At 43.8% G+C, this 72,089-nt stretch overlaps 2 protein-coding genes and 1 long non-coding RNA gene across 4 annotated transcripts in view; all 3 read right to left on the bottom strand.

Annotated features, from left to right (window-relative positions):
• Window positions 1-2,022: 2,022 nt before the first annotated feature.
• On the bottom strand, window positions 2,023-6,150 carry LOC306933910. Its single transcript, XR_013791264.1, has 3 exons — window positions 3,228-6,150; window positions 2,752-3,156; window positions 2,023-2,481 (listed from the first exon to the last, which is right to left on the bottom strand). It is a non-coding gene; the product is annotated as an uncharacterized lncRNA (long non-coding RNA).
• A 43-nt stretch (window positions 6,151-6,193) lies between these two features.
• Window positions 6,194-58,268, bottom strand: specc1la (sperm antigen with calponin homology and coiled-coil domains 1-like a). Of its 2 annotated transcripts, XM_079515406.1 has the most exons (23): window positions 58,007-58,268; window positions 45,594-45,768; window positions 44,214-44,358; window positions 42,168-42,415; window positions 41,267-41,488; window positions 40,451-40,570; window positions 39,593-39,856; window positions 38,717-38,956; window positions 36,626-36,899; window positions 35,683-35,890; window positions 35,157-35,355; window positions 32,074-32,281; window positions 30,427-30,500; window positions 28,360-28,535; window positions 26,520-26,704; window positions 25,760-25,890; window positions 22,797-22,887; window positions 21,044-21,133; window positions 17,554-17,737; window positions 16,193-16,295; window positions 8,858-8,974; window positions 8,360-8,419; window positions 6,194-6,512 (listed from the first exon to the last, which is right to left on the bottom strand). In XM_079515406.1, exons 2-23 carry the CDS (start codon window positions 45,726-45,728, stop codon window positions 6,423-6,425), a joined length of 3,564 nt encoding a protein of 1,187 aa, XP_079371532.1. In that variant the 5' UTR covers window positions 45,729-45,768; window positions 58,007-58,268; the 3' UTR covers window positions 6,194-6,422. The 2 variants fall into 2 exon arrangements, with proteins under 2 accessions (XP_079371532.1, XP_079371531.1); XM_079515405.1 differs by lacking the exons at window positions 21,044-21,133; window positions 41,267-41,488; window positions 42,168-42,415; ... (1 more) ...; window positions 45,594-45,768; window positions 58,007-58,268 and having other exon boundaries at window positions 40,451-40,568.
• A 6,410-nt stretch (window positions 58,269-64,678) lies between these two features.
• The window catches only part of LOC306934682 (breakpoint cluster region protein-like), a 103,860-nt gene continuing 96,449 nt past the window's right edge, over window positions 64,679-72,089 (bottom strand). Inside the window, exons 22-23 of the mRNA XM_079517360.1 lie at window positions 67,954-68,116; window positions 64,679-66,320 (exon numbers count right to left, since the gene is read on the bottom strand). Of these exons, the coding sequence (XP_079373486.1) occupies window positions 66,231-66,320; window positions 67,954-68,116 (253 nt within the window). The 3' untranslated portion in view covers window positions 64,679-66,230. The remainder of the gene's footprint in view (window positions 66,321-67,953; window positions 68,117-72,089) is intronic.

The raw sequence follows: 72,089 nt of genomic DNA on the forward strand, positions 1-72,089 counted from the left end.
CCTAGGTATGTGTTGTTGCAACCTGTTATAGCGCCACCATGAGGCGACAGTTCTTCCTCCTTGGCCAGCAGCGGTAACCTATACATTGGCTATTCAGACCTGATTCAGACAGACTCACAGGAGTCAACACAATCCCTCGGCCGTTTCGGCTGGCCTGGTGCAAGTATTCATTTAAAGCAGTTTTTTAACCTTAGGTCAGTCCGTCACAAAACAAATGATTCTCGATTCAATGTTTATTTATTACTACTGCCAGGAAAATAAAGCAATATAAATACAGACAGCATTTTTTACACTTGTTGATTATCATAATGGTGTGCACTTAATAGCTTAGTCCTTTACACACACACGCACACACTCACACACAGCTAATCATCCATCCAATTTCTTTTGTTTATGCAAAGGACTTCCTTCAGCACTTCATGTTGGTGGCGACAATGATTTCGTCACAGAAAAATATCCACGCTTAAGACAATCTTTTTAGCAAACCAACAATGGCATGGATTGCGGAAAGTTGTGGATGACCAGGCCACACATGTAACATAAAATATATAAGGAATTAGGTTCAAATGAACTCTTGGCGCACTTTCAAGTAAACAAAAAACAACAAACGTGTAGTAGTAGTGGACCCCCGCCCCCTCCAAAAAATATATTTTTTCACATTTTCCCATGTTGTACAAAGCAGACTATGCACAGGGCGTGGGTACATGGCAGCTCAGGACAGGCCCAGGTTAATGAAATAAAACATAAACGCGACAGGTCTCTAGTGTACGTCAAGATGGAATGTGCTTCTGGCTTTGCCAACCGTCTCAGTTCTCTTCACACCACAGCGGCCGGCAGGCTGGGATTCAGTGCTCATCAAATCCCTCGTTTATCAATGAATGTTGCAAGGAATACCAGGCAGGGACCACTGGACCGGACAGTATAGCATCGAAAGGCCAGACATACTTGGGTTCACTCATAACAAGTGAATGCAGCCAGTGGCGTGCACAGATAGACACTAGGGGGTGCTAGAGCACCCCCTGCCCTTTTGGCAATGTGCCCTTTTGAAAAAAAATGAACTTTTTTTTTTTTTTTTTTTTGGTTTTTCAAAAATAGCAGACCTACAAGCTCGTAGCGCGCCACTCGGTGGCGCGCTATGAGCTTGTAGATCTGCTATTTTTCAATAGCTAAAGCATAACATAATGCTAACACCAAAAGGGGTTCCCGCCCCAAAATGGATTAAGGCAACCGGCCGGTTCCACGCGCTGCACAAGGTGCCCTTTTTTAACTTGAGCACCTGCCCCTCTAAATGTCTGTGCACGCCACTGAACACTTGCGACTATCAACCCATTAGGCCTCCCCCCTCCCACCCTCTGCATTTTTTGACAAAATTCAATTAAATACAAATATATTGAACAAAAGGGTCTTGATCTTCCTGACCAAAATGGCACATACACTAACCAAACGTCAGTAGAAACCCTTTGTTCCAGTGAAGGGACAGCTAATCGATTGTGTGCTGACAGTTGTGCTTCTAATTCCCGTGGCTTAAAGTTTAAGGAAGGCTATTTCCGTTTCAGAATTTCAGACCAGCTCTGTCTAGAATAATGTCAAGTGTAGCTGTATCGTTACAATTTTCCATTCACTGGAACATAGAACACTAATTTAATTGCAAATGGTGTCCACTGATCTTTGGTCAAAGTGTGCCTACAATGAGAAGAATCCAGCTGGGCACACACTAAACTGTGAGGCTTCGTACAGACATATCAGACCAACATGCTCTGTGCTGTCCGTGTTTCAAGGCCGCCTCAATGCTTTTCCAATGGAAGTCACGTGGTTTGAGGCTTCGTACACACATAAAGAACAACTGTGCTGTGCTCTGCCTGTGTTTCATGGCCGCCCCAATGCTTTTCCAATGGAAGTCACGTGGTTTGACCAAACACTTGTGTTTGATTGCCCCCCCTCCCCCCCATCACACACAACTGTTTGGTCAAACCACGTGACTTCCATTGGAAAAGCATTGAGGCGGCCATGAAACGCGGACAGCACAGAGCATGTTCGTCTGATATGTGTGTACGAAGCCTGACCAAACAGTTGTGTGTGATGGGGGGAGGGGGGGTAATCAAACACAAGTGTTTGGTCAAACCATGTGACTTCCATTGGAAAAGCATTGGGGAGGCCATGAAACACAGGCAGAGCACAGCACAGTTGTTCTTTATGTGTGTACAAAGCCTGAATGTGCTTCTAAAATCTAAGCGGAATAGAGTAAAGCTTTCAGTTTCCATCATGTGATGGTGGCAGCTTTATGTTATGCTTTCTTCTGCATCTGTCTGTGGCAGACATTAAAGGGATACGTGAGCAATTTTACATTTCAGCTTGTTAATTTCTCTTGGTTCTTTGTAGGAAATGTTATGTACGCCTCCTGTAAGCAGAAGCTAGCTGTGCCAACCTGTGGTTATAATGAGTAAAATTCAAAAAGGTGGGGACACGTGTGCCTACACTAACCTGACTCCGCCAGATGGGGCAGCAGAGAGTACACTGGGTTCCCCCCTCCTGCTCCCATCTGGGAACTCTCAGGCAGACTTGATGCCCGGCCACAAAACGGCCTGGCCAATCAGCAGCAGCTAGAAGCTAGAAGCTGCTGCTAGAAGCTGCTAGAAGCTGCTTTTGTGGCCGGGCATCAAGTCTGCCTGAGAGTTCCCAGATGGGAGCAGGAGGGGGGAACCCAGTGTACTCTCTGCTGCCCCATCTGGCGGAGTCAGGTTATGCCTACACTGCCTAGTGAGGAAACATGAACCGCACAGAGAGAAATGTCAGGTTATGCTTTTGTGAGAACTTAAACAAGACGTTAAGGCAGGAAATGTTCGAGGGCAAGGAAATGAGTGAGGCGAACAAACAGCTTATGTCAGTGCAGTTATGAAGTCATACAATTCAGAGACCTAAAAATAAAAATGACCTCACTACGATTGGAAAACCATGCAAATAAATACAATGAAATTAGTAAGCAGAGGCACAATGCGGCCATCCATCGGCATTGTGGTAATGCTGCACTCAATTTACACAATTAACCCATTTAGGCCTGACCTCGAAATGTATAAAATGTCTTCTAAATCCTTTACAGTTTTCCGTCAGGATTTGCGCCACATTTTCACGATTTTTCAAAAATAGCAGACCTACAAGCTCGTAGCGCGCCACTCGGTGGCGCGCTATGAGCTTGTAGATCTGCTATTTTCCAATAGCTAAATTATAACATAATGTTTAAAACACCAAAAGGGGTTCCCGCCCAGAATGGGTTAAACTAATGAGCTATATACTGTAGTGTGCTGCTATCGCTGTAACCCTATAGTGATGCTAAGAATTATGAAAATGTCAAATATAGCATTTTGTAACGCAGAAAATTAAACTATATTTCTACTGCACAGTGAATTCTCCAGTCACTTGTGCATTTCTTACAGTTTACTGTAGTGTACAATATATATCTTAATGTTGTGCAAAATGTAACTATGGTATTCTGTGACATCTGATGTTTTTAAGTGAAGCGGTCGCACTGATCCAGATCACCGTTCATGGTCGGACTATACATTTCTCCTTTTCCATCCTGTGCTGGAAAAAAAAGGAATACCTGATCTAGTGAAAGAAAAATCCCAGTTTGAAAGCACAATGTGGTCCACACTCTGAACTAACCTGACGCCTGTGTTTCTATGTGCCCCGTGAATGCAAATCTTTTTAACATTAAGTGCAGGTTGGTAAATGCCGGCCTACACAAATGCAAACGCTCAGTTGTAGTAGCTGCAAGAAGCTTAAGAGTTCCTAACCATTACAGTACTAACGCAGCAAACAAATGTACAGTATGGTCACCTCTTACTAATCTGTGCTTGAAAAAAAAAAAAAAACCTTTTTAAATAACGCGTTGGTGCTATTTAACATAACATTTAGTGTTGAAGATCCCACTTCTGTCAGTCATGGCCAGAGGGAGGAAGAGTGACCAACCGTGTGGGCGGTCAACTCAAGAGTCTGTTCCTCATGATGACTTATTACACCCAATAGAAGGCTCTAATACATATTTGGCAACTCCAGAGATATTCTTCAGTCTCACACAAACGGTAGTGAAAAGACACTATTTTCTCAGCAGATTTGGCCCATAGAAAGCCCCAACCCAGTCTCCTGTAACATCATTCACACAGGCACTTTATCCATTAGATCAGAGGCATCTGGATCAAGATAAGGTCAGGAAGACTAGGAGCAAAAAAATAATAATAAAGTCTGTCTGAATTCCATTCCGAGGGAAATCCGTTGTTGCCACCGTTGAAGGACAATTCTGACTAAATTGATGTGGGTTATGCACAGGCAATCTTCAAAGTTCTTCTCTTATAACATACTATACACCCTGAATATTGGGGCATGTTTGGGAGAACAATATCAGAAGGATGAACAGGAGAAAAAAACAACAAAAAAAGTGTAGAAGGCACTGAGTCTTCAACGTTACTTCCTCTATGTAGAATCTACATCGGTGTTGTTTTTGGCAGCACATTTCTATTTTAGTTTTAGGCATAGTCTCTTGAAACGTTTTCATTTAGTTTCAGTCACATTTTAGTCACCTGGAATGTTTTAGTGTTTAGTCTAGTTTTAGTCGACTAAATATCATAAGATTTTTGTCGACTAAATCTGCAGTTAATTTAGTCGACTAAAATGTATTTTGGCGGGCCTTGATGCCGTCATAATGGCTGATTTTACACTTGCTGAAAATAGCAAGCTCACAACTTGTGAGCTTGTAGATCTGCTATTTTCAGCATGCAACCAAGTGTAAAATGACTTATACTGGATCTCTTCTCCACTAGTCCCTTCCTAACATTTTAGTCTAGTTTTTATTTGTTGACAAAATCGACAGTAGCCTATATTTAGTCATAGTTTCAGTCACCATAGCTTAGTTTTCATTTAGTTTTTGTCAGTGAAAAAAAGGTAGTCGAACATTTTTCGTCATAGTTTTAGTCGACGAAAACAACACTGCTCTACATACAAGGAAGCTCTGAGAAGGAAGAGAAGTGGTCACGTGACTGGGCTGCGCCATGACACTTTCATGGACACTTTCATGGGAGCCAAACTACCCGGAAGTTTGGCAGAATGCACAGGAGTCAATGAGAGCTCAGTGACCAGCTCATGAACAAACATTATTTATGAATGACTGAGACTTTTTGTAAAGTAATCACTTCTGGAAAATAACAGAAGACATGTAACACATTATTGTCTGCTGTGTTGCTATTCGATGTGTACACACAAGTATCGCGAGACTTCCCACCGTTTCCTGTCTGGCAGCCAAATCTCGCGATACTTCGGAGCCAGAAACGACACCTGCTGCTGTTTAGAATGCTCAGATAAAATGATATACTGTGCACTCTGTGCACATCGAAAAGTAAGTGATTAGAAAACAACCTGTGATATGTCTTCTGTTATTTTCCAGAAGTGCTTACTTTACAAAAGGTCTCAATTGTTCATAAATAATGTTTGTTATGAGCTGGTCCAGCCGGCTCCATTCACTGCCATGTATTCATTGCACTTCCGGTGTGAGTTTGGCTCTCATGAAAGTGTCCATGAAAGTGTCATGGCGCAGCCCAGTCACGTGACCACTTGACCTCCTTCTCAGAGCTTCCTTGTCTACATAGAGGAAGTGACGTTGAAGACAGTGTGGTGAGTTATTAGCATCTAGACCTTAGCTTGGATTACGCTTCAGCAACAAAGTGTCGTGCGATTGCGTCTCTTCACAAAAATAAATAAATATTGTCAACCGCAACATTAAAAAAAATAAAACAAAATAAAACAAAAAGCTATTTTTGTCAAGCGACACTTTGACACCAGAACATGAAACCAGGCTTTACAGCTACCAAACAGGGCCCATGAAAAGTACGATACATACATACAGCACACCCTCTATACTGCACGAGAGGGATGGAGTAGCTTTGTGTTTCCAGTGAACAACTGGCCTGATTAGGGTTAACTGGAGAATACACTCGAGCCTGAAGTTAGACTTTGTTGCGCATCGCGGTCGGTCACGCTCGGAAAGCAGCTGATCTGCACGCTCACAACAACACATGGTGCTACGAAGAGCTGTGGACTTGTAGATCTGCTATCTTTGGTGATCAAACAACTGGCGTGCAACTAAGCATAAGTCAGGCTTGAGATAAGTAACTTCCAACCCCCCCCCCCCCCCCCCAGAGCCAAAGCGCCTGACATGACATGTATTCGGGGGTGGTGTTCAGAGTGTGAGGTATAACAGTTGAATGTGGAGGATTTTAAGACCTATTCATACTCTAGTAGGTCAACCTCATCACCTAAAAAACTGGAGTGTGAATATGCCTTCATAGAGTTTGGTTTGGATGGGCAAGAAAGCTCAGAAAGCTTGACCGAAGATTGTAGTGAAGGGAGTGGAGCAGTGACTGGGCGTCGTGATGTCAGGTCTCAAAGTACTTGTAGATGGCCGTGACGTAGGTCATGACGCTCTGCCAGTCCGGCCTCTCCGTGTGCACCATCTCATTGATGTCCTGCAATGGAAGACGACGACACGTAGCAGTGGCATTCGTTAACACATTCACATCACAGCCCTTTACACTCATGTCGGAGTTCTGAGAGGTCATTTTGACCGTTTTCTTTTTTGAGATTTCGAAGTTGATTATCTTTGAGCCCATGAAGCTTTCAGAGGGTTCCCCTTTCCATGACCATCATCATCCATCACCGTTCCATCATCTCAGAAATGTTTGACATCTGAAACATTTTCTAAATGTGATTTTAAGCACATGCTACTTCTGTCTGATTTGACTTCAGTCATGCTAGTGGGGAAATCCAGTGCCAGAGAAATGCGTGAACAACCAAAGTAGAATAAGTTGTTGTTGCTCTACCGGCGGTAGCATCATCATTAGCTTAGCTTGTTTTCATGTTTTATAGAAAGGTCCTAAACATCCCAGATTGTCTCATTTTGAGCAGAAAAAGGACTAAGAAGCACGTGCACATCGGACCCGGCTGTCCAACACATGAGTAAAAATAATAATAATGATAATAATAATAATAATAAAATAAATAAATAATAGTAATTCAAAACTATTTTTAATGCTGGATTAATGTGAATGAATCAAATCTCGTAATCTCATTTTGGCACAGGTGGATACAATAGCTATTTCATGAGATTATCTTGTTTTGGCTCAGATTGGGTTAGCCCATTTTGACCTGAGATCAGATTCTAAAAATGTCTTCTACATCCTGACAGTTTTCTGAAAAAGATATGTTTCTATGTCAGTCGTTCTTCGATTTTTCAAAAATAGCAGACCTACAAGCTCGTATGAGCTTGTAGATCTGCTATTTTTCAATAGCTAAAGCATAACATAATGCTAACACCAAAAGGGGTTCCCGCCCAAAATGGGTTAATATAGAAATTCTGTACACCTGACATGAAATGGCGATGTAGTCACTACGACCACAAAATGTCCCAAGAAACTAACTAGCCTATAGCCACCGAGTCTGCTGCGCTCTGGGAGAAAAACACCTTTTGATTAGGTGTTCCTTTGCACTGGATTAAGGAACGGCTAGAAGCCGTTTCAACCAATCAGATGGCTTCCTCAAAACGACCTGTTGTATAAACGGGCATACATGTTGATTGCCTGCATGTGTGCAGAGCACATGCACGTATACACATCCACAATCCCCCACCTACATGTCCTGTCACTTATTTCCATTTTTTCTTTTTTGTACACAGGGCTACCCTCCCTTCACTTCCTCCCTCCCATCCCACCCTCTGCTTGGTTCCATTATGACTATACAACTAACAAGTAAGACGCACAAACGAGGGAAGCGAACGCAGCTCGTAAATTGCAATAACAACAATTAGAATAAATTAAGTTTTTTTTTAAGTACTCTTTTTTTTAAAGTTGTGTGCGTGTGTGTGTGTGTTTTCTTTTTAAGTTAAGTTAAGTTTGTGTGTGTGTGTGTGTTTTTTGTGTGTGATACAGCTGCGCCCTCTGGTGGCGGGTGGGTGGTGTTACAGCGTGACACACACACATGACAGACAGACAGACACACAGACATGTTCTGCTAGGTCTCATAGTTAGTGCTCACTGCGTTCACAATCAGACGTTTCACAAAATATAATGACAAGTTGACAACATAGGCTATATACAGGCTTGTGATGACAACATTTCAAATGTCTTTTCTTCTATTGTTAATCACATGAACCCCCAACATCGCTATTCTGGGCATTCCGCGAAAATGAGCAGATATTAAGTGAAACTAGCAGACCTACAAGCTCACAAGGCGTCGTGTTGTAACTTGTGAGCTCGCAGTTTTCGCGATTTGAAGTACTGTATGTATACAGTAGGCTATCAATGGTTCAGTGGCTTACCAAAGTAGACTTGATCCCCACACTTTCTGCAGCTTGGAATGCTAAGGTAAAGTTTCGCCTCTGAGGAGCCAAGAGAGAAAAACACAAAGTCACACATTAACACATTGAGAGCCCACGCAAAACTGCCCAAAAATCACTTTCACCTAGAAAATCCATTCACATTTTTTATAATTCAGCTGACTGTAGAGACACATGCTGGAACTTTTTACTTTGAAATGTTTTATAGTTTCTGAGTTATTTAATTTAAACGCCAAATGCATTCTCAATGGCGAAAACACAAACTCTGGCACCACGTATAAAAAAAAAAAAAAAAATGTTTTGATTTGTTTTTAATACAAAAAAATATATATATATATTTTTTTTTTTTCTTTTTTTTTTTTTTTCTTTCAAAGACGTCCACAGACGTCTTGGGCTATGCACAAAATGTGTTAATACTGGTCTTCTTGGGCATAACCCAATAAAAGAGACTTAATTGCCCATGGGTCATATTGTTCTTGCCTTCTCTTGGCTGGTGAGCTCCTGGTAAGGGATGTGTGCAGGCAGGTAGGTGTGAAGAACAGCACAGAATGCCAGCCCATCGTTCCAGCTGCTGCTGAAGTTAGTGATATCAATATTCTGAAACAGAGAGGAACACTATATCTTTATATATCTGAAGTTAGTGATATCAATATTCTGAAACAGAGAGGAACACTATATCTTTATATATCTATATCTGAAGTTAGTGATATTCTGAAACAGAGAGGAACACTATATCTTTATACATCTATATCTGAAGTTAGTGATATTCTGAAACAGAGAGGAACACTATATCTTTATACATCTATATCTGAAGTTAGTGATATCAATATTCTGAAACAGAGAGGAACACTATATCTTTATACATCTATATCTGAAGTTAGTGATATCAATATTCTGAAACAGAGAGGAACACTATATCTTTATACATCTATATCTGAAGTTAGTGATATCAATATTCTGAAACAGAGAGGAACACTATATCTTTATATATCTATATCTGAAGTTAGTGATATCAATATTCTGAAACAGAGAGGAACACTATATCTTTATACATCTATATCTGAAGTTAGTGATATCAATATTCTGGGGCGGCGGTGGCTCAGGGGTAGAGTGGCTGGATGGTAACCGCAAGGTTGCCTGTTCGAACCCGGGCTCCCCCCAGAGTTAAGTGCCTTGCAGAGTCGAACGTAATCGACGCAAGAATACATACGCAACGGAGGGTGAGAGAAATTTCTCCCCTTGCGTCACGTCAGTTACGTGCATCCGTCTCGTTCCGTCGGGTTGAGATCATAGAGTATATAAAGGATAGAGAACGAACTGGAGCACTAGCCCCGCCCCCAAGCTATTCATTTCGATGAAGTTGCTCAGTGGCGTTTTGAAGCACCCGGAAGACTGCCGAAGTACCTCCTCCGGACCTCAAATTTGAGGTCCGGGGTGACGTATGGGTGACGTAGGGAGTGATGGTCCTACGTGTCCGTGCACGGGTCCGCCTGCAGTCCTTCCTCTTACCACTAGGGCCCAGAGCTTCAACGTTGGAGCGCCTCACTGGCCCCTTGGTTGAGATATGATCCCGAGCCTAAGCAACCATATTGCTTGCATTGCGTTCCTTGCGCCGAGGACACCCTGCCCACCTGGAGGCAGCAGAGAGCAAGAAGGCTTTTCCTCCTCTGCTCGACCCCTCTTGAAAGAGGACGAGACATCCGCCGGCACATTGAGTTGTAAACGTAAACACGATCGGCATGGATTATGGATATATCACATTGAAAGTTAAACAGGACAACATGACATCAGCGTTGGAAGCACTGCTTTGCAAACTCGTCTGTGATTATCAGGCCTGGGCTGACGTTATGTCCAGTGGGCAATGGGCCGCCCAAAGAATGGGCCGCCCCCATTGCTTTAATATGTTTTTGGGCCAAATGTTATCCCTGAATGTTTGACCCAGTCCAGCCCTGCTTTTCAGATGAGAACTCCGTCCTCCTAATCCTATGCTTCCATTTGGTGACAATTTGACCGTGTGAACGCAATGATTAATTAATTACATCACTAGCAAAAGACGCAAAACTGGGTCCATTCAATTAGAATAAACACGTTTCAAGCTTGCAAGCGTCGTGGTGTGAGCTTGTGGATTGGCCAGCACAGGCAGCCTACTTCAATTATGATGATATAGTGTAAAACTCATTATATACAGTTATAACTACATCTCAAGTCATAACAAAAATACAGTTTACAATCTAAACATATTGCATCACATGTAGTAAAATAGACCAACTGCAGGGGCAGCTGCCATCTAGTGGACGAGTAGATGCTTGCACATTAAAGTGAATATAGACGGACGTAAGACCACGTAAGCAACAGAGCAGACTATATATGTGACCAGATTTGACTGAGAGCCTGCCATCGTGCAAATTCCTGCTTTTCACCAGAGAAAAACATTTTTTCCCCTTTTTTTTAACGAGTTAATAGCACAGGCAGACTCTTCACATACTAAAGCATGTCTGAAATAAGTGTCAGAGCTGAAATCGAGCATGTAAATATGAAATAAATGCTTAAATATGTAGCTAGGTGTAATGTTAGAGTAGCCTGGCTAATAAGCCAGACCGAATCAGCCGTTGGCAAAAATAAATTTGCCTGCCGGCGGATTACGGTCTGGAGAGGCTCAATTGTACGCCCATTTCCTACACCAGAGAACTGGTGTGGCCAATCGGGACACGGTATGCAATATGGGCGGGCTTTGGTACAGTGACGTTCAATGCTTGAGACCTTTGACTGACAGTAGCTCTGACCAATTGCGTCAAAGAGAAAATGTTTGAACCCGCCCCCCAGGAAACAAGATCCATACACAGCATCTCCAGACTCAAATACCACACGACAGTGTGATTTGAGTCTGGCTTATTAGCCAGGCTAATGTTAGAGACCACAGAAGTGAACCTTTCAAGCCTGTTTTCTCAACTCGCTGTTTTCTGCAAGACATTACTCTATGAGCCATATCTCCAAAACCGGTAAGTCAAACTGAACAACCAATATGTCAATTCGAAGCTATGATTCCCTGCTTTCACATGACATGAAAAAACTAAAATTCAAAAAAAGTCCAATGGCAGTCCCTCAGTCAAATTTAGTCACATATGTATAAAATAAGCTTGCGTTTTTTGTGTCCGTTTGACTCCCCCACGCAAGGAACAAAACGGAGTATGTCGAGGCCTTTAGTGTCAAAGTGTCCGAAGACACTGAACCCCAAATTGCTCCTGATGTGCTGGTTGGTGCCTTGCATGGTTTCCGCCGCCATCGGTGTATGAATGTATGGGTGAATTGATGCACAATCTATGTAAAGCGCCTTGGATAAAGGCGCTATATAAATGCACCATTTACCAATATTCTGAAATGGAGAGAGGAGCAAGTCTCTGTATGCGTTTTAAATTACTGATCAGAAAAACCAGAATGCAATGCATACACCACGACATGTACTGTATTTTTCAGCCAAAGATGGAACCAGACAAAGTCAGGTCTAATGAAGACACACACCACTTCACCGCATTTTGTAACAGATCGTCTTATCATGTCTGAGAATGTTTGACTGAACTCGTAATTTTTTTAATTATGCATATACAGTTGGGTGCCACCGATATTGTCCCTTATCATTTGACCCATTTAGGCCTGACCTCAAAATTTAAAAAAATCCTTCTAAATCCTTCTAAATCCTCTAAATAAAATAAATATTTTCACGATTTTTCAAAAATAGCAGACCTACAAGCTCGTAGCGCGCCACTCGGTGGCGCGCTATGAGCTTGTAGATCTGCTATTTTTCAATAGCTAAATTATAACAATGTTTAAAACACCAAAAGGGGTTCCCGCCCAAAATGGGTTAACTGTCCTTTTGCGCAGATCACGCAAACCTCAGCAAAAAGAAAAGGACAATATCGATGGCCTCCAACTGTATGCATATACTTACTTATGGCAGTTTGAAAATCAACTCAACATGAACACAGTGTGATGCGAGTCCTGAATCCAAGGTATAGTATATTTCCTTTCGTTAGCATTGGTTCTGGAGAGAATACCTTGAGCAGCTATACCACAAACGGGACACGAGTTTGCATGAATGACAATTAGTATTTAGCGTCTTTTTTTTACCCATCTATATTTCTGTCCAGTGGAGCATGATTTATGGTATATGGATTTTGCACCGTACGCTCACAGTGCTTACGGTGTGTTGCTGGGCGACAAACGCCAACCATAGCCGATAAAGACAGTTTTACTTAGAAACCTGAATTTTGTTGTTAAGAGAAACACTGTATTATTTAACCCATTCAGGACGGGAACCTCTTTTGGTGTTTTAAGCATTATGGTATGCGTTAGCTATTGAAACATAGCAGATCTACAAGCTCGTAGCGCGGTTTTTGAAAATGTGGTGCACATATTTGAATATATATTCTTTCAGAGAGAACATTTTTAACTCAAATCTTTGCTTCTGGGGGGGGGGGGTCCCTGGAAGAACACATTTTCAGATGGGGGTCGGCGGCAAATTACATATACTTTTGGGGGTCCTATGTCAGTGGTTTGAGAACCACTGACATAGAAACACAGGTTTTTGTGAAAACTGTCAGGATTTAGAAGACATTTGTAGAATCGTCCTCAGGTCTAAATGGGTTAAAAGGGGAATACCACTCTTTTTCAACATTTTCCTATGTCATTAATATACCTTAGAGTTGTGTGGAAATAATAACCCCCCCCCCATTCTGTGTTGCCTAGAACTGGAGGTCTGAAAGAAATCAGTAACATTATGAAGTACAGTTGGAGGCCATCGATATTGTCCTTTTCTTTTTGCTGAGGTTTGCGTGATCTGCGCAAAAGGACAGTTAACCCATTTTGGGCGGGAACCCCTTTTGGTGTTTTAAACATTATGTTATAATTTAGCTATTGAAAAATAGCAGATCTACAAGCTCATAGCGCGCCACCGAGTGGCGCGCTACGAGCTTGTAGGTCTGCTATTTTTGAAAAATCGTGAAAATATTTATTTCAGAAAACTGGAGGATTTAGAAGGATCAGGATCATTTAGGTCAGGCCTAAATGGGTCAAATGATAAGGGACAATATCGGTGGCACCCAACTGTACATCTCTGTGATGTCACTTTATTATTATTCCCCTTTAACCCATTTTGACCTGAGGACGATTCTAAAAAAAATGTCTTCTAAATCCTGACAGTTTTCAGGAAAACCCATGTTTCTGTGTCAGTGGTTCTTTTCTTATACATCAAGGTCAAGGACCCCAAAAATTATATGTATTTGGCCGCCGACCCCCCATCTGAAAATATGTTGTTCCGGGACGTTCCAGACGCACAGATTTTAGTTAAAAATGTTCGTTCTGAAAGAATATATTCAAAAGGTTTGCGCCACATTTTTCAAAAATACCAGACCTACAAGCTCGTAGCGCGGCACGCGGTGCCGCGCTACGAGCTTGTAGATCTGCTAAAAGTATAACATAATGCTTAAAACACCAAAAAGGGGTTCCCTCCCCAAAATGGGTTAAATAGGTGCTTGGAAATGACTCTCTTCTGTATAATAAACACAAGGTGCGTTTGTTATGTTTATATCATTTCTAAGTTCCAATTCAGGGCAATCCAGTCAGGCCAGGACTGCTGATTGCTGTTAAATGTTGCACACTTCCTGGAAAGCATTCTAGACACATGGGGGGGAACTATGGTAACCTTTCCTTCTATGTAATCAAAAGAAGAAGTAAAACAAAAAAACATCCCCTTACTAAAAGGTAAGTGAGTGTACTGTAAACATGCAGGTTGGTGTGTCATTTAGGTCAAACAACCACATGACTGGGTCGGCATTAGGGCATTAAGCAACTAGTCGACTAGTTTACTAGTCGACTAGTAAATCCACTAGTCGACCTTGTTGGTACTAGTTGACTAGTTGATAAGAAAATAAATATATATATATATATATATATATTTTTTTCTTCCGATTTTGTAGGCCTCAAGATCAGGTAGATTATAGTTATAGTCACCATGTACACAGTTTTTTCAATGTACAAATATTTATTTCCCCCCAAAAAAATAATATATATATATATATATATATATATATATATTTTTTTTTTACATAATAGGTAGTTAAACAACTAGTCGACTAGTAAACTAGTCAACTAGTAAAAATGACTAGAAGTGAATGCCCTAGTCGGCATCATCATAATGTTTTCATCAATTTTTCCAAACACGTTTGGAAAAATGGCTTCGCCGGGTTATAATGTCCTAAAAAGAATAATAATAATAATAATAATAATAAAAGTGATGAAACCTGTGTGCATCTGTATACTGACCTGATCTATCAAGATCGAAACATGGTCGTTTAATTCATTAAAAAAAAAGTAATAAAGTAATTCTTTACCAAAAGGATGGTGTGCGGGCCCTACCTCCTTCCACTTCTAAAAATATTAATAATCAAGATCAGTCTTCATGACAACATTTACATTTACAATTTTCTGAAAAACCCTGTTTCAGTGTCAGTGATGCTCAACCTTTTCCATGTCAAGGACCCCCAAAATGATCTGTTGCTGTTCTGTTTGCTCTGAAAAAAATATATATTCAAAGATTTGCGCCACATTTTTTAAGATTTTTCAAAAATAGCAGATCTACAAGCTCGCAGCGCGGCACTCGGTGCCGCGCTATGAGCTTGTAGATCTGCTAGGTTTCCAATAGCTAAAGTATAACAATGCTTGAAACACCAAAAGGCGTACTCAAGTAAAGTGCAAATACCTCAAAAATGTACTTAAGTAAATGTACTTAGTTACTTTACACCGCACTGTGTAAACAGAACTATCATAGAGAAGAGAACAGTGAGACACAAACCCCTGGAAAACGTTGTTCAATATATTCAACAGAAAGGCCCTTCTCTCGTGACGACGTTCGATGATTTTGTTGATTTCAGAGGCCAGAGAACAGTTTGTGAACACTTTTGGTCATTTGGCAGATCCATAGAGAGAGAGACGGTACACAGGGCCATGGACAGGGTAACCAGGTTAACCCAGTTCGACCTGAACTCGATTCTACAAAATGTCTTCTAAATCCTGACAGTTTTCTGAAAAGCCTATGTTTCTATGTCAGTGGTGCTCAAACTATTTCATTTCAAGGACTCCCAACATCATATGTAATTGGCTGCCGACCCCCTCCCCCATCTGGAAATATGTTGTTCCAGGGACCTTCCATGCAGAAGCAAAGATTTGGGTTAAAAATGTTCGCTCTGAAAGAATATATTCAAAGACTTGCGCCACATTTTCACGATTTTTCAAAAATAGCAGATATTTTTGCGCTCATAGCGCGGCACCGAGTGCCGCGCTACGAGCTTGTAGGTCTGCTATTTTTCAATAGCTAAAGTATAACATAATCCTTAAAACACCAAAAGGGGGTTCCCGCCCAGAATGTGTTAAGTGGCTGAGTAATTGAGTGCTAAGGAAACAAGTATGTGCTACAATGAATTGCACGTTTGCACATTGCTTTTAGCAGCGGGGCCAACATCTGGAGGGGGGGGGGGGGGGGGGGGGGCTTGAGGAATGAAACCGGTGTCTTCCAGTTGGGGGAGCGTGGCCTGGTCGGTCAACACATACCCGCCGCTGCAAAATGAAAGCCTCGAGAACACTTCTCAACCTGGCGTTCCTTAGTTTTGCCCCGTGTCCGTTAAAATCTTTTCTTAAAAAAAAGGACATTCCAAAATCTGTCAAAATTGTCTACGCAATCGTGGTCAAATCTAAAGATCTAAGATGTGTGTGTGTGTTTGGCGTTGCGCGTTCACGTCGAGCAGAGACAGAATGCGGCCCTACCTGATAACCCTCCGTCTTCTTCTGACACCACTTAAGCAGGGCGTTTCTCTTGGATCCTCCATACTCCCTGGCTAGAGCGGCAAGCGGGTCCTTCCTCTCCTCTCTGCACACGCACACGCACATGCACACGCACACACACACACACACACACACACACACACACACACACACACACACACACACACACACACACACACACACACACACACACACACACACACACACACACACACACACACACACACACACACACACACACACACACACACACACACGTTATGTCAGTTATCAGACTGAGCCTGGGCCACTGCCCAGGCGGCTCCCATACAGCTAAGCCTTGCCAGCCATTGACTCCCATTGTAACGAGCCGATCCGTTTTCATGTCCGGGTTATCAGGGAGGAGGAGGGGCTGTTGTTGTTGTTGTGAGGAGGAGTGATCACTAGCACGAGCGCACGCACCCTTCACCTCTCGCCCAGAAACGGTTGCATGTCGGGGAGCGATGCGAGCCAAAGCCACAAATGACATCCGAACATCGGGATGCGCGGCGGATCACCACGGACAGCGCTCGAAGCTTTAGAGACACGGCGCTTTGAAAATCCTGCTTTAATGGAGTCTAAATAGAGCTGGATGTTACATTTTGTTTTGATTGTATTGTTTCACATTTTGCTTTGGCAATGTCCAAAAAACAAATGTTTTCTCATGCCAATAAAAGCCCTTTGAATTGAACGGAATTTGTAATAAAAAAAAAACTCTAGGTAATGTCAACAAAGCATAATTTGCAAATGCAATAATATTCAGAGGAACATGCAACGGTATCGTAACATTCCATTCCAAAACACAGAGCCAACTGCTGGTGGTCTGGTCGGTTGCAGTGTTGATTTTGTCGACTAAAACTAAGACAAAAAATGTTCGTCGACTACCTTTTTCCACCGACGAAAACTAAATGGAAACTAAATGAAAACTAAGCTATGATGACTAAAACTAAGACTAAATATACCGACAATTTCGTCAACAAATAAAAACTAGACTAAAATGTTAGGAAGGGACTAGTGGACAAGAGATCCAGCATAAGTCATTTTACAATTAGTCGCGCTGCGGCGCATTGTGGGCTTGTAGATCGTCTATTTTCAGCAACGGCATCGAGGCATCGAGGCCCGCCCAAAATGCATTTTGTTCGACTAAATCAACAGTAGATTTCGTCGACTAAAATCTTATGATATTTAGTCGACTAAAACTAGACTAACAATTCCAGGTGACTAAAATGTGACTAAAACTAAATGAAAACTATTCCGAGAGACAATAAAATAAAAAATAAAAAAATTTGCTAGCCAAAAAAACAACACTGGTCGGTTGGTTTTACCTGAGGCGGCTGCGTGTGGTGGGCGTGACGGAGGCGGTGGGGGAGGAGGAGGAGGAGGCGGCCATGGACGGAGGGAGAGAGGACAGCTGGGAGGAGGCCATTAAGGAGGAGGAGGAGGACGACGAGGCCCCCTCGGACGCCGACATGTCCCTCTTTATCATCTCCTCGCTGCTCCTGCGAGACACTGTGGCGAGATGCAGGACACAGAGTACAGCACGTTATGGTGAGCCTGTTAGTCGCCATTACACAGTTGAGTCGAGGGATTCATTGTCACGCAATTAACCCCATTTAGAACTGACACCAGATTCTATACAAAATGTCTTCTAAATCATGACAGTTTTCTGAAAAAAAACACCCCTATGTTTTCTAATAAAAAGGTTGAGCACGTGGTGCTCAACCTTTTTCCATGTCAAGGACCGCCAGAATTTTCTGTATTTGGCCACGGACCCTCATCGGGAAAATATGTTGTTCCTCCAGGGACCCCCTGCTCATAGCGCGGCACTCGGTGCCGCGCTATGAGCTTGTAGATCTGCTATTTCTTTTTGGTCCAGCCTGGACCATTGAGCCATGGCCACGGCCCAGGCGATCTGCTATTTTTCAATAGCTAAAGTATAACATAATGCTTAAAACACCAAAAGGGGTTCCCAACCGTACTGAATGGGTTAACGATTAAAATGTTGGGGTTTTTTTTGCATTGAACATTGGGAACATTACAATTTGTATTTCCATTTTGCCATTTAGGCTTTGTAATCACAAATTGCCCAGGGCAGAAAAAATAATAATTTCTTCCCCCCCCCAAAAAAAATGTAGAAAACAGCTACAGCTTGTAAATCTACTATTTCTGCTATTTTTTGACATTTGTCGACGTGGAAAGGATCGACGATTATGCAAAAAGAAAAACGAATTGCGATTATCTCAAATAATGAGCGATTAGGCGATGATGTAACAATCGTGACGGGCCTAGCTGTGATTACTCCCATCATAACACATAGTTTTATTATCGGCACATTGCTCCCATCGTCACAACAACACATTGAGACCAAAAGAAAAGAAAAGAATCACATCCCTGACGAAGTAACAATGAATCACAAAGATGAACACATTAAGAACCGAGTACTCGATTCGAAATCAGTGGTTCCCAAACTTTTTCCATGTCACCATGGCACCCCCCAAATTGACACTAATCAGCCCGCGGACCCCCCCCCATTAACCCATTTTGACCTGAGATCAGATTCTAAAAATGTCTTCTACATCCTGACAGTTTTCTGAAAAAGCTATGTTTCTATGTCAGTCGTTCTTCGATTTTTCAATAGCTAAAGCATAACATAATGCTAACACCAAAAGGGGTTCCCGCCCAAAATGGGTTAAAAATATATATGCCAGGGACCCCCCCCCATAAGAGAAGATTTTTACAGCTCTAGCAGTAATTCTCAACCAGTTTAATTTCAAGGACCCCCCAATTTGACATGCATATTAAGTCTACGAACCCCCATTTAATGGAATTTCTATCTCTGGGACCCCAATGTATTATTGTAAAATCGAAGTTAATTTAACTCTAATCCTCAAACTTTTGCATGTCAAGTGCCTGGCCGAGCGGTCCAGGCACCTAGGCTGGTAATCCTGCCTGACAAGTGTGTCGCGGGTTCAAGACCCGTCTCTCTCTCTTCCCCCCCCCCCCAATCTCTTTCCCACTACTGTAATCTATCAATAAAGGCAAAAAGCCCCAAAAAGTATCTTTAAAAAACTCAGAAAATAAAATGTATTCGCCCCCCCCCCCCCCCAGAAGCAAACATTTTAGTTAAAATGTTCGCTGTGAAAGAATATAATATATTCCAAGATTTGCACACATTTTCACGATTTTTCTAAAATAGCACATTACAGCTTGTACCGTAGATCTTGCTATTTTTTAACAGCTAACGTTTTAAATAATGGTTAAAGTGGTTAACAGCTATAGCTGAGGTGACACAGATGTGCTCCAGGCCAAAGAAAAAATTAAAAGAAAAAAAATTACACCCCTGTGACGAAGTAACAATGAATCACACAGATTTAAGATCCTTCACTAGTAAGTATAAACAGCTCCAAACTGACGTGGGGGGAACCAGTGATGTACTCCAGGGCTAGCGTAGTTCCCATGCTTTGAAAACGTACACTACTCACTTAAAAAGCATTGTCGTCAGTGAAACCAGATCGCAGCGCCGTTGTTGTCATTTCAGACCAGGCAGGAGCCAAGTAGTACATTAAGGGGAATTGCGTTTCCTTTTTTTTTTTTAAACCTGGGACCTATTTTTAGATCATTTAGACCACAAATGAAGTGTAAATATTGCGTGTAAATGTTATTGTTATTTGTCAATTCGGTCTACATTCGGTCACCTCAGCCAAGGGGCAGGCCGGTATCATACTGTGTGTGTGCGTGCGTGCGTGCGTGCGTGTGTGCGTGCGTGCACTAACACTGTGTGTAAACTAACACTAAAAATGCCGGGGACAACGCTCCACACGTCCCCAAACTCTTCTCCCTTCTGGCTCCAAAACTATGGAATGCACTTCCCATTGCAGTCAGAACTGCAGCCTCACTCCCAATCTTCCGCCGTAGTCTGAAAACCCACCTCCTCAGACTCCATATATCTTAGCCCGTAGCACTTGCCCTAGCCCCGACGACCTTACAGGCGTATGCAAAGGCTCAACTTATGTAACCTAGATAGCATTTTATGTAGACATACAGTTGGAGGCCATCGATATTGTCCTTTTCTTTTCTTTTCGAGTTTTGCGTGATCTGCGCAAAAGGACAGTTAACCCATTTTGGGCGGGAACCCCTTTTGGTGTTTTAAACATTGTTATAATTTAGCTATTGAAAAATAGCAGATCTACAAGCTCATAGCGTGCCACCGAGTGGCGCGCTACGAGCTTGTAGGTCTGCTATTTTTGAAAAATCGTGAAAATATTTATTTCAGAAAACTGGAGGATTTTTTTAAATTTTGAGGTCAGGCCTAAATGGGTCAAATGATAAGGGACAATATCGGTGGCACCCAACTGTATATAGTATATATGCAGTTTCATTAATGATATTCCACTGTTACGTTCTTACTAGCTTACGTATGATTCATGATAACTACTTGTTTATGTATGTGATGTATTGCCATGCTTTTTGTTCTTGCTTAATCTAAGTCGCTCTGTCTGGATTAAGAGCGTCTGCTAAATGCCTACATTGTAAATTGAGTGCGGGGAGGGGTGTGGTGGGGGGAGACAAACAGAATAATGTTGAAGGCCAATAAAATAATGTTTTCAGACGACAGGTATGAAGAATAATAAGCATAATTTGAATTACCGGCTTGCCAGTAATGTAACGAATCAGCTCAAAACGTTAAAAGTTTAAAGTGTTATGAAAAGGGGGGTCTCTGGTCCAGTGTGTGTGTGTGTGTGTGTAACTAGCGGCCCATAAGGGAAATAATTTGGACTGCTCATGAACTAGCTTTATGAACTGTTGTTGGCTGACCTGATATTGCCTTGGCAGAGTCCATGCTGGTGACCCTCTGGAGCGCAGAGGACGGCCGGCTGACCGAGGTTCCCCTGAGAAGGTGCTCGGCTGTGGACACGACCGCAGGAGATTTACTGCATTGTCACACACACTACTGCCTGGACGCTTCTGTGTTATGTTTCTCCGTTATGTTTTCTACGAGTGTGTCTGTGAGACTATCCATCAGAAACTGGACATTAACCGCGGGGGTGGGTGTTTGGGGGGGGGGGAGGCAGGAAAAGGCACATTCCAGTGCCTTCCACCCCGGGGGAATATAACAAGGAATGAAGCAAGACGGACCGGACCCTCCGCACGAGAAAACAATAAATCGGGAGAAAAATAAACGAAACGCTGGAGTGGCTACCGCCGGCTAAGCACGTTCGCATCAGGAACCCCCCCCCCACCCTCCCACATTAATGGTGAGAACGAACGAACGAACGCAGGGAGATCAGACATGGTGGTTCAATGTTTGCTTACTCCCCCCCCCCCACCCCACCCCACCCCAGCCCCTTATGACTATGAGGTCAACGCACAGTGACTCGCCGATTCCACAAGTCCTTGGGGGGGGGGGGGGGGGGGGGGGGGGACAGACACACAACCCCTCTCCAAGTTGAGTGGGGCCGTCCCACTCCCCTGATTCTCTCTTAGATTTATGGAGACGAGAGAGGGGAGAGCGGGAGGACGAGGAAAGACATGCTCTCTTGTTTGAATGTGATTCCAGCCCAGTGTGCTGCTGGGAGGTCAGACTGAGCTCATCCACTACATGCAGTGGTTCCATGTCAAGGACCTCCTAAATCGACATTTATTAGCCCGTTTGAAAAGATGTGCCAGGGACCCCCATACGAGGAGATTTTTATTACGGCTCTAGCAGTGATTCTCAACCATTTTCATTTCCAAGCACCCCTGGTTGGACCTGCATTAGTCTACGGACCCCTATTTAATGGCATTTTCATCTCTGGGACCCCAATTTATATTGTAAAATCAATGTCAATCTACACGCGCGTAGCGCGGCACTCGGTGCCGCGCTACGAGCTTGTAGAGCTGCAATTTGTCAACATCTACAGTTTAAAATAATGGTTAAAGTGGCTAAAAAGCTACAGTGACACAGATGCCTTCCAGGTCTAAATGGGTCAAGACTCTCGGGGGGAAACGCGTAACTAAAAAGTTATACATATTTTTATATAATAACATTTTGCTTTTGAACTGCTTTTATTTACTTCATCAGTACATTTCCCAACACAGAGTGCGTATTTTTAGGTTCGACACCCTTGTTCAACTTGGTGTCATGTAATAAATAGTCAAAGATTTTAAAGGTATATTCAGTGATTTGACTTAATTCAAATATCACTTATTTTTTCTTTTTTTTCGGGATAATTCTCCCTACTATAGAGTGTGCTGACCATATAAGGAGTTCCTCCCTGTCCCCAGTGAGCCCCTGGGGTCAAAAAACCCTAGTTTCAGTTTGGGCTTTGGGTGGCAAAGCCTTCATCCAATCAGGATGAGAGGGGCCTTCCTCCAATCATGATCGAGTGGGGGCGGGCCTTGGTGCACATGCTGTTGGCCTGTTGCACTTCCCCCCACTGTAGAGCGTGCATGTGCACATTTTGTTACCGGGGCGGACTGGGTGGTTTTCCAAATCACCCAAATCACTGAATGCTCCTTTAAAGTTTCACATTATAAATTGATACATTTTTTCAGGTTTTCAAGTGCATTCCTTTGATGTGTGTCTTACCTGGCATGGTTATGTCTGTGTAGCTAGGCCTCTTGTCACTCAGAGAGGAGAGAGGCTTGGCTGATGACATGGAGCCACTTATGGAGTGTCTCTGAAAATAGGCAAAAAAAGAAGAGAAAAGCTCTTTAACTTCTCAAAATCTGTCAATGGAAATCATTCATGACCAGAGAAGAATACAAAACAGATCTATAAAAAAAACCAATGTGGAAATTATATGGTAATAAAACTAATAAGCACAGTAATATCGTGTTGGGTTCCTCATCAATTACAATTGACAGCAACAATAATACAAAAAGGGAAATAAAAAGGAAAACAAAGTGTAGTCACAGAAAATTAAAAGCAAACTTGAGGTGCTTCAAGTAGAGCCTCGACCGATGCCATATTTTTGGGTCCGATGCCGATTTTGGAGAGACCTACACCACCGATGCCGATACGATGCCGATGTTTTTGGACCGATGTTTAGTATCAATTCAAATAATAAAAAATGTCTAAACACGTTTTTTTTAATTCAAGTTAACAATAGAATACATTGAATACTTTTAACCCATTTTGGGGCGGGAACCCCTTTTGGTGTTAGCATTATGTTATGCTTTAGCTATTGAAAAATAGCAGATCTACAAGCTCATAGGGCACCACCGAGTGGCGCGCTATGAGCTTGTAGGTCTGCTATTTTTGGAGAATCGAAGAACGACTGACACAGAAACATAGCTTTTTCAGAAAACTGTCAGGATGTAGAAGACATTTTTAGAATCTGATCTCAGGTCAAAATGGGTTAACACAAGGCATTTATTTCAAAATGAAATGCACCCCTATATACAGTATGCCCTCCTATATTCAGCTATTAGTGTATATTTCCGTCCTACAAAAAAGATTACATTCTCATTGACAATTTTATGTCATAGTGTCTGAGCAAATAGACTTGTTACATCATAATCACCATTACATCACCTAATCAACATGAGTTAGACTTTAATAGCGCCCCTCACTTCACACACACAGGTGTGATTTTTCAGTTGTATGTAGCATAGGCTTCAAATAATAGAGCAGTCATACTATTAATATTGTTTGTTGTGGCTGAAATACACAAGGCTGAAATACACAGCATATCCATAAATAGCAAATAATGTACAAATGCCTTTTATACATTTAAATTCAATTAAGGGATTTTTGTGGTTTAACCTGTAAACCTTATAGAAATGGTAACCGGTTAATACTATGGTTAATTGGTTAATTATTATTATTATTATGTACCCCTAAAGTCAGTGATGTAAATATGTTTTCATTCAATGTTAAAAATAAATAATAATAATAATATTTGTATCCAATGTATATGTATCCAATGGGTGTTTGTGAGCCCAGCGTGTATAAATATATATTTCTTACGGTGCATCTATCTAACTATCTATCCATCCATCCATCCATCCATCCATGTGTAGGTTCATCTACATTGTTGCACATGTGTGTACACATGTCTAAACCATTGGTTCCCAACCAGAAAATAGTTAGCTCTCCTAGTACCACCATAATAACCGATGGTAAAATACAGGAGCGTGGGGCAAGGCGCATGCCACATAATAGGCTTTGGCCTGACAGCGTGTCGCGTGTTCGAGTCCCGTTCATGACGACCTTTGCTGCATGTCTCTACCCTTCTCTCTCTCTCTCTCCTGTCAATCTTCACTTGTAGCGGGATTAAAAAAATATATATATATACAGGAGCCTGCTCTTTATGTTCCATTCCTAAGCCAATAATGCTGCTGCTCTGACAAAACTCTGTCTAATCACTAATCGGCACAACTGATAATTCTAATGTGATTAATCCGTTCTCAAATCTGTGCTGTCATGCTCATTTCAGCACGGCTGGATAGCCTATTTCAAGCAATAAGGGCCTTTCTCGGCCCCACCCCTCTCCCACTGTTTATATTGTGTTCAGTTTCCAAGATGGCCGCAGCACCAGGAGGGGGTGGGACGTTGGTGAGTGGGCGGGGTCGACATATATGCCCTTACTGGGCTGCATTCCAGACACTTGCCTTGTGTCTGACACCTGACTTGTGTCTGAACACAGCTTTGAGGGATGTGTTCTGCCCCCCATCCCCCCCATCAAACAAAATGTTTGGTCAAACCATATGGGCTTCCATTGGAAATGCATTGGAGCGGCCATTAAACACAGACACAAGACAAACGCAAGACGGGTGTCTTGAATGTGTGAACGCAGCCCAGTAAGGGCATATATGTCGACCCCACCCGCTCACCTCCCGCCCCGCCCCCTCCTGGTGCTGCGGCCATCTTGGAAACTGAACACAATATAAACAAATGGGAGAAGGGTGGGGCCGAGAAAGGCCCTTATTGCTTGGTCAGAAGAACAACCTGTGTAGGAATATAAATATTTCATTCCACTTTTGTCTCCACCCCCCGTTTTTTTGGGTGACTCCTCCGTGTACCACCCGAGGGGGGCTCAAGTACCACTGGTCTAAAAGAGAACGATTCCAAAACATTCGTACCTGTATGGGTGTTGTTTTTGGCAGCAAATTTTTATTTTGGTTTTAGTCGTAGTCTCTTGAATAGTTTTAGTCACATTTTAGTCACCTGGAATGTTTTAGTGTTAGTCTAGTTTTAGTCGACTAAATGTCATACGATTTTAGTCGATTAAATCTACAGGTGATTTAGTAGACTAAAATGTATTTCGGCGGGCCTTGATGCCGTCGTAATGACTGATTTTACACTTTTTCAGCATGCCAACCAAGTGTAAAATGACTTATACTGGATCTCTTGTCCACTAGTCCCTTCCTAACATTTGTCTAGTTTTTATTTGTTGACAAAATTGTCAATAATATTTAGTCTCAGTTTTAGTCATCATAGCTTAGTTCTCATTTAGTTTCCATTTAGTTTTCCTCAGTGAAAAAAAAAAGGTAGTCGACGGACATTTTTCGTCTTAGTTTTAGTCGACGAAAACAACACTGACTCACCTGTATGGGTGAGACGGCGGCTGCAGGCGGGGTCTTCAGAGGACTGGGGCTGAGGGGGGTCCGTGGTAGGGTGGCTGCCGGGACCGGTGGGAGAGGGACTGCTGGGACAGCGGTGCCGTTGGAGCCTGGGCCTGTATGGTCGAATAACGACTGGTGTTACATATTGTGTGTAATATTATACATATATATACACGTTTTGGAAAAAGTTTTTTTTTTTTAACAAAAGCAATGTATAGCCAACTATTTTTCCAGGACCACGTTTGTCAGACTTCTGATTGGTCCCTGACTGACTAACCAGCAGGCTCTTTCTGACATGTTCCGCCCTGGTTCCGCCTTGTTTATGTTGAATTTGCTAAAACTCAAAACAAACATGATATGCCCAGTCACCACGCTGCACCCGTGGTGTTCCTTTTTACCGACACCACGTTTAAAAGAAGAATTGAACACACAGAATATCATTACGAAGCAACTGAATAACAGGTTATTTCAATGGCAGTGGACGGAGAGAAAGGATTTTTGTCCAACCACGAAACAGCAACCAATGGGTGCAAAGAGGGGCAACAACCATACATATTTGTACATTTAAAAACTGTGTACATTGGTGACTATAACTACAATCTACCTGATCTTGAGGCCTACTAAATCAGGGGGAAAAAATAAACTTTTTTTCAACTAGTCAACTGGTACCAACAAGGTCGACTAGTGGATTTACTAGTCGACTAGTCGACTGGTTGCTTAGTGCCCTAGGTCATCGACGTACATTCACACTGTGGGGGGGGGTCCTTGGAGGCACTGTCGAAGCTCTTGATGAGCGTTTTGACGGTGGGAGAGGGCTCCGACGAGGTGGAGGAGCGTCTGCTGAGCCCCATGCCTTGTCTGAGGGCGGCCAGGTCCCTCTCCACCGCGTTCATGTAGTTGTACACCCTGCCTCGCTCCTCCTCTTGCCTGGCGGGGAACACAACAAAAAAAGATTTAAGTCGATTAAATCTACAGGTGATTTAGTAGACTAAAATGTATTTCGGCGGGCGTCGTCGTAATGACTTTAATGATTTTACACTTGATAAAATAGCCGATCTACAAAAATAGCCGATCTACAAGCTCACAACGCGTCGCGCTGTGACGCGTTGTGAGCTTGTAGATCGACTATTTTCAGCATGCCAACCAAGTGTAAAATTACTTATACTGGATCTCTTGTCCACTAGTCCCTTCCTAACATTTGTCTAGTTTTTATTTGTTGATGAAATTGTCAATATATTTAGTCTTAGTTTTAGTCATCATAGCTTAGTTCTCATTTAGTTTCCATTTAGTTTTCCTCAGTGAAAAAACGAACATTTTTCGTTCATGTAGTTGTACACCCTGCCTCGCTCCTCCTCTTGCCTGGCGGGGAACACAACAAAAAACATTCAGATGGTTACGTTTTTTTTGAAGGTCATCCCTATGTTCCCCGGGTTCTATGTTCCCCACTTACCTTAGGGTTTAGGGTTAGCGTTATAGGTTTCTGGTTTAACCCATTTTGACCTGAGATCGGTTTCTAAAAATGTCTGTTTGAAAATGACAGTTTTCTGAAAAAGCTATGTTTCTATGTCAGTCGTTCTTCGATTTTTCAAAAATAGCAGACCTACAAGAAAAGCAGAAAAAGCATAACATAATGCTAACACCAAAAGGGGTTCCCGCCCAAAATGGGTTAAGGACTTCAGTGTTTTGTATAAGTACAGAACAAAGAATGTTTGTTTTTGCCATCTTTGTTGAAGAGTCTGAGCAATTATGTTTTAGTTTATTTTATGCCAGTATTAATTTTTAGTTGGCTAAGACTAGATAGTTTAAGTAGCCTAGGCAGGCCTAAAGTTCAATGGATTGTTCAAAGACTGAGCTTAAATCAGAATTTGCTACTAAAAGTAACACTAAGACTAAGTTGCTAAAATACTTTTAGTCTTACTAGAATTACCAAAATTGCTAGGTTAGGTTTCTGTGGTTTAGGTTTATTCTAAGTGTGGAACATAGAACCTGGGGAACACAGGTACGCTCCCGTTTTTTGAGGGGCGCTATAGCCCTCTCCTATGCCCAGCTTTGTCCGTTTGTGTGTGTATACCCCGTAGCCATGATTTGATTGGGCCGAGCAGCACCTCATATGGGATATGGGATATGAAAGTGCCGCAGAGGCCGAATGTCCGTGACTGTGACCAGCTGATGGTCGTTGACACTTAATTGACGCATCCAGGAAGGCAATTATGTTTCTGCACTGTCAAAATTGGTCTACATCTATTCGGAGATAGCATCTTAACTCATTCTGGACGGGAACCCCTTTTGGTGTTTTAACTAAGCATTATTGTTATACTTTAGCTATTGAAAAATAGCAGATCTACAAGCTCATAGCGCGCCACCGAGTGGCGCGCTACGAGCTTGTAGGTCTGCTATTTTTGAAAAATCGTAAAAATGCGGCACAAATATTTTATATATTCTTTCAGAGCGAACGTTTATTTTATTTTTTTTGACGTCAGGCCTAAATGGGTTAAATAAATGTTGTGAAAATGTGTTTTTGTGACTTTGATTGAAACAGTTGAAATTGACGAGTTGAAATTGAAATTGTGTGTATGTCTTACTTGCGGTTCTTGACCTCGTCCAGTTCCTTGCCGAGCTTCTCGTTCTTCTCCTGTGCTTCCTGCAGCCGCCGCCGCAGGTCCCCGATCTCCTCCTGAGCTTCCGATTTGATGTCGTTAGCGATGACCACGGCCGTCTGCAGGTCGGCCTGGAACTGACGCCACTCTAGAGACTCCTCCTGCACACGTACGCACGCACGCACGCACAATCAGGGACGTGCACACATAGACCTCAAAAGGGGGGCTTCAGCCCCTGCCTTTTTACCCGTCTGTAAAACAACTGCCCTTTCCAGACCACGAATGCGGCGTGTACTTTTATGGTGGAAGAAATGCAAAAATGCCACTCCTTTCCATGCCATTATACCGAAAGGCAGCATTCAGGAGAATTGCTTTTTTTCCCCCCGAAGTCTCCTGAACTTGAACACAGTATTTTTGCGTTGAACAACATTTGTATAGAAAATAGAAATCCATGTCGTTACACGGTCGCATCCCCACTGGCTAAAGCGTGCTGGGTTGCGCGGCACCCGTGGGCAGGTTAAAGCTAACCCGAGGCTTCCTGTGAGGTTAGGTTTAGGCCTGTCGGACTGTTAGTGCGTCGGACCAAACACAAACACCAAACTGTAATGCCCATCTATCTACAGCACTGGTTCCCAAATGTTTTCATGTCAAGGACTCCCCAAATTGACACCAATTAGCCCGCCATTTGAAAAGATATGCCAGAGACCCCCATAAGAGAAGATTTTTACGGCTCTAGCAGTGATCCTCAACCCGTTTAATTTCAAGGACCCCCCAGTTTGACATGCATTAGTCTACGGAGCCCCGCCTTTAACCCATTTTGACCTGAGGACGATTCTACAAATGTCTTCTAAAAATAGCAGACCTACAAGTTCGTAGCGCGCCACTCGGTGGCGCGCTATGAGCTTGTAGATCTGCTATTTTTCAATAGCTAAAGCATAACATAATGCTAACACCAAAAGGGGTTCCTGCCCAGAATGGGTTAATGGCATTTCTATCTCTGCGACCCCAATTTATAATTGTAAAATCAATGTTGATTTAACTCTGAGAGTGTCCAAATGGAACCAAATCCCGTTACAGTCCAGTAATAATGTAATTTGACCTCAATCTAATTGCAAAAAAACCAAACTCAGCTGATTTTGCATCTTCAATATATCCTGAATAGCAACTTGCTCAAATGTGATGACGTCAGCACATTTGAGCAAGTTGCTATGGCAAAATGTAGCCCAATGAGTGTTTTTGTGCAAAACTAATGCTTGGAATGGCTTCAGCATCACGAAAACCCCCCTAGTTTGATATACCACATGCTACTCAAAGCATAAGTAAATTTAAAAAAAATATTGCCTTATAATAGGATGTCAATGGTGGCCATACTGTACAGGCCATTTTCAACACTTTCCCCTCAGACAATTCCAGGCAACTTTTTTTTTTCTGTTATTCAGGATATATTGAAGATGCAATCTCAGCCGAGTTTTTTTTTTTTTGCAATTAGATTGAGGTTGACCCTGTATTTTCCATAGATTTCCTGTACTATTGGGTGTCCATTTGGTTCCATTTGTACACTCACAGTTACAGACCAAGGGGCCAGTGAGGCTATTCAACGTTGAAGCACTGGGCCCTAGTGGTAGGAGGAGGGACTACAGGCGGACCCGTGGATTCATGACCGGGAAACCCCGTGCAGCTGGGCTTTAACATTGAGTGCTCGGTTGCACTTCCGCATTTGACCACCAAATTTGGTGGTCAAATGCGGAAGTAGACGTTCTGAGACGGTACTTCCGGCAGTCTTCCGGGTGCTTCAAAACGCCACTGAGCAACTTCCACTGACATGAATAGCTGGGGGGGCGGAGCTTCGCGCCAGTTCAGTCTCTATGCTTTTATATACTCTATGTTACAGACCCATAAGGGTCCATTTGGCTCATGACCATCATTTAGCCTGGGGCCCTTGGAACTCCCTCAAGGACCCCTGGGGGTCCCCGGACATTCACTTTGGGAAACACTGCTCTGCAGTAGGCTAGCACCCTGTGGCGAGACAGCGGCTCCACTTACTTTACTTACCCTGAGTTTCCGGTGGAGAATCTTGATCTCTCTCTCCATGTCGTGTTTCTGGTCCTGCAGCTTCTTCACAGAGTCTGACCGAGGAAGCAGACATAGATACACGTGTTGTGTGAGTTCACGTGAACGAATACGGGCCACGAGCATAGATCCTCGCACAACTCCAGCAAGAGTACAGCAGGATTGTAGTTAAGTTAACCCATTCAGGCCTGATGTCGAAATTTAAAAAAAATGTTTTCTAAATCATGACAATTTTCTGAAAGATTTGAGGCACATTTTAACGATTTTTCAAAAATAGCAGACCTACAAGCTCGTAGCGCGCCACTCGGTGGCGCGCTATGAGCTTGTAGATCTGCTATTTTTCAATAGCTAAATTATAACATAATGTTTAAAACACCAAAAGGGGTTCCCGCCCAAAATTGGTTAAGCAATATTACATGAGTGTAATGTTGCAATTATACAACAGTTACCCTTAAAACTAAGAAAATCGCTGAAAAAACATTCTTTTTTAATGACAGATGTAGTCACTACGGCCACAAATGTCCCAAGAAACTAGCTAGCCTAGCCACCGAGTTTGCTGCGCTCTGGGAGAACAGAGCAGCTGAATTATTATTATTTTGATTAGGTGCTCGTTTGAACCACGGCTAGAAGGCGGTTTCAACCAATCAGATTGCTTCCTCGAAACGACCTGTTGTATAATTTACAATAACTTGTAAAACAGTTTTTTTTGTATACATTTTAAAGGAACTTTTTTCCCGAAGTCTCCTGAACTCCTGAACACAATATTTTGTATAGAATTCCATGTTGTTACACCGCATCTCCACTAGCTAAAGCGAACATAGCTGATCTACAAGCACCTATTGGCTAATTAGAGAAATTGATTTGACAAGAGTTAGATTGGGGTGTCAATGTAGAGGGTTACGCACATGACATCATCATCATCACACCCAGACGTTATTGGGGAACGCCTATACTGAGCTAGGTTACTTTCTACGTCTGACGGACGAGGCCTGTCTTACTTTCTACGTCTGACGGACGAGGCCTGTCTTACTTTCTAGGTCTGTGACGGACGAGGCCTGTCTTACTTTCTACGTCTGACGGACGAGGCCTGTCTTACTTTCTACGTCTGACGGACGAGGCCTGTCTTACTTTCTACGTCTGACGGACGAGGCCTGTCTTACTTTCTACGTCTGACGGACGAGGCTGTCTTACTTTCTACGTCTGTGACGGACGAGGCCTGTCTTACTTTCTAGGTCTGTGACGGACGAGGCCTGTCTTACTTTCTAGGTCTGTGACGGACGAGGCCTGTCTTACTTTCTAGGTCTGTGACGGACGAGGCCTGTCTTACTTTCTAGGTCTGTGACGGACGAGGCCTGTCTTACTTTCTAGGTCTGTGACGGACGAGGCCTGTCTTACTTTCTAGGTCTGTGACGGACGAGGCCTGTCTTACTTTCTACGTCTGACGGACGAGGCCTGTCTTACTTTCTACGTCTGAGGGACGAGGCCTGTCTTACTTTCTAGGTCTGTGACGGACGAGGCCTGTCTTACTTTCTAGGTCTGTGACGGACGAGGCCTGTCTTACTTTCCAGGTCTGTGACGGACGAGGCCTGTCTTACTTTCCAGGTCTGTGACGGACGAGGCCTGTCTTACTTTCCAGGTCTGTGATGATGAGGTTGTCGTGCAGCTTGACGGCCCGGTGCTGCTCCACCTCGTCCTCCAGCTCAAAGATGGTCTCCTTCATGTCGGCCATCTCTGTGTCTTTCTCCTGGATGTCCAGACGCTGCTTCTCCAGTACGCGCTCCTGCTCGGCCATCTGCCGCTGCACCTGCTGCTGGAAGTCCCTGTACTTCACGTCCAGCTGTGTGTGCGCACAAGAACGGGCAGGAGGAAGGAAGGAAGGAAGGAAGGAAGGAAGGCGATCACTCATCCAAGTGTTAAACCATTTAGACCTGAGGACGATTCTACAAAATGTCTTCCAAATCCTTGAGTATTCTGATAAACTGTTTCTATGTCAGTGGTTCTCAAACATTGTCACGTCAAGGACCCCTAAGATGATATGTAATTGGCTGCCGACCCCCAACTGAGAATATGTTGTTCCAGGGACCCCCAAGAAGCAAAGATTTGAGTTAAAAACGTTCGCTGTGAAAGAATATATATGCAAAGATTTGCGCCACATTTTCACGATTTTTCAAAAATAGCAGACCTACACGCTCGTAGCGCGGATGAGCTGGTAGATCTGCTATTTTTCAATAGCTAAAGTATAACATAATGCTTAAAACATCAAAAGTGGTTAAAAAGCTTAACCACTTTCAATCTGGTGACGCTTTTAGAATAGACCTGAGGCCGATTAAAAAAAAGAAAAAAGCCTTCTAAATCCTAACAGTTTTCAGAAAGACCTATGTCACTATGTCGGCGATGCTCAACCATTTTCATGTCAAGGAACCCCAGAATTATCTGTATTTGGCTGCAGACCCTCAGCTGAAAATATGTTGTTCCAGGAACCTGACCTCATGCTTCCTTCTATGCATGAGGAGTCCAAGCCGCTTCTTTTCACCTGACAGGGGGGAGTTTCCCCGGACGGACGTAGCGCGCGGAAGGAACACATTATTCCGACCAGTTCCTTTCCCCTCTATCAGGCGCCCCGGCTGGCCAGGGGGAGGTAGTTTAGAGACCAGGATTACTGCATGTTTTTTGTGAGGGTACCTAGGGGACACGGGGAGAACATGCAAACTCCACACAGAAAGGCCCTTTCGCCAACCCCGCCTCGGGTATGGGCACTGATGACGTGGAGGAGGGAACACGCACCCCAGTGCCCACAGTGTCCCCGGCGGGAATCGAACCCAGGACCTTCTAGCTGTGAGGCGACAGCACTACCGACTGTGCCACCATGCCCTGATTGATATAACACTTAACTAGCATAAAACAAGAATGACTCTCAGTCATCAGTCATAACTGCCAGGCGCAACAAGCTCTTCTAGAGCCCGTTTTCATTAGTTTCCGACGTTCTTTCGTTGGTTCACTCGCTGTGTTTTGTTACGGTCGTCCTCTCGCTCCAGTTTGCTCATAGCATTAGCTTCTGTTAGCTTCTGTTAGCCACTCGCTCCGCGTTGCGGCGTTCAGAGGATGGGTTTTTATGCCGTTCAGAGTACTATCATTGGCTTAGGAGGCAGCCAATCATGACTAGGTCGCTAGTAAGTTCGCTAGGAGGCAGCCAATCATGACTAGGTCGCTAGTAAGGTCGCTAGGAGGCAGCCAATCATGAGGTCGCTAGGAGGCAGCCAATCATGACTAGGTCGCTAGTAATGTCGCTAGGAGGCAGCCAATCATGACTAGGTCGCTAGTAAGGTCGCTAGGAGGCAGCCAATCATGACTAGGGCGCTAGTAAGGTCGCTAAATTCGCCACTAAAGTCGTCTTTACGGCAAAATGCTTTTCAAGCACCTGGCAAAAAAGGATAATCAAATGAATGACACCCGGACGGACGGACACTGAAGTGAACCAACCCTTACTGACCCGTGTCCAGTAGCCTGGTGACATCACTGTGGGCGTGTCCCGCTGGCCGTACCAACCTTACTGACCCGTGTCCCGTAGCCTGGTGACATCACTGTGGGCGTGTCCCGCTGGCCGTACCAACCTTACTGACCCGTGTCCAGTAGCCTGGTGACGTCACTGTGGGCGTGTCTCGCTGGCCGTACCAACCTTACTGACCCGTGTCCCGTAGCCTGGTGACGTCACTGTGGGCGTGTCCCGCTGGCCGTACCAACCTTACTGACCCGTGTCCCGTAGCCTGGTGACATCACTGTGGGCGTGTCCCTCTGGCCGTACCAACCTTACTGACCCGTGTCCCGTAGCCTGGTGACATCACTGTGGGCGTGTCCCGCTGGCCGTACCAACCTTACTGACCCGTGTCCAGTAGCCTGGTGACGTCACTGTGGGCGTGTCCCTCTGGCCGTACCAACCTTATTGAGCGTGTCCAGTAGCCTGGTGACGTCACTGTGGGCGTGTCCCTCTGGCCGTACCAACCTTACTGACCCGTGTCCAGTAGCCTGGTGACGTCACTGTGGGCGTGTCCCTCTGGCCGTACCAACCTTATTGAGCGTGTCCAGTAGCCTGGTGATGTCACTGTGGGCGTGTCCCTCTGGCCGTACCAACCTTACTGACCCGTGTCCAGTAGCCTGGTGACGTCACTGTGGGCGTGTCCCTCTGGCCGTACCAACCTTATTGAGCGTGTCCAGTAGCCTGGTGATGTCACTGTGGGCGTGTCCCTCTGGCCGTACCAACCTTACTGACCCGTGTCCAGTAGCCTGGTGACATCACTGTGGGCGTGTCCCTCTGGCCGTACCAACCTTATTGAGCGTGTCCAGTAGCCTGGTGATGTCACTGTGGGCGTGTCCCTCTGGCCGTACCAACCTTACTGACCCGTGTCCAGTAGCCTGGTGACGTCACTGTGGGCGTGTCCCGCTGGCCGTACCAACCTTACTGACCCGTGTCCAGTAGCCTGGTGACGTCACTGTGGGCGTGTCCCGCTGGCCGTACCAACCTTACTGACCCGTGTCCCGTAGCCTGGTGACGTCACTGTGGGCGTGTCCCGCTGGCCGTACCAACCTTACTGACCCGTGTCCAGTAGCCTGGTGACGTCACTGTGGGCGTGTCCCTCTGGCCGTACCAACCTTACTGACCCGTGTCCCGTAGCCTGGTGACGTCACTGTGGGCGTGTCCCTCTGGCCGTACCAACCTTATTGAGCGTGTCCTGTAGCCTGGTGACGTCACTGTGGGCGTGTCCCAGCTCGCCCTGCAGCGTGGCGGCCTTGGCCTGGGCCTCCTCCTTGTCGAGGCGAACGGCCTCCAGCAGCTGGCGGATGTCGTTCTTGTTGCCGGCGTTGTGCACCGAGTACAGCTCGGCCACCTTCTGCCTCTCCTGCTCCAGGTGGGACCTGTTAAGCAATCAGGGAGTCAGGGGAGTTAAGGCCCATTTAGGCCCGAGATCAGATTCTAAAAATGTCTGTTTGAAAATGACAGTTTTCTGAAAAAGCTGTGTTTCTATGTCAGTCGTTCTTTGATTTTTCAAAAATAGCAGACCTACAAGTTAGTAGCGCGCCACTCGTGGCGGTGGGGTGGAGGCTTAGCCACAGTTAGCGCGGCACTCGGTGCCACGCTATGAACTTGTAGATCTGCTATTTTCCCAATAGCTAAAGCATAACGTAATGCTTTAAAAACACCGAAAGGGGGTGAATCCCGACCCCAAAACGGGTTAATAATACCTGCAGCGGCTCAGCTCGGCCTGGTCGCTGCTGACGGCGGCCTTGTACTCGCCCAGCGCGGCCTCCATGGCGGCGCGGTCCTGCCGCGAGGAGTCCACCATGCGCTCCATGTGGTGGTTCCGCTCCTTCAGCGCCGAGATCACCCCCTGGGCCTCTGCGTTGTCCTGCTCCGCCATCTTCAGCGTGTTGGACAGATGCTGCTGCACCCCTACAGGAAAGGAGTAGACGGGATTATCCGTTAAAACACATTGTGTGCCCACACAACACTTTTTTTTTTTTTAAACCCAGGGTGCCCACTTTTTACATTCATTTTTTTGTTTTTTTATAAAAACCAAAACGTCTTGGGCACAACACGCGGGGTAATACCCAGGACGTCCACAGACGTCTTGGGCACACAATGTGTTAATTAATCGCATCGGCGCACAGAGAGTTTAATTTACCGCCATACACACACGTTTTAATTAGGTTTTGGTGAGGTGCAAATTGTTTTTCTTAAAAGGTATATTCAGTGATTTCACTTAATTCAAATTTTACTATAGAGTGTGCTGACCATATAAGGAGTTCCTCCCTGTCCCCAGTGAGCCCCTGGGGTGAGCCCCTGGGGTAACGATGATCGAGTGGGGGCGGGCCTTGGTGCACATGCTGTTGGCCTGTTGCACTCCCCCCCCCACTGTAGTGCGTGCATGTGCACATCTTGTTACCGGGGCGGACCGGGTTTTTTCCAAATCACCCAAATTAAAAAAAATAAAAAATAAAAAAAGGAATCCTGGCTAATAAGACAAATATGCCTTAAAACATTATACTTGCCCTCTATAATTAAAATAAAAAAAATAAAAACACCTTAAATATTTTATTTCTTTCATAAAAAGAGAATCTTATTATTGTACTGTCATTTGTGTGAAAAAAGGGAAAATCAATAAACACATTGGTAAATCCCCCTTACCCAGGAGCTGCTCCCTCTCGAAGCGTGCGTTGTCGGCCAGGTCCATGTAGCGCTGCTCCAGCTCCATGTAGCGGCCGCTCTTGATGTCCTCCTCGAGCGAGTACGACACGTGGTGGTCGTCCAGCAGCGAGCGCAGGTACTCGATCTGGCGGCCGTAGGCCTCCAGCTTGTCGCTCTGCTGGCACAGCGAGTCCATGAGGATGAGCTTCTCCTCGCCCAGCCGCTCGTTCTCCCCGTTCAGCTCCTGCGTGATCTGCTGCAGGTCGGCCAGCTCCTGCAAGGTATAGAGGAAGATGGGCATTAAGCAACTAGTCGACTATTCAACTAGTCAAGTAAATCCACTAGTTGACCTTGTTGATAAGATATTTTTTTCTTTTTTTTTGGCCTCAAAATCAGGTAGATTATAGTTGATTATGTCAGTGGTTCTCAAATCTTTTCATCTTTTCAAGGACCCCCAAAGATTATCTGTAATTGGCCGCCAACCCCCATCTGAAAATGTGTTGTTCCAGGGACCCAGCAGAAGCAAAGATTTGAGTAAACAAGCTCGTAGATCTGCTATTTTTCAATAGCTAAAGTATAACATAATCCTTAAAAACACCAAAAGGGTGTTTTGCCCAGAATTGGGTTAATCGCCGTTAAGACATTCTCAAATGAAACATCATTGGGCGGTTTTCTGTGAATGTAATGCCGTCTGCGCGTGGCCAAGGAACACACACGTGGGCCGGTAAAGAAAACCCAAAAGAAAAGTCTCTGCTTCTGTATGTGATGTGGCAGACACTTTTCATTTCGTTTAATTCCTCATACAAAGATGCCATTGCCTGGCCCTGTATGAATGAATGAATGATTTGATTTATTTAAGTGTCATGCCACCTTGTGGCCCATCCCTCATGGGATTATATGACACCTTATAAACAGTTATACACTTAGTTCGGCCTGGGCCGTGGCTCAGCGGTCCAGGCACCTTGGCTGGTAATCCAGTCTGGCAGTGTGCCGCGGGTTCGACTCCCTTTCTCTAGATAATTTGCCAATTTAAATAAGTCTTTTTCAAATAAACGGTTAATAAGTTGTGCATCATTCATATTCCATCATATTAACATAGTTTATATTATTAAACAACGCTTCTCTAAGCGCACCATAAAAAAGGACAGTACAACACAAAATGGCCCTGTATCTCAAATGGTCAAATAAATATTTGATTAAGGAATACAATATGCCTTTTGTATTCTTGCTGTATATCAGCGAAATGTAGATTTTTGTGTTGGACATTGAGGGAAATTAAGATTATCAGATGGGGGGGAAAAAAGAAGTAAAGTAAAAAATTAAAATTAAAAAAATAACTAACCTGTTAATCGATCGATAAGGTTATCAAAATGTATCACTTATCAATTAATTAACACTCAGATTGCCCAAGGTTATTTAATCCATTAAATCATAGCGCCCCAGCGATTTATAGCAACAGGCGCTCCTAGGCTGTGGAGCGATGCGATCGGTTTTCATATCAGTAAACTTTGTCTTTTGGATCAAACGTCGTCCTGGGCGCTGGGTGTTACTAATAGAAAGGACGGCGATTGGGGGTGTTAACCTATTTTGGGCGGGAACCCCTTTTGGTGTTTCAAGCATTATGTTATACTTTAGCTATTGAAGAATAGCAGATGTACAAGCTCATAGCGCGGCACCGAGTGCCGCACTATGAGCTTGTAGATCTGCTATTTTTGAAAAATGTGCCTCAAATCTTTGAATATATTCTTTCAGAGTTTCAGTTTTTAACTCAAATCTTTGCTTCTGGAGGGTCCCTGGAACAACATATTTTCAGATGGGGGATCGTCCAGCTTGTCTTTGAATATATTCTTTCAGAGTTTCAGTTTTTAACTCAAATATTTGCTTCTGGGACAACATATTTACAGATGGGGGGGGGGGGGGGGGGGGGTCGGCGGCATATTACATATCATTTTTGGGTTGAAATATTGAGAACCACTGATATAGAATCAGAAGAAAAAAAAGACATTAAACAGATGACATTAAAAAAGAATTTTTTTTAAAAATGTCGACGTCTGGGTTAACGAATAAGATCATTCCCGTTTTCCTGTATACCTGCAGCGTGGCCTGGAGCTCCTCGGCCGTGCTGTGCTGGTTCTCCTCCATCTGGTGGATGCGCTCCGTCAGGCAGGCCACCGTCAGCGACACCTCGCTGTTGGTGCCCGTGGTGCTGCCGCTGCCCCGCCGCGAGGAGCGGGCGCGGCTGCCCGGCCCGCTGCTCCTCTCCTCGGACTCCGAGGAGGACGAGGAGGCGCCCGAGGGCGCGTCCAGGGCGTCGTCGCTGGACGTCACCGCCTGGTAGTACAGGGATGCCAATGATTAATCGATTTTTTTTAGATTAACACTTAGCCCACTAGCATTTATTGAAAAATTAGGATCTAATTCACGCCAGCATTTGAGCCAGCATTTGAGCTCTTATTTTGAAAAGCCGCCATTTCCGGTCCATGAGCAGTAGTCAGAGTGGGGCGACGGAGTCTTGTGACAACAACAGCTAGCTACCCGATGCTAACGTAAGTAGCATTATGGCTCGATCGAATGAATGCACTATAAAAGCGCAATTGACAAAGGTCTTCGGCAATGGCGGTAAGCGTATCAAAATTAGGCTTCAATTGACAAAGGACTTCGGCAATGGCGCGGAGGGTGTTAATGGCGGGAGTCTATGGATTTAGTCTATGGATTTAAAGGATTTCATTTTCCATCCTGAATGGCAGTAACTACTATGAGAACTGAGAAGATCTCCACAAAGGTTTACTCATCAAAACGGATTATAAAAGTGTAACCATCAAAGCATGCACTCAACAATCGTTAATCGTATGTGACCATGGAGTGTGCATAATATACGTTTTATGTGATATGTATTAAAAAAGAAATCGATTAACAACCGGGAGAGCTATCGGTTTGGCTGACGGTCAGTTGTTGTGCATCCCTAACCTGGTAGACCTCGCTGGACTCGCTGTCCAGGTTGTCGGCCGAGCCGCCGTGCAGCCGCTGGCCGCTCAGCAGCAGGTCCTCCAGGGAGCCCGGGGCCGAGCCCTCGGCCGAGGAGGTGGTCAGGGTGCCCCGCCCCGACGTGCCGCCGCCGCCGCCTCCTCCTCCCCCGCCGCCCCCGCCACAGCAGGCCGCCACCAGGTCGGGGCTCAGCGACGGGTAGCTGAACAGCTTGTCCGAGGAGAAGCCCAGGGCGTTGAGGCGGTCCTTCAAGCGATGGGATAACAAAGCATCAAAATTAGTGATGCACCGAATATTCGGCCGCAGAAAATGGCTAAAAATGCATGTTCGGCCCCATTCCGTTTCGGCCCGAATAGGCCCGAAAACATATCACCGAATAGTGTGTGCAATGAATGCATTCAAAAGAGCAGAATAAATGTTTTATGGAGCCATGATAGTGATTATTTTTTAAGTTAAGTTTTGCCATAACCATTTATTTTGCGATAAATCAGGTAGCTTTAACCCATTTTGGGCGGGAACCCCTTTTGGTGTTTTAAACATTGTTATAATTTAGCTATTGAAAAATAGCAGATCTACAAGCTCATAGCTACAAAAATATAAATTAACCCATTTTGGGCGGGAAGCCCTTTTGGTGTTTTAACTAAGCATTATGTTATGCTTTAGCTAATTGAAAAATAGCAGATATACAAGCTCATAGCGCGCCACTCGGTGGCGCGCTATGAGCTTGTACATCTGCTATTTTTCGTTCTACAAAAATATAAATTAACCCATTTTGGGCGGGAAGCCCTTTTGGTGTTTTAACTAAGCATTATGTTATGCTTTAACGTTCTCATCCCGTACTTTCAGCATGCGGTTCTCGCTCCTCAGCAGGTTGAGCTGCTCGTTGACCGCCTGGTTCTGCTCCTGCAGGAGCAGCAGCGTGGAGTCCACGTCGGCCGCCGTGATGGCCATCGTCGACACCTGCTGCGTGCGGAGTGCGGCGGCAAAAAACACGCACATTTTAGTTGCAGTCATATAGTCTCTAAACCCATTCTGACCTGAGATCAGATTCTAAAAATGTCTTCTACATCCTGACAGTTTTCTGAAAAAGCTATGTTTCTATGTCAGTGGTTCTTCGATTTTTCAAAAATAGCACACCTACAAGCTCGTAGCGCGCGCTATGAGCTTGTAGATCTGCTATTTTTCAATAGCTAAAGCATAACATAATGCTAACACCAAAAGGGGTTCCCGCCCAAAATGGGTTAAGACTATCGTTTTCATTTAGTTTTTGGTCACATTTTTTTGCTCGACTGGAACGTTTTGTCGTCTAGTTTCAGTCGACGGGATATCATAATGAAAAAAAGGTTATAGTCGACTAAATCTACAGTCGATTTAGGCGACTAAAATGTATTTCGGCGGGCCTTGATGCCGTCGTGAGTCGCAATGGCCGATTTTACACGTGTTGACAATAGCCGATCTGCAAGCTCGTAGATCGACTATCTTCAGCATGCAACCAAGTGTAAAATGACTTATACTGGTACTGTTGTCCACCATAGTCCCTTCCTAACATTTTAGCCTAGTTTTTATTTGTTGACAAAATTCGTCAGTGAAAAAAAGAAGGTAAGTCGACGAACATTCTTTCGTCATGGTATTAAGTCGACGAAATCAACACTGCACCTGCGGAGGCTTCTCCTCCTCTTCCTCCTCCTCCTCCTCCTCCTCCTCCAACAGCGCTCCCTCCTCGGGGTGTGTCTCCTCCCCTCCCCCTCCTCCTCCTCCTCCCCCCCCCAGGCCCAGCTGGGCCCTCATGTCCCTCAGCTCACTGCGGAGGTGCAGGATCTCCACGTCCTTGACCTTGGCCAGGCCCAGCAGGTCCTTCACCTTGACCTCCAGAGCCACCTTAAAAAATAATAATAATAATTGTGCATTTATATAGCGCCTTTATCCAAGGCGCTTGATAGATTGTGCATTACATTCACCCACTCACACACACATTCATACACCGATGGCGGAAGAAACCATGCAAGGCACCATCCAGCACATCAGGAGCAATTAGGGGTTCAGTGTCTTGCTGAAGGACACTTCGACACTAACTCTGGGGGGAGCCCCGGGTTCGAACTGGCAACCTTGTGGTTACCATCCGGCCACTCTACCCCTGAGCCACCGCCGCCTTGTCGAGGTGGTGGGGGGCGATATGGAAGAATATTATCATATGTCACAATATATTTTTCAAGCATTATCACGATATTTTTTCATGTTTTTTTAAGGGTTGTTGTTCAAGTTACTTAAAGGGGACATTTCACCATTTTTTTTGCAAAAAAAAAAAGATGTTAATGACGTTTAGAAGATTTAGAACACTTTCCTGGGGGGGGGGGGGGAGAACAGAAAACTGTCAGGATGTAGAAGACATTTTTAGAATCTGATCTCGAGTCAAAATGGGTTAAGATATTGAACTGCAAATCATGGAATGTGCATTCACTGTATCACGATATATATATATATACGGTATCTCTGAAAATGCATATCGTCCGTGGAGACATTGTGTATCACGATGATCATTTATACCCATATCGCCTACCTTGTCGCTGATCTGGCCATCCGACTTGGACTTGCTCATGCGGCTCTCGGACTCGGCCAGGGCCTGACTGCGAGACCGCTTCCCCGGGGCGGAGGACGAGTCTCCCGACGACGACGCGGCCCCTCCCCCCCCTCCTCCGGACGACGCCGACTGCTTCTTGCCCGCCGAGGTCTTGGACGTCCGCAAGCGGTCTCGGTAGGAGTTTGTCTCCTTGGACGTGGACGACGCCGTCCGCTTGGTTAACGTACCTTAGCAGGGGGGGGGGGGGAGAGATGGGACAGGAGAATGTATTTAAAACCCATTTTGACCTGAGGTCAGATTCTAAAAATGTCTTCTAAATCCTGACAGTTTTCTGAAAAAGCTATGTTTCTATGTCAGTCGTTCTTCGATTTTTCAAAAATAGCAGACCTACAAGTTCATAGCGCTATGAGCTTGTAGATCTGCTATTTTTCAATAGCTAAAGTACAACAATGCTTTAATGAAAAATGAAATGCATTCTCGCAAAAAAACACCAACAGAACAAAGACTAAACGAGAATGTGTGTGTGTGTGTGTGTGTGTGTGTGTGTGTGTGTGTGTGTGTGTGTGTGTGTGTGTGTGTGTGTGTGTGTGTGTGTGTGTGTGTGTGTGTGTGTGTGTGTGTGTTGACGTTGTGGTGTTCAGAGCAGTGTTTTCGTCGACTAAAACTATGAAGAAAAAAATGTTCGTCGACTACCTTTTTTTCACTGACGAAAACTACATGGAAACTAAATGAAAACTAAGCTACGATGACTAAAACTAAGACTAAATATACTGACGATTTTGTCAACAAATACAAACTAGACTAAAATGTTAGGAAGGGACTAGTGGACAAGAGATCCAGTATAAGTAATTTTAAACTTGGTTGCATGCTGAAAATGGCCGATCTACAAGCTCACAACGCGTCACACTGCGACGCGCTGTGAGCTTGTAGATTGGCTATTTTCAGCAAGTGTAAAACCAGTCATTATGACGGCATCAAGGCCTGACAAAATTCATTTTAGTCAACTAAATCAACTGTAGATTTAGTCGACTAAAATCTTATGATATTTAGTCGACTAAAACTAGACTAAACACTAGAACATTCCAGGTGACTAAAACAAATGTGACTAAAACTAAATGAAAGCTATTCAAGAGACTACGACTACTACAACAAAACTAAAAATGTGCTGCCAAAAACAACACTGGTTCAGAGTATGGGGTTCATGCCGTTCAGACCATGGGTTTTATGGGCAAGTCTCCCATTGGCGTAGAGGCAGCCAATCATGAACAGGTCTCCACTAAGGTCCCTAGTCTAGAGGTATAGGTCAACATGTTGTCCGGGTGCTTTTCAAGCAGATGTGAAAAGATGTGACCAAATTTGCCATTGGACTTTTTTTGAATTTTCGTTTTTTTCATGTTATATGAAAAAAACAGGTTGTTCAGTTTGACCCAACAGGTTTTGGAGATATGGCTTATAGAGTAATGTCTTGCAGAGAAACAGCGAGTTGAGAAAACAGGCTTGAAAGGATCACTTCTGTGGACTCTTAACATTACCCCTAGCTACATGTTTAAGCATTTATTTCATATTTACATGTCAATTTCAGCTCTCAACTTATTTCAGACATAATGCTATGTGAAGAGTCTGCCTTGTGCCATTAACCCATTTTGGGCGGGAACCCCTTTTGGCGTTTTAAAGCCTTATGTTATGCTTTAGCTATTGAAAAATAGCAGATCTACAAGCTCATAGCGCGGCACTCGGTGCCGCGCTATGAGCTTGTAGGTCTGCTATTTTTGAAAAATCGTGAAAATGTGGTGCAAAGCTTTGAATAGATTATTTCAGAGCAAACGTTTTTAACTCAAATATTTGCTTACGGGGGGGGGGGTCACTGGAACAACATACTTTCAGATGGGGGTCGGTGGCCAATTACATATAATTGCTGGGGTCCTTGATATGAAATATTGAGCGCCACCGATACAGAAACATGAGGTATTTAAGAAAACCGTCGATGGCAGACTCTCAGTCAAATCTGGTCACAAATGGAGATACCTGATGATGTGGTCTTTGGTCTGCTCTCTGTGTTGGCGGCAGCACTGGCCCCGCTGGCGGCCGTTCTCTTGGTCTTAGTGACAGCATTACTCGGGGCAGGGTTCCCTCCAGCCATGGCTGCTAACAGATCGTCATTGCTTTTAACCTGAAAACGCCCCAAAAAGAAGAAAACAAAACCCCCAAATCATTAGAGACGAGTGACGCGAGGGTATTCAGTGATGAGTCCCGGGATGCAGGGATGGTCTCTTAGAGATGAGTCCCAGGGACATTTGATGAGTCCCACTTCTACGACGTTAGGAGTCATATTTTGCCATTTTTTACAATTTGCAGCATTTAACTCCCATTTCATTTTATATGGTTATAATGTGGTTATATTCATGTAGAAAACAGAAGAAGAAATGATTATTATAACTAAAGCTGGCAAAATAAACTAGAATAGAAAACAGTACAGTAGTACAGTAGTGCATCCCGTGGATGCAGAGGTCGTTGTTTTATTAACTATAAACTGCGTTTTGGGATGCACTCTAAGAAGAAAAGAAAAGGGTGGCACATATTAACAGTAAGTAAGCAAGTAATAACAACAGTAAAAGGTGTTAACGCGTTTTTTCGGGCTGAATATTTGGAGCACGGGAAGTTTTTTTTATCTACCTCGCGTAATGTCAATCACGTTTGCAAACTGCCGCCGAATATTGCGCCTGTATAACAAGTTTTGGGGCTTTTTCCTTCTGTATTGGATAGTGTACAGTATGGTGACAGACAGGATATGGGGGGGGGGGGGGGGGGGGGGGGGGGGGTAGGGGGGTGACACGTGGCAAAGGCCGTCGGGATCGGGAGTCGAACGCGCGACACGTCGTCAGGCTGCGTCAGCAGCCTAGGTGCCCGGGACCGCTACGCTAGCCAGCGCCCCGGGCTCACCGGGGTCGATTTGGCAGCCGTCTTCCACATAGCTAGACATGGTGTTTCACCCTGTGAGCAGTGCTGTGTCCTTCCAGACCAACATCATCTCCGCTGAGAAGTTGACCGTCTTGCTGAAGAAAGTACTTTATGAAAAGTGGGTGTGAGTGGGCGTGCAAATAGGCAGCAGCGCGCCGCGCGCGCACGCCGCACGCACGCACGCACGCACGCACGCACGCACGCACGCACGCACGCGCGCGCGCGTTGATTAGATGCGATGTCAAACACGTTGACATCGCATCTAATCAACTTCTAGTGAAGCAGGGACCCACTGTGTACATTTTTACTATTTCAAAATAATGATGGGATCACGGGGATCATCCTCACTGCTGCTGCTGCTCCACTCCCATTTCGTTCTGCGGAAACATTGCTACGAATAACACCGTCGCAATCAGGTACATAATTAGGTAATTTTCTTTTTGCTACCTTAGACAGAGGGGCCGAGGCGGTGGTCCTGCCTGAAGACTTCCCAGTGGCCGACGACGTAGCCGAGACCTCCGAGGTCTTTCCTCGCTCTCCGCCCGGGGCTTTACTCGCCGCTGGCCGCGATGTCTTCTTCATACTGGTGGGAGCTCTGTGGTCGATGCATTTACAACTGGATCTGCACACAGGGAGGGAGGGAGGGAGGGAGGGAGGGAGAGAGGGAGGGAGGGAGAGCAAAGGTAGCTAAGTGTCAGTGCACCGACTGATACCTCCAGTTTTCCATGGAAGAGGAATTCTTTCCACAAGTGTCCATTTCCATAACATTATAATAAAACGGCAAGAGTGAAAGGAGGACGAGAAAAAAAACCCTGTAACCGTCGTTTAACGGGGGTCACGTGTTTCACCCTGGACTGACGAGAACCTGACTCGTTGCCATGACAGCAGGGAAAGTGATTTGTGACTGAAGTGGAGAGAAAGACTATAAGCGCTTTAGCACGAACTTGACTTCCATGTCTTGGCATTGTTATTTTTTTTTGTTGCACTTAGGCCCTGAAGAGGAAAAAAAATGTTGGAGTGGTTTATTGCTCAACGACTAACTTTGAGGCATCTTGTGTTGTTGTGTTCTTGGTAGAAGCCATTTTTGTTTTGGTATGGTAGTAATTGTAATTGCAACGCAACCTCACCGTCACCAGTACACTTGAATCGGACCCCAATGTCAGACAGAATTAGACACTCAAGAAGCCTTGTAGTAATTCAATTATTGGAACAAAAAAAAAAACGTTGCCAATTCACAGACTGAAAAAAAACGTTTCAACTCGTCGTCTCATCCACAGAAACGTTTCAAACGTTAAATATTAAGGATTGGGGGATGGCCCTCTGTTAGCCTCCTGAACATCAGAAAGGCCATGTCAGTCAGTCTGGTGGAAAGTAACCAAGTACATTTACTCATGTACTGTACTTCAAGTAGAATTTTCTTTACCGAGTTGGCGTATATACTTAGACTTCTACTCCACTACAGTGTTGTTTTCGTTGACTAATACTATGACGAAAAATGTTCGTTGACTACATTTTTCCACTGATTCCATGATGACTAAAACTATGACCAAATATACTGACAATTTCGTCAACAAATAAAAACTAGACTAAAATGTTAGGAAGGGACTAGTGGACAAGAGATCCAGTACAAGTCATTTTACACTTGGTTGCATGATAGTGTAGATCGGCTATTTTCAGCAAGTGTAAAAACAGTCACTACGACGGCATCAAGGCCCGCCAAAATACATTTTAGTCGACTAAATCAACTGTAGATTTAGTCGGCGAAAATCTTATGATATTTAGTCGACTGAAACTAGACTAACACTAAAACATTCCAGGTGACTAAAATATGACTAAAACTAAATGACGTTTTATTCCAAAGACTATGACTAAACTAAAATAGAAATTTGATGCCAAAAACAACACTGCTCCACTACATCTCGGATCCAAATATTGTACTTTATTATAGAACATACATTAACCACTTCATTTCGGCCATTTTAAAATAGCCGAAATACAAGCTTGTAGATCTGCTATTTTCCAATATTTATTATACATTTGAAAACTTTAAATGGGACATTCTGCACATTCTGGTACTTTTACTTTTGGTACTTTAAGTACATTTTGAAGCCAATACTTTTGTACTTTTACTCAAGTAAATGTTGAATTCCAGACTTTTACTGGTAACAGAGTTATTTCTATATTGCAGTACTTTTACTTTAGCTGGAGAAGAACGGCAAAAAGTGTCTAACCGGAAGTTCAGGAAGTACAGGGCCACCGGAAGTTCCAGCTCGTACTTCCAGTTTGACACTTGTTTCGGAAGTAGTTCTACTAAGTTGTATCTTCTTGTTCTACTCCATGGTTTATCTTCTTGTGAGATGCTGTAGATAAAACTTGGACCGAGGTATTGCTTTTATCTGACCTACTGTCAGGCGTGAACTTGCGGGCAGGTGGATACACACAAGTTACAACGCGAGATATCCGTCTAAACACAGTCCTGAACGCGGGGCCAGAGCACCCCGTTTTCTGGTCTGTGGGAGGTCAAATAAGAGCACTGTTGTTTACTCATAAAGTGCTGTTTTCACTGTTGCTACTAGTGCTACATTGAGAAATATAAAGTAACAAGTGTGAACCCATAGTCATATTCATAGCTATATAATTGAGGTATGACATTTTTTTTAATCGCACAGCCCCAGAACGAAAGTAAAAAAACAAGAAAAATAAATTGAACAGTAAATGGACAATTTACTTTTTGGGCAAGTGGCCATGGAACTTTGGGCAAGTAGAACGTGATCTCTACTGTGGTGGGTTTCTTAAACTATTTTTTATGAACTCCTGTTGACTTTCCGAGACATTCCGAGACTTTCCGAGTCGTTTTCTGTCTGCTAATTTTTGTGGCTCAGCGGCAGTAGTGAAAACTCACACAGAAGGCGTGATAACAACAACCATCAGTAATCCTCCCGACTTAGTTAAACCCTTCAGGATGGGAACCCCTTTTGGTGTTTTAAGCATTACTAGACCTGTACGTGCCCGTCGGGCCTCCGGCCTTTTGAGAAAGATGCAACTTGGGAACCTAATAATACCCGTTGTCAACTTGTCCTCGCACCCGTTCTAACTATCTGTCTGTGTCCCTTTTGTGCCCATACTGTATATGGAGATCTCTGTATCTGTCTGTCTGCCTCTGTCTGTCTGCCTGTGCCCGAAGAGTGCAAACTGACGATAATGTGGCGCAAATCTTTGAATATATATTCTTTCAGAGCGAATGTTTTTTGCTTCTGGGGAGGTCCCTGGAACAACACATTTTCAGCGGCGGCCAATTACATTACATTTTTGGGGTCCTTGAAGGACACAGTTTGAAAACCACTGACATAGTTTTTCTGAAAACTTTTAGGATTTAGAAGACTATTGTTTTATTTATTTTTTAATCGGCCTCAGGTCTAAATGGGTTAACCCATTTTTGGCGGGAACCCCTTTTGGTGTTTTAAACATTATGTTATAATTTAGCTATTGAAAAATAGCAGATCTACAAGCTCATACGAGCTTGTAGGTCTGCTATTTTTGAAAAATCTTGAAAATGTGGCCCAAATCTTTGAATGCATATTCTTTCAGAGTGAACGTTTTTAACTCAAATCTTTGCTTCTGGGGTGGGGTCACTGGAACAACATATTTTCAGATGGGGGGGGGGGGGGGGGGGGTCGGCGGCCAATTACATATCATGTTTGGGGTCCTTGACATGAAATATTGAGCACCACTGATACAGAAACATGAGGTTTTTCAGAAAAATTTTTTTATTTCGACGTCAGGCCTAAATGGGTTAAACAGACAAATGGTGGACTGGACACGGGAGTTTCAGGAGAGAGGGACGGAGGAGGAGTTGGTAGCAGCACATACGTTACACACTCTCCGCCTGGAGCAGCACAGTCTTGGAACTAGGCCCGTCTTGTAAGCTTGTAGATCAACTATTTCCACTATTTTGTAAATTTTTTGTTTTCTTCGACGGGTGGCTGGCATCTCCCTTAGAGATAGGGTGAGAAGTTCAGTCACGCGAGAGAGACTCGGAGTAGAACCGCTGCTCCTTCGCCTGGAAAGGAGTCAGCTGAGGTGGTTCGGGCATCTGGTTAGGATGCCTCTCGGGCGCCTCCCTAGGGAGGTCCTCGACGCACATCCCACTGGGAGGAGACCTCCCGGGGCAGACCAAGGCGCAGTTGGAGGAAACACATGGACTCACTGGCCTTGGAATATGGGCGGGCTTTGGTACAGTGACGTTCAATGCTTGAGACCTTTGACTGACAGTAGCTCTAACAAATTGCGTCAAAGAGAAAATGTTTGAACCCGCCCCCCGGGAAACAAGATCCATACACAGCATCTCCAGACTCAAATACCACACGACAGTGTGATTTGAGTCTGGCTTATTAGCCAGGCTAATGTATCACTGCACATGGTGTACGTCCAACTCTAGCTGCCCTGGGAAAATATTTTCTCTAGCATCTTTTCCTCGGGCGCAAGAGGAGGAAACGGCACCTAACCCATTAACCCATTCTGTACTGAGGTCGATTAAAAAAAAGGCTTCTAAATCCTAATTTTTTTGTGTCAGTGGTCCTCAACCTTTTTCATGTCAAGGACTCTCAGAATTATCTCTATTGGGCCACGGACCCCCATCTCAAAATATGTAGTTCCAGGGACCCCCCAGAAGCCAATAATTGAGTTAAAAATGTTCGCTCTGAAATATATATATATTCAAAGATTTGTGCCACATTTTCACGATTTTTCAAAAATAGCAGACCTACAAGCTCATAGCTTAAAACACCAAAAGGGGTTCCCGCCCAGAATGGGTTAAGACCCGAGACCAGATTCTACCAAATGTCTTCTAAAACAGTTTTACTGAAAAACCTATGTTTCTATAACTTTTTCCATGTCAAGGACCCCCAGATTTGGCCACAGGCCGCAGTCTCCAGGGGACCTCCCAGAAGCAAATATTTGAGTAAAAAAAAAAAAAAAAAAAAAAACGTTTTTTACTGTGAAAGAATATATATTCAAAGATGTGCACAGGTTTTCACGGCTTTTAAAAAATAGCAGATCCCACAAGCACGTAAAGTGCCGTGCTACGAGCTTGTGGATCTGCTATTTTTCCCCAACAGCTAAAGTTTAAAATAATGGTTGAAGTGGTTAAAAAGCTAAAAAGGTAACAACAGATGCGTCCTCGCGTCTAAATGGGGTAATGCGTTTCAGATGGCAAGGTTCTGCTGTTCTCTGCAGCAACACCCCGGCCCGGCCCGGGGGCTACCATGGTGGTGAGGAGGGGGCCAGGGGTTCTGCTGTGCTCTGCAGCAACACCCCGGCCCGGCCCGGGGGCTACCATGGTGGTGAGGAGGGGGCCAGGGGTTCTGCTGTGCTCTGCAGCAACACCCCGGCCCGGCCCGGGGGCTACCATGGTGGTGAGGAGGGGGCCAGGGGTTCTGCTGTGCTCTGCAGCAACACCCCGGCCCGGCCCGGGGGCTACCATGGTGGTGAGGAGGGGGCCAGGGGTTCTGCTGTGCTCTGCAGCAACACCCCGGCCCGGCCCGGGGGCTACCATGGTGGTGAGGAGGGGGCCAGGGGTTCTGCTGTGCTCTGCAGCAACACCCCGGCCCGGCCCGGGGGCTACCATGGTGGTGAGGAGGGGGCCAGGGGTTCTGCTGTGCTCTGCAGCGACACCCCGGCCCGGCCCGGGGGCTACCATGGTGGTGAGGAGGGGGCCAGGGGTTCTGCTGTGCTCTGCAGCAACACCCCGGCCCGGCCCGGGGGCTACCATGGTGGTGAGGAGGGGGCCAGGGGTTCTGCTGTGCTCTGCAGCAACACCCCGGCCCGGGGGCTACCATGGTGGTGAGGAGGGGGCCAGGGGTTCTGCTGTGCTCTGCAGCAACACCCCGGCCCGGCCCGGGGGCTACCATGGTGGTGAGGAGGGGGCCAGGGGGGGACCTGTTGTTTATTTAGACGGCCCCACTGAAATATGCCTACGGTGCTAGTCTTTTCAACGCAGTAATATTAGCCCAAAATGAAGCGTGTCAAAAAAATCACACCCGTGTGAACTGAGTGGTGTAAGGTCTGTCTGACGTAATTAAATCATGTCTGACGTAATGAAATCACACCCGGGTGTGATTTCATTACCTGGCTTTGTTTGTGCAGAAAAAATGAGCATGGTTGCTATGTTCACCCTGTTCACCCGGGTGTGATTTCATTACGTCATTACAACAGGGTGAACATAGCAACCATGCTAATTTTTTCTGCACAAAAAAGCCAGTTGTAGGAGTGGTTTACACCACTCAAAAATGTATATAACATATAGCATTATCTAAATGAGCTCTTAAGTGTTCAATAATAAACGCACAGAACAGTGGGTTTTCCCCAGTGGGTGACACGTGGGTGTCCCGCTCTGAGATTGGGAGGTCAGGGTGTCATGTCCAGGCCGGGGGGGGGGGGGGGGGGGTGTGTACTACTGTCTTGTATATCAGTGATTCCCAAACTTTTTCACGTCAACGATCCACAAATTGACACCAATTAGACCCCCATTTGAAGAGATAAAATGATTTGTACGGCTCTAGCAGTGATTCTCAACCCGTTTAATTTCAAGGACCCCCCCCCCCCCAGTTTGACATGCATTAGTCTACGGTCCCCCATTTAAATCGCATTTCTATCTCAGGGACAATGTAAAAATCAATGTTAATTTAACTCTGAGAGTGCACAAATGGAACCAAAAGGACCCGTCCATGTCGGTGTCGGCTCTCTCCATCTCTCTCTCCCCATTTCCTATTGTCCTATCAACAAAGGCATGAAAGCCCAAAAAATAAATCTTTAAATGAATAAAAAATAAATAAATAAAGACAAACTGCCAAACCAATAGACCTTTAGGGCGGTCCTTCACACCGGGGCGTTTATCAGGATAGGGTTTCAAAGCAGTGGGTGTAGGTCTGTTAGTGTTCCCGCCATTGTTCTTCTAGCCCCTGTATTGAAGTTCAAAGTGTCTCTATCGTTACATCTTGTGTTGTTCCATTGCATATTAAACTAGAACTGCACTCTGTCGAGTGCCTACTTGCTCGTTGCACACTAGTAGGCCATACATGGCCTACTAGTGCGCAAGCAGAGCGCGCAGGTACTGTCGACCACTACGAACTCTCAAATCTCAGCCTCTCTGTAAAACATTAAATACTAAAGTCGGGTTATAACTGGCTGTCAATGGTGACGTAATTATGATATGTTTCAATATTGGTTGGGTAACAGGTAACGTATGTATGTATACATGTACATGTGTACATGTATGTAAGTTGTAAGTTTGAAAGTACTATACCTGTGGTCGGCAGGCTTTTTTTATGCGTATATACACTGATGTTGATGGTGACTTAATTAAGATTAAGGTTTCAGATTACATACATGTATACATACAGACATTACCTTTAATTCACCCGACACTGAAACATATCCTGATTTAATACGTCACCATCGACGGCCAGTTATAACCCGACATTGAAACATATCTTAATTACGTCACCATCAACATCAGTATCTATACCTCCGAGCATACGCACAGTCGTACCAGCACGACCACAATACTATAGTAATAATATAATATAGTAATTAGAAAGACCAAAAACTAAGTGATAGACCAGCAGCATGTCAATTTACCTCAATGAAATACAGTGCTATATAGCCTCCAAGGCTATATGTACTTTGCTGACTGCACTCGTTCACTGCATGTCACTCCAGCCCATATGTGTTTGAGCTTGCATGCACTCACTCCTCAAACATATGTTTAAATGGTGTGGGGCGTGTTGCCAGGTGCTGACATCAACACATGGCCTCAGCCCAGCTTTCAGAACAGCTGAATGTAGGACAAAGCCGATCTCTCAAAACACAGGCACAGAGCTAGCTAGGGGGGCTAGCCTTTTCCCTGGCTCGAAATAGGCATGATGGGAGAGAGTCTAGGGACCAGCAATCTGAACAAGATATTAAGAGGCCAGCTTTACACAGTCTGTATTCCTCTCCTCAAAAAACTGTTTATCCATCCATCCATCGATCGGTGTATTTAGAAATCTAGCAGACATTCAGCGAAGATAGCAGACGGACAAGCTCGCGACAACACGCGACGTGATGCATTGTGAGCTTGTTGTGATCTGCCGTTTGGTGAAGAGAGTTGGTGTGGAAGGAAAGGAGGAGTGGCCCCGCCGCCTATACTACAGGCCCCTGGGGGACTCCGGCGGTCAATGGAGTTTAAACTGTGTGAAGGGCTTAAGTGGGTTAAAGCCTTAAAAGGGCAACGTTGCAGATTTTTTAACATGAACAAACAGGCACACCAGTTCCCAATGTGTTCCGTCTGTGTGTCGACAGCTTGCTCTCAAAAAAAAAAGGGGGGGGCGGCTGGACGGTCAGTGTTGCAGTGCTGATGTTATCTTTGGTGGGACGGCTATATTTTAAGTGACGCCACGCGCACGTCGCTTAACACACCTACACTACAGGTCACACAACGGGCCATTGATATGCATTTAAGGCTCATTCCTCGGTATGTTAATGCACGCCCGGTGGGACACTCTGCAGCAACCTTTGTTGAGGTTGCGAAATTAAGGGTGGTTTGTAAGCGATGCATGTGTGTCACCGTGTGAGTGCTCCTGAAAGATTTCTTTTTGAGGGGAGGGGGGGGGGGGGGGGGGGAGACCGCGTCCAATGACCAATGCAACAGCTAGCCCCTCCTACTCCCAGCTTTCCGAGTTTGGTGTGAACAACAACAAACATTGGCTGATGATTGATTGGCTGATCACCCCATAGCGATGATTTGATTGGCTGAGCATATCAAGTCCATATTGAAGATAGAAAGTGAGGGCAGAAAAGTGAAGACGCCAAGAAGAAGTGATTGGCCGGAATGACATTTGTGTGATGATTTGATTGGCTGAGGGACGGAATGTGATGTATGATGATAAGAGCGCCTCCCTCCCCCCCCCCCACACACACACACATTCTGGATTCCCATAGACGTGTTTATTATCAAGACAAAGTCAACTTTGTGTAACCTCGTCAACCCAACCATGGAGGTATAGGTTACTGCTGTCCAGGCCAACCAACGACCACTCCAAATCAAATGGAGCTGCACAAGTGTGTGATTTCAATGTTAAATGAATGCGGTGGATTGTGATGATCCAATGGCTGCCTGACCACAACGGGTCCAACGGGAACAAGTGTGCAAAAGACTAGTGTTCCTCCACTGCCATCGTGAAGAAAAAGGCATTATGTTATAGTGTGCAAGCCAAGGGGGAGACGCTGAGACGGGCGAAAGAAATAGCCTATAGTTATAAGGCCAGGGAGGAGACCAGGTGGGGGTTGGGTTAAGGGTCTCCTATACTCATAAATGCCCCTTCCTGTGGCTCATTCAGTACTCTTTTTAACTGCAGGGAGGCACTTCCTTGACATAACATCAGCTTCCCCTGGCATTCCAAATGTCCCAAAAAAAAAAAACGGAACAAGACGAAAAGTAGTGCGCAGGGACACGAAAAGGGGAAGCAGTTCTGGGACAGTGGTCTACACATTAAGCATTCTGACCTGAGATCAGGTTTCTAAAATTGTTGAATCTAAATCCTAAGCTATGTTTCAGTCGATTTTTCAAAAATAGCAGACCTACAAGCTCGTAGCGCGCCACTCGGTGGCGCGCTATGAGCTTGTAGATCTGCTATTTTTCAATAGCTAAAGCATAACATAATGCTAACACCAAAAGAGGTTCCCGCCCAAAATGTGTTAAGTTGTATTTGCTAAAAGAGAAAATCCTGTGAGCGCCAAAACGCGGAGCCTGCAGCAGGAGCTACACACGCTACTACTCGACAACAACACATCTTCTATGCTGTCTGTCACCACTCACAAACCGGCCGCTGCGTTAAAAGCTAAAAGCCACAAAACGACATTAGAACTATCGATGGCTATCCCCCAGCCATAGTGTCACAGTCGCCTGATCTGATCTAAACTTCATGCATTTAGGCTCACACATATTATTTTTGAGCCGTTGACATTATTAAACAGAGGATGTGCTCATTTCATCATTTCAGATGTAAAGGGGGGGGGGGGGGGGGGGCTGGGTCACAGTGGGCTGCAGCCCTGAACCAATCAAAACAAAAACAGATGGGCTGCAAAATGTTGGTAATCGTCAGCCATGAGTAGACTCCTTTTTCGCAAGTTAAGTTATTTGAGGAATGTTCCACATTCTTATAGGAAAAGAGGGCTCGTTGTAGTTTCAACTCTCACTTCAGTCTCAGACTCAGTGGGGTTTAAGTAAACGTGCTTTTTAACGGTGTGCTTTGCTTCATTCGTCCACAACAAAATACATTAATATGTGCTAAATATGACTCTGTTGTTAATTAAATTAATACACCGAACACACAGGTAATATACTAGTATATACAGTACATAGTTCGTATTCGTCTTATATTCGAAAATGTTAAACTATCCTTTCTTTCCTCCCATTTGTTTCCTGCTCGCAAGATTTAGACAAAAGTTTCCAAGAAGCGGTGGAGATTTATCACCCTGGAATATTTTTCCAAAAGCTGTCCCAAAGATGAGACAGACACAAGAAGGAGTATTGCATAAGTCACATTCCCCAGACATAAAGTTGAAGAACGGCCATTCAAAGTTTGCTGTTTTTACAGCTATTCCAGGAAAGGTTTGGGTAAAAAAAAAAGAAAATCTTAATGTGTCCCTGACACAGAATGGAGAGAGAGAGAGAGAGAGAGAGAGAGAGAGAGAGAGAGAGAGAGGAAGAGGAATAATTAAAAGCATATCTATTTTATTCAACTTAATTCAGTAATTAATAATGAAGAACGCTATTATTTGCCACTTTAGTACAATGTTGATTTTCCTGGTGTGGGACTGCAGGCTGGCTTTTGGCAACAACACCTACTACATTTACATTAACCGCATCACTGCTAATGTTAGTGGTTTTCAATGACTTGCAACATAACCAAACACACAAACTCACAGTCAAAAACCAATTACTATATTTAGGAATGGACATTATTGGCCATCTGAGCAAATAGTTCATTAATTTAACCTTAGCTAAATGGTTAGCAGCACTTTATAACCGGCAAGTATACTCAACGCTTGCAGTAATTTCACTTCCATGTTGGCTAGTGTACAGTCAAAATAAAAGCATATAAATCAGAGACTGATTTTTTTTGGGACCGATCCCGATCAACGATTGTTTTTCTCATGATCGGCCGGTACCGATCTTGTGCGTAAGGGTAAACTTTGAATATTTCCAAAATTATAATATCTCTGCTGTCCGGAGGAAACCTCATAACTCCAAAATGTTCATTTTTCATGAAATGAAAAATATACGTTTTTAAGGAAATTAATAAAACTGTGTTTTTTAAACGATGCAATACTGCCTCATCAAAGTTGGTGTTGCGACTTTAGATATTGTCAATATTACTTGCATGAGAAGGAGAGAGGTGGTGGAGTTAGCTGTTTTAGCAGACAGTTTGAGGGTCCAATGGAGTTAAGAGGTTTTGTCCAATAACTAAAAAATTGAGTTATGAGGTTTCCCCCGGACAGCAACGATTAAGTAAAAAATGTTCAAAACTGTTCGCGTGTGTGTGTGGTGGGGGGGGGGGGGGGGGGATCACCGATCGGTGGCCGATTGATCGGAGCATCACTAATATAAATAAATACTTTTCCACAACAGCAGGGGGGGGGGGCTGTTGAGGTTTAAACCTAGAATCAAAATCCACACTAAAAAGACACTCGGGGGAATATTTTTCCTATGGAAGAGGAAAAGGCATAAATTGATCTTTTATGGAGCTTACATATTTATGCCAAAGCCAAACCAAAACAAACTAGCCATTATTTCACATTATTATTTACAACACTGTTATTTTCCAACACAATCACATGAATGAATGCAAGGGGGCTCACTCAGCCCCTCATACTGCATTAAACCACAATGGAACACATTTGCAGGATAGGAAGCATTAAAACAAAAGCCAAAAGGCTGAGGCTAGCAGGACATTGTTGTGGGGCACAAACAAATCCAACCACAAATCTATGTTTGGATTGGAATGTGATGGGGTTTTTTTTTGTAATATTAGTTTGTAGTAATGCTTAAAACAAAGGCACAATACTTCGTAAATCACAAAGCTACACGTCATTCTCTGAAACAAGGACAAGGTTCAAATATTATCCTATTATTAAATTAACAAATATGAGCAAAAGATGAAAGACAACAAACCACCATGGCCCATTTTCTACTGCATCATATTCATAGATTTCTGATGAATTGAAGGAGGACCCTGAATTTAAAGTCTTTTAGTACTTTTTCTGGTTTTATCCAGCTTTTGCACTGTACCCATTCTACAAACTAAACACAATTTTCAATCAATAAATCATAGTTGTAAATAAAGATCATATTCCATAGTTGACCTCAAATAAAGTCTCTATCATTTTTTTATTTTATTTTTTTACACAACATGACTTTTATTGTGAAAAGTGCTCGTGCGATCCCCCCACTCCTGCTGCTTGTCTTGACAGAGTTGTGCTAAAGTGTGTTATAAGACAATAAGTCTTTAAAACAACGCGCACGTACAGTTACAACGCGAATCTAACCCGTCAATAGGCTGTGTGTTGTTCCCTTCATTCAACATGTCTCTGTTGAAGTCAGAGCTATTAAAACTATAGCAGGCAAATAAAACTATAATGTCGATCTGCTAATAATGCTAACGTTAGCTGACAATGCTAGTTTTTTTTTTTTTTTTTTTTGCCCTAGCCCAGTAAAAAAAAAAGAAAAAAATAACTATAGACATAACGCTCAATCAATCAGAGACAATAAGACGAGATGATTGATGATGAGCAGCAAAACAAGACGAACATAAACATACCTTTTTAATAGTTGATTCTATTTCTCCAAGTTTGGCGAGAAGAGGGAGAGATGCAGCGAAACAGATTCATGATCATCTCTCAGTGTGTTGTTGGAGAAACGAAACGGGCTGCTCGCTCGCTCAGTTTTTAATCCCACCACAACTTCATCGGCAGCAGCCAGAGCCAGTCAGCCAGTCCAGGCTTCGGCGTCCCAGACTAGTCCCAACGGTTGTTGAAGTGTATAAACGCCCGTACCGTGCCGTACGTCTCTTGGCAGCAGCATAGCACACACAGAGAGAGAGAGAGAGAGGCTGGCTGATTCTCTCTAGCTGCCTCTTCAGGCTGGTTGCATCATGACCTCATCCTGCGAGTATAACAGCTAAGCATCATCACCACCCGTCAGTGGTTCCAAAACTTTTTCATGTCAAGGACCCCCAAATTTACACAAATTAACCCGCGGACCCCCCCTATTTGAAAAGGTATGCCTGCAGGGACCCCCATGAGAGACGATCAGTCACGACCGGTTTAATTTCAAGGACCCCCCCACTTTGACATGCATGATTAGTCTACAGAGTACAGACCCCCATTTAATGGAATTTCTATCTCTGGGACCCCCCATTTATAATGTAAAATCAATGTTAATTTGACTCTGAAAGTGTACAAATGGAACCAAATGGACCCATAAGGGTCCATTTGGTTCCATACTATCATTTAGCCTGGGGGACCCCCTGGAACTCCCTCAAGGACCCCTGGGGGTCCCCGGACCCCACTTTGGGAACCACTGCCCTAGTATCATCATGAGCATCATTCATCATTGTATTTTTCGGCCATTTGAATTCTAATTTCATATTTGATAAAACAGTAGGCCTGTAGTGAGAAATGGCTATTTAAAATTTAGAAATACGGTTCGTTTTCTGGATACTTTTTAGAAATGGTTTATAATTAAAACTTTAAAATTAAAGCAGCAATATTATATTCCCCACTTTGGTGTAGGCCTCCCTTTTTCCCCTTAAAGCAGTGATTTCAACCGGGGACCACCAGTGGTCCTTGAGGAGTTTCCAGGTGCTCCCCAGCTAAATGATGGAGAGTTGGTAACCAAATGGACCCTTAATAAAGATCTTTAACTCTTGAGAGCGTAACATGAAACAAAATGGGCCCATAAGGGTTAAAGGAGCATCCAGTGATTTGGGTGATTTGGAAAAAACCCCGGTCCGCCCCGGTAACAAGATGTAGGCCTACACATGCACACTCTACAGTGGGGTGACACGCAACAGGCCATCAGCACACACACCAAGGCCCGCCCCCACTCGATCATGATTGGCGGAAGGCCCCTCTCTATCCTGATTGGATGAAGGCTTTGCCACCTATAGCCAAAAACGAAACCTAAGGTTTTTTGACCCCCAGGGGTTAACTGGGGACAGGGAGGAACTCCTTATATGGTCAGCACACTCTAGGAGGATTGTCACAACAAAAATCACATCCGTGTGAAGTGAGTGCTGCAACTCCGTGTGGTGGTTCCTGGGGGGGGGGGGGGGAGTTCCAGACCCCCAGGAACGCGCCCAGGGGGCTGGGCCGATTCCGGTGTGCCGCCACACGTCCGAAAGTAGAGGGTTGTGCAATGTTCCCTGCCTGTTTAGCGGACGAAAACGAAAATCTTAAAACGTTCATAACTCGCGATCTAAATCATCCCGTCTAATTATGAAAAAATATCCTGTGTTAGACAGCGCTCCGCGGTCCAGTCGCTAATCGCCATAGATTTATTCTTACCTCCCGTTGTTGTCGATCGACTCTAGAGTGGTGTGGCTATTGTTAGCTGCTACACAGACATTCACAACAACTTCCGGTCCGCCGGTAAAAGTGGTCCGGGCACTATAAATGATGGGCACATTTTATTAATGGATTAAATAGGCCCTCAAGGTGTTAATATGTGCGTGTGTGTTTGTGTGTGTGTTAGGTTGCGCACAGGTGGCGAAAAACAACCATGCTGTTTTCGTGCTCATACCCAGCCAGGCACCCACCCAGCCAGCCAGGCATTTTATTAATACATCTGCAGCAGTAGCCACAGCTGCCAAATAATTGTAGTGGAGTTAAAAGTACAATATTAATTGCCTCTGACTCTGACAGGTGCTAAAGTAAGGGTGACACATTGGAGGAAAGAAGCAACCCAAAAGCAGAGCGAACTAGAATGCTATCTCTAAACAGAGAATACACCCATGGCAGAATATACCTGAGCACTGTGACCGACCCAAAACAAAGACAAATCTTGACTAGGTAGTAGGTACAGCAAAGCAAAGCAAAGCAAAGTTACTATATTTACCCAGGGTAACTGGACTAAGCATCAGATACTTGTTTACAGCCAGGCCCTGCTCATAGAACATTTCATGGTAGTGGTTCAATGCCTTGCTCAAGGGCACTTCAGCGGTGGTAATTTTAACGTGCCGGTCCGGGGATACGAACTGGCGACCTTCCGGTATCAAGACCGCTCCACAAACCGTCCGGCCACCGCTACAATTACAATTACAATTTAGGCATTTAGCAGACGCTCTTAATCCAGAGCGACTTACATTAAGCAAGAACAAAAGCATGGGAATACATCACATATATAAAAAGCATTTATCAAGAAACATGCGTAAGCTAAGAACAGACTCAGTGAGCACATAGCACATAGCACAGAAAGGCCGTCATATAGGCAGACCTGGCTCCCTGCAAGAGAAGACACACTATGAAGTGGAATTGGAAACTGAGCTACATTTCCTAGCCGCCTGTCCACTGTATCAAGACATCAGAGACACATACTTCCCACAGATTACAATCACCCAAGGAGAGTTTGAAAACATGAGACTAATGACATATCTGCTGGGCGATTCGTGCGAAGTACAACAACAATACAGACAATGCAGGAAATAGTACACTTAAACAACCTTGGAAAAGCTTACCCCACACCTTTCCTATGTGGATATATATATATACTGTCTGTAAGCCAACTATTTCTGACAGCAAATGCACAATTCATATGGTTTTGTAAGTTAGATTTCCCTCAGATGCAATGTATAATACTGTAGCTCTGTGTACACATAATTAATATTCCCTTTCAATTGTTCCACCTTTGCTTTGGCAATGTTAACATGTTTTCTCATGCCACTACTAAGCCCTTTGAATTAAATTGTATGTATGTAGCTGTTTTTGGCTAAATCTTAGATAAAAAACATGCATTTCAAATACTGTTATTGATTAATGAGTGTTATTGTTCAGTTAATAAGTGTAGTGACACACACTTATTGCAATACCTTTACTCTTTGAAAACCTATGAATTACACACTGTGAAGCAGAGACTTTCTCATTTTTGACCACAAGGTGGTACATCAGCATTCAGCAACTACCAGCTCCTTTTTCACCTGGCCCTCCAAGTCTGGCATTTCTTTCCCAGTATATGCTAAAGCCAGTAGTAGCCACATGCCAAGAACAATAAGAATAGATTATACATTTAAAGAGAAACTTCAAATGATTTTCTTTGTAAACTGTAAACCTATACAATTATTATATATCCCCAGTGTCTGTGTACTTACCCATCCATGCACCCTTATCCCGTATGTCAGGGCAGATCACCCTCTCCACATATATAGCTTCCCAAGCACTCCTTCAGCTGGGGTATGGACCCTGGCCATGCCCCTCGGCCTCTCTCATGTCATGGCAGTGCATGGCCATCTGGCCAGCCCAGCATGTATATACACTGTACGCCACTGTGCCTTTCGGCAGCCTCCAGGGGTGGCAGCAGGAGAGAAATGGTCATGCAGGTGTTCTCAGTCCCATCCTGGAAGACCCGAGGCCAACGCCTGAAGAAGCTCAACCCCTGGACCCCGGCATCGGTGCAGGGCAGCAGTACAAGCTGTGAGGGGGGGGGGGGGGGGCAGGATATAGGACCCATGGAGCTGTTTGGCCCTCCAGTATGGACCAGCAGTCATAGTCAATGTAGTCATGATGTGGCCTGGGCCCATGGCTCAGCGGTCCAGGCACCTTGGCTGGTAGTCCAAGTCTGGCAGTGTGCCGCGGGTTCGACTCCCGATCCCGACGGCTTTTACTGCATGTCACCACCCCCTCCTCCCCCCCCCCCATCTCCCTCACCTCCCTCATTTCCTGTCAGACTACTGTCTGTACAGAAACTATAGTAAAATACGCACATCACTTCATGGAGGTGCTGGGTTCAAAAAGTAACATAGGAAAAGAGAGGAAGCCGCACACTCATATGCTCCGAAGGATAAGTTTATTGACTATGGTCAATAAACTTATCCTTCGGAGCATATGAGTGTGCGGCTTCCTCTCTTTTCCTAGACTACTGTCTGTGCCTCCATACAAAATATAAAATAAAGGCGAAAGCCACAATAAAACTTAAATAAAAAAAATAAAAAATAAAAAAATGTAGTCATGATTTGCCATGAAGTGGACCTCTCTCTCTCTCTCTCTCTCTCTCAGGTCGAGACTGTTGTTCAGGCAGAGTTTTGTCTCTTGAGATCTCAGACTGACACATATAGCCAATCTTCTTTACACGCGCACTCCTTTCTCCTCCACTAATCACCGAGCTGTGACTGCCATTATGTGATGCGGATGTCATTCATAGATGGCAGTTCCTTGGCAATGGAGCACATTCATTCTATCAGTTCCATTCAGGGTCCATCATCATTGCCATGTTGTCTTGTTGTGGTGGACATTCAGTATTAAAGTGCGTGTTATGATCAAAATAAGAACATGATAATGGTGTGTAAAAAAAAATGTTTTGCCACGAACATGACCAAAGTTGGTGACCACTGTTCCCATTGTCCTCTCACAGACCCATTTTCCACCAGTTGGTTCCCAATGGCAACCGGTTCAGTTCTTTTTGGTTCTTAGTCCATGAGCCAGAGCTCCAAAATTGGAACGTTAATTATGATTTGAGTGTGCAAAACCATACCTATATTAGATTGTTATCACCATGAAACTTCCCCAATTGATTACTTACACGAAGACAATGATTTATTATACAACATTTAAAATGTGTAATATGCAAATGAGGCATTATATAGGAAAATATGCAAAAATTGTAAAATATGAAAAAACTACTACTGTGGAAGGGTTATCATATATTTATTTACTTGATATTGATCCTATAAACAATATAATGTAGGTATAGTTTTGCTCACTCAATTCATTATTAACGTTCCAATTTTGGAGCTCTGGCTCATGGACTAAGAACCAAAAAGAACTGAACCGGTTCCCATTGGGAACCAACCGGTGGAAAAGGGTTCACAGTGGCTCAGATATATAGGCTACGGTTACCTGAAAATGTAGCCAGAAAAACCAAGAAAATGGTGGTGACTCGACTCGACATTTCGTTCCACCATCAAATTAATTAATTTGCAGAATTTACTCATTTGTCATTTTAATGTTAGGCTATAAAACCAATCTGGGAACACATCGGTAAAAAAAAGAAGGAAAAAAACTGTGCCTTTTGCTGCTCTGAATCTGTTCTTGAGAGATTAGGCTATGACAAAACTTTAAGGATAATTTAAGCCTCAATTCTGTAAGATACCACTGGTTGAAGGTTGGATCAGATTGACAGTATACCTGTATCTCCTACCAAGCATGAGTGCTATAGTGCATTGGATTTCAACTTTTCTTTTTCTTTTTTCATTTATCATTTATTCAGCATTTGAGCCATGGACCACCATTTGATGACAATTAGCCTCTCAGACCCAAACTAAAGAATATTTTTGATATCGTTTCATGCTTTATTGATGTGGCACTGGTACCATATAGGAGAAAAAACAGGCAAAATAACAATTCTTCTACATTCTCTAATTGTGTAGACTTCTTGTAAATTAAGTTATGCAGATGTTTAAAAATAATTCAACTCCCGAGAGTTTACACTCTCAAGAGTTTTAAAGGTCTATAAGGGTCCATTTGGTTACCAACACTCCATCATTTAGCTGGGGCTCAAGGACCACTGGTGGGTGGTCCCCGGACCACAGGTTGAAAACCAAAGCTATAGTGTAATAAAACTAGGCACATGCTAGCAGTGTTGTTTTTGGCAGCAAAATTTGATTTTAGTTTTAATTTTCTTTTGAATCGTTTTCATTTAGTTTTAGTCACATTTTAGTCACCTGGAATGTTTTAGTCGACTAAATGTCATGCGATTTTAGTCGACTAAATCTAGTTGATTTAGTCGACTAAAATTTATTTTGGCGGGCCTTGATGCCGTCGTAATGGCAGATTTTATACTTGCTGAAAATAGCCGATCTACAAGCTCACAACGCATCTGCTATTTTCATCATGCAACCAAGTGTAAAATGACTTATACTGGATCTCTTGTCCACTATAGTCCCTCCCTAACATTTTAGTCTAGTTTTTATCCGTTGACGAAATTGTCAATACTGTACATTTAGTCTTAGTTTTAGTCATCATGGCTTAGTTTTCATTTAGTTTTCGTCAGTGAAAAAAGGTAGTCGACGAACATTTTTCATCTTCGTTTTAGTCGACAAAAACAACACTGTACCTGGAACCAATGACCTTTTATAAAAGACCAGCAAGCTTGAACCTTTGGGCAACTCCAAAGAACCTGCTTCAACGTATTTTCAATTATTTGCGTTTATTTTGGGTTTTAAACTGCAATAGAACACAGACTGTGTTCAGAGGACAGAGGAAGCAGCACAAGATTCATATGTAATCAACGTTTTTTTATTTACATGAATCATACATCATTTGGTAGTGCTATTCTTGTATTAAGGAATCACAGGGAGTTGTTGCTTAAAATTGACAGCGTTGTGGGTTATGGGAGTGTGCTATAAAGTGGCTGAATATTTGTTTCAACGGTTAATGTTTTGTTTTTCTGTTGGTTTCAACTGTTAATGTTTTGTTCTTCCTCAAAGCTCTTCACTGAGCTTTGAGCATTGTGTCATATCAATAATAGAGGCAACGACAGCAGGCAACAAGCAGTGTAGTAGGCCTATATGAACATACAGTAAACTCCTAGAACAACATCCCCCTGATCCCTCCTAGGACACTTTGCAATGCTTTGCAAATCTGTGCCAAAACAGTGCTACAACAGAGGACATTCTGGAACATTAAATAATAAGCAACATATAGTGTGTCCAGATGCTTTCATTGATGTGACGGCGGACTGGTTTTTGCCCTATCATGGTAAAACCCTAACTAACCCCCCCCTAAACTAAAAGGAATGGATTAAGCAGTACAAAATATTTTGTTGTCCAAATAAACCCAAGGACAACAATAACTGAAATAAAAAGTGACACAGGGAAGACGAGTACAAAGCAACACACAGCACAGAATACGTTCCATGATGTGTGTAAGGAAGGATTAGATTAGGTCTGGATAGCCTCTCTGGGGCATCGTGGTTGCTAATTCCTGGAATTATTTGATCCTTGCTTGTGAAATACCCCCTCCCAAAATGCAATCACATTCGCGCGCGCACACACACACATAGTCACACACAGTCTCACACACACACACACACACACACACTCTCTCTTTGGTTGCACACCACCAGAAGGGCCGGCCGTGAGCTTAGTAGGGCAATGTACAAATTGTATAACAGAGAAAGAAAACAAATAAAAGGTACATTTTCAGGTCAACATGCCTGCATGTTGTGTGTCTCAGTCTCATACATTAAGTTTTGTACAAAATTAAGAGAGTGTTGTAAACATAATGAAAATGTTCCTATTGGTTATCAGCAGGGAAACATTGGCACATTTACTTTTTTTATATAACAAACTCAAAGGTTTCTGGGTGGAAATTAACATAAATGAACATACACACAGAGAAATATCTACCCTTCCATTCACTCGCCCATCCATTCAGCCATGAATGCAAAGCAAAACACGCTCTATACAGGCATGGAATGGAGGAAAATATTAAAATAAATTGTTCTAAATAAAACAAGTTGTAAATTACATAGAAACAAAACAAGGAATGATGTGTATTGACTATGTTTTTTCATTTGCGAGACAGCAGATAAGTAAACAACAATACACCAATGCACATCAACACTATAGTTGTGTGGTGTAGCCGTTTTCCAGTTAACAATGCGTGGCTGGCGCCACCTTGTGGCTGAACTGAGAAGCATCTTCGGTAAATCCAAACATTACTGTATATGGCTGCTCTCAGTAGCCTTCAGCGTTCATTCAGCAGCAGGGATATACCGGTCCTGAGCTGGAAGGAAGCTCACCCTTTTTCCTTAACAATTCCAGGTTCGTGCTATACTTCAGTAGAGAAGAGAAGGCTCTGACGTTTGCTGTCGGGTGTTGGAATGCTCTCAAGTTGAAGGAAATACAGTAGGACTTGTACCTGCAGAGATAAAAGGATACATACATCATTTTATATTACCTGCGTAGCCAGACAACTATTCCACTATCTCCGAATGCTATATAGAGTCTTGAACTACACCTCCCGAGTAATTTGTCATTTCCGTTCACAAACATATATTTAAAAATATCTTTAGAGCTTTTTTTCTTTTTTACTTTCCATTTCCGCTAAGCAGCAAGCTATATTACGCTTAGATAATTTGTATTTATATTAGAATACATTTGCGTGGCTGTAAAGACGAAACGGAAGTGGGGAGGAGGCTTCACATCCGCTTTATATTGTACTCATGGTCAAGCCGCTGCCACACTATCGAAAGAGCTGCGCACGTTCTCGGCTGCGCGCAGCTTAAAGCTTGAGTTTTTAGACAGCTGGTGGATGGAAATTAAGCTCCACCTCCGCTGAATTCTTGCGCGACGGCCAGATTCCCGGAAACGCTCTCCTCCGCTCAAGTCTTAAGCGGAGGTGGAGCTTCTTTTCCATCCACCAGCTGTCTAAAAACTCAGAATTTAAGCTGCGCGCAGCTTAAGAAGTGCGCAGCTTAAGACCGTTTTGCGCTATGGTGTGGAGACGGTGTCAGAGCTGTCAGAGGTGTCAAAAATGAAGAGAATCATAATACAAACACGGTAAAGAACAAATACATATTTATCATACAACGTAAATAGTTGATGACAGGGACGTGCACTGTACACATAGACATCAACGGGGGCTTCAGCCCCTGCCCTTTTATACCCGTCTGTAAAACAACTACCCTTTCCAGACCACAAATGCAGCATTTACTATATGGTGAAAGAAATGCTAAATGCCACTCATTTCCATGCCATACCGGAAGGCAGCATTCAGGAGAATTGCATTTTTTCCCCCCGAAGTCTCCTGAACTTGAACACAGTATTTTGCGTTGAACAAATTTGTTTAGAAATCCATGTCGTCTGGAGACAGTGTGGCCACAAGGGAGCGGGCCATGAGACCATTCTGTGTTTTGAGATACCTCTGACTTGTTCCTTCTTATTGCTGGGAAATATCCCTGAAGAGTTTCTAATACATGATAAATATTTAATCAAGATCCTCTTAGCAACAAGTAAGAAAGCGATCACACGACGCTGGTACCAACAGGACCCACCGACGAAAGAACATTGGATGGACATTACTGAGGAACTGTATGTTATGGAAAAACTAACGTTCATACTTAGACTACAAGAGGATAAGTTCTATAAAAAGTGGGAAAAGTGGGATCTCTTCTCTCAGCCTAACGATAATGCAAGAGGATTTCAATGAATGTATCTTGTAATATGAAAAATGCAGCTTTGTCTTTTGTTTTTGTCTTCCTATTTTTGTTCTTTTTTTCCCGTATTGTCTTTGTTTTGTTTTGTTGTCTGTCTTTTCATCAATAAAAATTAAGTGATAAAAAAAAAAGTCGTATACACCGCATCTCCACTAGCTAAAGAGTGCAGGGTTGCGCCCCGAAAATAGCAGATCTACAAGCTCTCAACGCGTCGCGCTGCGACGCGTTGAGAGCTTGTAGATCTGCTATTTTTTGGTTCAAAAGTGCCCTCCTAGCGGGATTTCAGCCCCCTGCCTCTCTAATGCTCTCTGCACGTGCCTGGTTGACGAACCTTACCTGAGACATAACTTCCAAGGACCAGCTGTCGTTCATAGAGATGGGCTGTGTGGAACCGCTTGAGATCTTGCTGTCTTTCTCCGAGGGACGGAGCAGCGTGGGCCCAAAGACTGTGGCCAGGTTGTGGAATGACATCTTGTTCACGATCTCATTGTCAGCAATCCTATATGAAGCACAAAGCAAGTGTTGATTTCGTCGACTTAAAAACTAAGACGGAAAATGTTCGTTGACTATTTTTTTTTCACTGACAAAAACTAAATTGAAACTAACTGAAAACTAAGCTACGATGACTAAAACTAAGACTAAATATATTGTCAATTATGTCAACAAATACAAACTAGACTAAAATGTTAGGAAGGGACTAGTGGACAAGAGATCCAGTATAAGTCATTTAACAATTAGTTGCATGCTGACAATAGCCGATCTACAAGCTCACAACGGTTGTGGGCTTGTAGATCAGCTATTTTCAGCGAGTGTAAATTGAGCCATTGCGATGGCGTCAATGCCCGCCAAAATACATTTTAGTCGACTAAATCAACTGTAGATTTAGTCGACTAAAATCTTATGATATTTAGTCGACTGAAACTAACACTAACACATTCCCCGGTGACTAAAATGTGACTAAAACTAAATGAAAACTATTCAAGTAGAACAGAAGAGGCTATTGGAGAAGCTGCTCTGGGATAAAGACACATGATCTGATGCAGGACAATGCTACTAGGCCTATGACAGGAAGAGACAAGATGCCATCTTAGGCCTCAATCACACTATTGAGACGGCTGTCTTGTCCGTGTTGTAAGACCCGGATACATTTCTACTTGCAAAAAAGAGATTTCAACCTTACTACTACTTTGTACTGCTAGGACTTATGTTAAAAAAATATGTTAAAAAAGAAAAGAAAAAAAGTTTAATGAAAATGTTATGCACATTAATAATAATTATTAAAATAATAATAATAAATTAATAATTTACATTCGGTGGATATCTTTCACAATAATACATGATACATGTTCTAGACATTCTAATGATCACACAAATATATGTATTACATGCATTTTAGTTACTTTTATCAGGGTTAAAGATTAAAGGTCATAGGTCCAGAGATTTTGAAGTTGTGTAAATCTGTGCCTCTGTGGGGGGTATTTATATGCAAATATCATGACCAATGGCATTGCAAGACTAAACAATGAACATCAATGATGATGTTTAGGTGAAAAAAATAATAGAAAAAAATGTATAATAATTAAGTGATTAATTAAAATAAAAATGTTACCGAGAAGCATCGTTGAGTCTTACCGGGATGGCCGCCCCAAAAATGTTTGATGAAACCATGTGACTTCCATTGGAAATGCATTGGGGCGGCCATTAAACACGGACAAGGCACAAGACACGAATAAGACAGCCGTCTCAATAGTGTGACTGAGGCCTTAGGCCTCATTCACACGTACCAAACACCAATCAAGCAAATGTTTGGTCGTTTTTTTAGGCCACCACAATGCTTTTCCAATGGGAGTCACATGGTTTGACCAAACATTTTTGTTTGATGAGGGGCAGAAGGCTTCGTACACACATAAAGAACAACTGTGCTGTGCTCTGCCTGTGTTTCATGGCCGCCCCAATGCTTTTCCAATGGAAGTCACGTGGTTTGACCAAATACTTGTGTTTGATTGCCCCCGCTCTCCCCATCACACACAAAAATGTTGGGTCAAACCACGTGACTTCCATTGGAAAAGCATTGAGGCGGCCATGAAACGCGGACAGCACAGAGCATGTTCGTCTGTACGAAGCCTCAGGCCTAGTTCACACCTACACAACAAATGTTTGGTCCGTGTGTGATGCCTGATTGCTTTTTGATTGCTGCTCCAATTCATTTTCAATGGGAGTCACATGGTTTGACCAAACATTTTTGTTTGATGAGGGGGGAGCAATCATTAATCAGCGATCAAACACAAATGTTTGATCAAACCATGTGACTCCCATTGGAAAAGCATTGTGGTGGCCCAAAAAAACAAAAAAACGACCAAACATTGCTTGATTGGTGTTTGGTACGTGTGAATGAGGCCTCAGGCCTCATTCACACGTACCAAACACCAATCAAGCAAATGTTTGGTCGTTTTTTTAGGCCACCACAATGCTTTTCCAATGGGAGTCACATGGTTTGACCAAAAATGTTTGTTTGATGAGGGGCAGAACACCACCAGAAATCAGCAAATCAAACACAAATGTTTGATCAAACCATGTGACTCCCATTGGAAAAGCATTGTGGTGGCCAAAAAAAAACCAAAAAACATTTGCTTGATTGGTGTTTGGTACGTGTGAATGAGGCCCCAGTGGGAAAGTATTGGGGAGAACAGTTCATTTGGTTAGTACTGGTGGCAATCGTCCCAAGCATCGTCTGGGCGAAGGACGAGATTCTACTCGTAAAGTTGATCTTCCTAATTGCTTAATTGCACTCAGACAGTCTTTGCTGCCAACACACCGTGAGGCTTCGTACACACCTTTCGGACACACAGATCTGTCCGACCGACCACTGATTACATTTTTATGATTTGATGCCTCCATGTCCCACAATGCTTTGCGCGATTTGGGCGGTGCTACGACACGCGGAAATAGATGCACATATGTTCAGTGTAGTTTTCTTGACTGCAGCAACAGCTAGCGGGAGTTTGTCGAGGCCGTTTTTCACACTCCAAGTTCACTTAGGCCACTTTCACACCTAAAGTTCGCTTAGAAGGTCCGGATCAAGGACCAAGGACCAAATATTTGCATTTTGATTTTGGTCCGTTTGGTGTTCACACTGGACTTTGTAAAGCGTACCAAATATGTAAACAAATAAGCGAACCAAATAGTGAAAAAAAGAAAAGAGGTCATTTTACGACGGAGGGAAAAATAACATGAGGGGGTGCGGGAAATCACTGTCTACAATTTTTCACACAGAGAGAAGAGAACAGCAACATGAATCATGATTGCAGCAACAACTTGAAATTGCATTAATTCTTAATAATTATTTTATTAGCCAAATAAGACAACAGATGAACAGAGGAGCAGGTGTTTGAACAATAATGTGCTTGCTGCTGGTGCATACAATTCACCGGAGACGTATAGCCTACAACAAAGTATCCCCGAATCCCGATAAAAAGGACTTTTCTTCCATGTGTGCACCTTAACCTGATTCGATATAGGCCTATGTTATTTTTGCGCATCAAATCGACGGGCATTTCCATGTCATCTTATGGTTTAAACTTGAAGCCGTGCTGGTCAGTTAAGCTTCAAGTCAGAACAGCTCCGCTGCAGTTGACCTATATCACGTCTTTTGCTATAGTGATGTAATCAATTAATCATTTAGGACCACCTGTGTAGCTTATTTAACATTTGCTCCATTGGCTCTTTATGCGTGCGGCCGTGCGCTAGAGCGAGACAGGATGATTTTAAATATTTCTCTGTCTGCGTCTCTCCCATAGAGCTATAAAATATATCGGGTCTCTCCCCCCACATGTGCGCGCGTCATAACTTTGCGTGGTGGCGGTGGCGCATGCTTAAAATAAACAGATCTACAAGCTTACATCGTGTACCATACCGTAAGTACCATTCGTGTCGATAACTTGTATATCTGTTATATTTGCGCATGTGAACCTCGTACGCTGCCATTACATTTCTACTCTAGGCTACTCATAGACACATATGCGTCTACTATTAAAATCAATAGTGATCCCCGTAAAAAAGACATGCTTTTAGAACTAATTATTAATGCAGCCTCACAACTGCCGAGGCCCGACGGCTATTTTGGCTATCGTCCTGTATTTCTGTATATAGAATAGAACTTGGAGACAGCCGTGCGCAACTTGGACTCTCCAAGTTACGCATGGCCGTAGCCAAAAGAAGACATACAAACAAGCGATATAATAGTCTTTGTCACATAACTCGGAAGACTACAGCCTAAACCCCACCCAGTGCTGTCAAGAACGGAAGTTCTATCCTATTAGTTGGCGGTTAAAAACCACCCTTCTGTCCGATCTGAAGTCCCACCCTGTTCGTTGGCTGTTTTGACTACAAGGTGTCCGATGTGTTTGTTGTGCCCTCCGCCCCCACATCGGACAGGTTTGTCCGATCAAACGACGTGACTCCCATTGAAAATG

Source organism: Electrona antarctica, assembly GCF_951216825.1.
Source record: "Electrona antarctica genome assembly, chromosome: 12".
Lineage (NCBI taxonomy): Eukaryota > Metazoa > Chordata > Actinopteri > Myctophiformes > Myctophidae > Electrona > Electrona antarctica.

Excerpts from the sequence above, each read along its gene's own strand:
- specc1la (XM_079515406.1), bottom strand. The coding sequence starts at position 45,728 with ATGAAGAAGACATCGCGGCCAGCGGCGAGTAAAGCCCCGGGCGGAGAG. Across the intron at positions 44,359-45,593 it reads CCTCGGCCCCTCTGTCTAAG|GTTAAAAGCAATGACGATCT; the intron begins GTAGCAAAAAGA and ends GGGCGTTTTCAG. Across the intron at positions 30,501-32,073 it reads CATCATCACAGACCTGGAAA|ACTCTGTGAAGAAGCTGCAG; the intron begins GTAAGACAGGCC and ends TTCCTCGGTCAG.